The following is a 60948-nucleotide window of genomic DNA, read 5'->3' on the forward strand; positions in this document are numbered from 1 at the left end:
GAGCTTAAAAGCCGGGAATCATTAAAGTGTGGAATTCTCTGCCAAATAATTTTAAGTCAGTGAAAGCACATGGGATTGCTTTCCTTACTTAGTTTGGATCATCTTAATGCAAACTTTTACAAGTTGTTTGTATCATTGAAAGCTCTGTCATTGTGGTTTTTTTAAAGAAAAAATATGTTAATATATGAGTTGTTTTTTCTAAACTAAAACCTCAGTATTCAGGTTAAATTGCCATGTTGGCACTTGGCGATAAATAAGTGGGTTCTGGGTTGCAGTTTGGGTACTCCATCTATAAAAGGTTTGCCATCACTGCCTTAGCCAACGGCAATCCAAAGGCATCATATATATACGTCGCTTAATTCTGGCAACCATAGTTTGAGATATTTCAATTTGCAGCATTTGAGAATCTTATAACTTGATGGGTGTTGTTGCTGCTGCTGCTACTGTCAAATGCCTTTTTTAAAAGGTAACTTAGCTGCCACAGGCTGGTTCCCTGCCTAACATGCAACAACAGGAGCCAGGCACGGCAGGGCAATCTTCTGCGGAAGAAATTGAACCAAAGAGGAGACCTTGGCAATCGAAAGTGTCCCGGCAGCTGACACCCGTGGCGAAAGCCTCAGAGAGGTTTTGAAGGGGGAGCTCCCTTACCTTCGGCCTCTTGAAGCAAGCCCAGAAGAAATCCAGCCACGGCATGATGGGGGCGCTCCGGGACTGGGCGGGGGGTCAGCAGCTAGGAGCCAGGGGTCTCTCTCTGGCCCCAGGGGAGAGCTGTCCCCATCAGATCCAGGAATGCCAGCCAGCCCTTCTGTCTGTCTGCCTGGAGCAGCTGCGGCAGGAGCTGGGAAACAGGCAGGGAGGCGTTCCCTGCAATTCAAACCCAGCTGCACCGTTATTCCGTTGGCTGGAAAAAGGCCTGGGATGCCAATTGAAATTCCCCAAACATTACAGGAGGGTTTTTTTCCTTTTTTTAAAAAAAAAGGCTTTCCTTCCTCTCTCTTTAAATGCACCAGTCCGGCTGCTGTGAAGCAGGAAAGGGAGACGAATAAAGGAGTCAAGAGGCAGCTGCGTGCATGCCAAGCATCTGAAATTCAAGCCTGCATACCAGAGCGAGCGACGCATCCAAACCCAGAGTTGTGGATCTCTGAACACGTGCAGACAGCTCCCAGGCCGCTGGCTCGTGCGAGGACGCAGTTGTTGTTGTGTTTTATGTAGTTGGAGGAAGGGGACGAGGGAGTGAGGGGGCGTTTCATAGAACTGCAGACTTGTAAAGTTGGAGGGGAACCCCGAGGGTCATCTAATCCAGCCCCCCAGCGCCCCCCACCCCGCAATGCAGGAATCGCAGCTGAAGAGCCTCTGGTATCCAGCAAGCTGCTCACTCACCCAGTAAAGCATTTTCTTTTTCTGCTTGCGACTGGGCATGCTCCGCTTCAGACACCATGATGCCTCTCAGCATAGCCTACTTTGCAGGGTTGCTGTGAGGCTTAAAACGGGAGGGGGGAAATCTTAGGAACCAAGAGAAGTTGCGTCTCCTGAACGGAGCAGCGATCAAAATACTTTACCATCCACTCCTCTTCCATTTGTGAAAATGCCCCCATCGTCCTCCTGACTGGCTCCGTTCTCCTGACTGGCTCACACTCCAGGATTAGTCCTGTATTTAAGGGACATCTTCCACACTCTGGAAATGCAAAAATAGAATTTGCTAAGACATTTGGGTCATACAGATCATTCCTGCTAGAGTAGTTCAAAGAAACAGTGGCCTTAGTTCAATTGTAAAAAAAAAGGGGGGGTTCCTTTTCCACACCATCAGAAGCAGGCTCTGGTCACTGGGCTGCCGTTGGGGCAAATGGTATTTCAACGGAAGCATTTCAATTACAGTGGTACCTCGGGTTACATACACTTCAGATTACATACGCTTCAGGTTACAGACTCCGCTAACCCAGAAATAGTACCTCGGGTTAAGAACTTTGCTTCAGGATGAGAACAGAAATCATGCTCCGGCGGCGCAGCGGCAGCTGGAGGCCCCATTAGCAAAAGTGGTGCTTCAGGTTAAGAACAGTTTCAGGTTAAGAATGGACCTCCTGAACGAATTAAGTACCGTATTTTTCGCTCTATAAGACGCACCAGACCATAAGACACACCTAGTTTTTGGAGGCGGAAAACAAGAAAAAAAATATTCTGAATCCCAGAAGCCAGAACAGCAAGAGGGATAGCTGTGCGGCGAAAGCAGCAATCCCTCTTGCTGTTCTGGCTTCTGGGATAGCTGCGCACCCTGCATTCGCTCCATAAGACGCACACACATTTTCCCTTACTTTTTAGGAGGGAAAAAGTGAGTCTTATAGAGCAGAAAATACGGTACTTAACCCGAGGTACTGTACCACTGTATTGTTTCTAACTAGTTACCCTGTATTCTATAACTGATGTTTTAAAATGCTGTAAGCCACCTTGAATCCCAGCTTGGGGAGAAGGTGGGCTAGAAACATATTAAAGGGTGCAATACGTCCTACACAGAAGCACCGGCCTGGCCTGCAGGCTCTATGCCAGCAATCTGGCTAGTGCCAAGGGTCCTTTGGCACTTGGCTGATGGGACTGAGCAATTAAGTCCCTCAGGAGGCAGGTGGGGGCTCTCCCTCCTCTGCCCCACAGCTCTGCTGTTCCCTGGAGTAAGGGTGGAGAGCAACAGGTGAGGGGGCTTCCGCCAGCAAGTTATTCCTACCTCCTTCCTGGCCTGCAGTGAACTGTGGTTGGGTACCCCCCAAACAGCCGCAGTGCCTGGAAGGAGCCCCTGACAGATGCACTGTCAAGGTGGATAAACGGCGGAAAATATGTCTAAGCATTTCAAGGGCTGGATTGGATGACCACTTGGGGACCCTTTCCAACTCTAGCATTCTGTGATTCTATGCATGTGCCAACCTGAGCTCCAGCCCAAAGGGGGTTTTATGCCACAGTGAATTCTGCAAGGCTTGACAGCCACACCGTGTGGCTCTTTGCAGCACCAGCCTAACCCAGCTTCTCCCTCTGCATTGCTCCATGTCTGCTAGTAAAAAAAGAAGGGGGGGGGGCAAATACTATAGAATGAGGCTCCCCAAGGCGCCCTGTAAGCAGCCATTTGGTGTGCAGCAAATTTCCACTTTCTCCTTCCTTGGCATGGACGTTTCCCAGAGGTCAGGCAGAAAGAGAGAGAGAGAGAAAGGCAACTTGTGGCAAAGACATCCAGGCTTATTAGCATAGAGGGAACAGAAAACCTTTTATTTCCCGCCCGCTGAAGGAGGCCCAGGAAGAAGAAAAGCTGGGAGAGGACTGGAAGGAAACAAGCAAAGGCTGTCTGTCTCCCCCCTCCCTCCCCGCCCTGCCCACTTGAAATGCCAGGCACAGGGTGGCAGCAGCAGCATTGGGGAAGGAGAACAGTAGTTCAGAGGCAGAATGGCCTTGACCCCTTCCCTGCTGGACCTTCCAGCAGAACAAAGCCCTTGGTCCATTTTTGCTTCTGGCCAAGGTGGGAACAGTGCCAGGGCCCAAGAGAGGGAGGGGCATGCGGCACCAGAATTTGCTGGCAAACATTTCCATTGCTACGTTTATTCTAAGCCAGGGGGGCCAACGTGGCACCCTCCAGAACTCTCCGGACTCCGATTCCCAGCATCCAGTGGGGGCTGGTAGACTGGCGGGCACCTGGGCAGAGCCTAGGAGGTTACGTGGGCATGGCCTAGGAGGTGGCTCCTTCTGAGTTGCCCATCCTCTTCGCTTGCAAATAAACGGCAGACACTTAAGCAGTCCAGTTGTGCAAATACTTAACACCTAAACTGTCCAGCCTCAGTTTGGAAGGGGTCCATGCTAACACACTTCCTTCTCTGCCATCACATTAAAAACCACCATAATTAAATTAAGAAGAAGTTCTGGAAGGCATTGTGAAATGTAGAACAATGGCCTATAAATGTTCAACTGAAAGACGCTTTGAGAACACCCAAAGAATGGCTTACCAACAATTTGAAGACAACAGTGTGTGTACACTGGCAAAAAAACAATGTGCAGAAGGCAGCAAACACACCTTATGGCCGTGTGTGGACACCCCGCTCACAAGGAGAAGCTCTTTGCACCTCTCCTCTGCCCAGGAGGGGAACGAGGGCAGAGCCCCATCTTGGTGCTCAGTGAAATGCGGTTGTGTTCAAGGAGGTTGGACGCAGGAATGGAATTGAGGAAGCAGGGGCTGAACAGGAAGAGAAATTGTCTTGCATTGCATTGGAGGTTATGGAAGGGAGATTTTCTGGGGCTTTTTGTGGGTGCCATAGGAGATACAGTGGTACCTTGGGTTAAGTACTTAATTCGTTCCGGAGGTCCTTTCTTAACCTGAAACTGTTTTTAACCTGAAGCACCACTTTAGCTAATGGGGCCTCCTGCTGCTGCCACGCCGCCAAAGCACGATTTCTGTGCTCATCCTGAAGCAAAGTTCTTAACCCGAGGTAATATTTCTGGGTTAGCGGAGTCTGTAACCTGAAGCGTATGTAACCCGAGGTACCACTGTACTGGTATTGGAGTCGGATTCAAAAATTTGCTCACCCATGAATTCTCAGGCCACGCTCCTTTTGCCACCCCCAAGACTGATACCTGTACATTACTCTGCACCCTGATTCATGTAGCAGAAGGCATGGAGGGTATAGCTTTATCACTAGCTCTAGAGTTTGCCCGGCTTGCTTTTGGTCTCACATCGTTCTTCCGTCCATAATCTGCTTGGCTTCCCTGATGCAAAACTACCCGATGTTGTCTGAGGAGGGTTACATAACTGCCACCCACAACCTGCAATCCAGGTCAGACGTTAGCTGAGGCACGGGGCGGATGCCCTGCGGACGGCCAGGTCTCCTGGGAGGAAGAGGAGGAGCCCCTAGTGAGGCTGACCGCTTGCCCCCATGGCCCTCACAGCTTCTGCAAGTGGAAACCAAATGCTGCAAAACAGAAGGACACAGACACACGCATACACACTTACCGAGCAAGTTAAAAATAAATGGAAAATTTATTTCTGCACCACATGCCAACTCCTGAGATAGAGAGCGAGGCTCCTTACAGAACCGGAAGCTGGAAATGGCATCGAGCCCTGAGATTCCATCCTCGGGGCTACAGCTGCCTCAAACTCGCTTGGCACTGATCTCTGGGGCAGACAGCAGGAGTGGCAGAGACTCTGTGCGGGTGGCTCAATGTGTACAAGAGACACCACGCATACAGTGGAACAGTTGAGGGATAAGAAGAAACATAGTTGCTGGAGAGAATTAATATATTCAAATGAATAAATGCTAGTGGAGATGCCTTTTTTGGGGTGGCGGGGGTGAATAAATAGTTCTTGATGGCCTCACATTTTGTGCAGAGGCTCCCCTTGTAGCTCAGGGGCCAGCAGGCGTCTTCCTGCCATCAGGACTTTGCTGTAATGCAGAAACAGCCAGGATGGAAGAAGGCCCTGTACATCACTAGTCACTGCACACCACATGGAAGATGCCACTGCCAGATCTCTGCAGGACTTGACTCTTCACATGTTTTTGCAGGATCTGGGCTCAGGCCTTGAAGGCTGAGGGGTGGGGTGGGGTGGGGTGGCCCTCAGGGGAGAGATTTGGGTTTATAGTCTTTCACCCATCAGGGCCTAGGGGGGTGGTTTTTGTGGATCAAAGTCTTCTATTTCCCCCTTTTCTAGGGAGGCAGCATTGCTATGTGAGTGCTTTTTCCAAAGCCCAGCCTTTGCAGAAGAGAAGGAAACGCTCTGCTTCACAGAGGGAGGTCCTTTTACAGAGCAACACAGAGGGGAGAAGGGGCAGAAGGCAAGGGAAACAAGAACTGGGGTGTGTGACAAAGAGCAGAAGCCTAAGAGAAGCCTCTCCCACTCCCTTCACTGCCCAGCTGCAACACAACAGCCCTATGGTATTGCCAATCTCTGATAATTGTTGCCACCACCCTCCCACTTAGTGTGGCAGCCGAGAGGGGAGGGGACCGAGGATGCACCAAAGCTATTACTTTTAAAGAGGCCGTTCCTATAACCAGCTGCACAAAGGCAGAACTGCATGCAGGCGAAAGCTTTTCGCATTCCTGGATTGCCATCTTTCGAAACGACACTCTCCCCACTTCTACCAGGCAAGACCTTTTTTCTTCCTTCCTTTGTCCTATCTGGAGGAATGGGTGTGTGTCTTTCTTTTTCAAGTCAAAGTCTGGCTGTGTGTTTAAGGTACAGTGCTTCCTCCAAGAAGCGTGTGTCTTCCATCAGAACATCAGAAGAGCCCAATGGCCCATCTTATTCAGCGTCACAGAGGCCAGCAGGATTCGAGCACAAGGGCTCTCCCTCCCTCCTGAGATTTCCCACAGCTGATATTCAGAAGCATTGCTGCCTCCAACTCTGCAGGCACAGCATAGCCATCCTGGCTAGCAGTCCCTGTTAGCCTTGTTTTGCCATGAATGTGCCTAGTCCTCTTTTAAAGCCATCTAAGTTGGTGGTGTCTGCTTGCAGTTTCCACTGGAAGCCAGGGAGGGAGAGAAGGAATGTTGATGTGTGGGACAGAAATAGCTGGGTGGAATCAGAAGAGAGCTGAAGACATTAAGCCACATACAGGACATGCCAGCGGTTTTTCAGCTGGCCAGCAGGCGCCCTTGGTGGGTGGGTGGGTCAAGGGGAGGTCCCACTTTTATATGCAAACTCTGTTTGGTCACAAGGAAGAAGCAGAGGAGAAAGCCAAGGCTGAGCAAGAGCAAAATTTGCATCCGTTTCCTGCCATTTGCCTACCTGCAGAAACCAGGAAGGTTAGGCCTGAACCCAAGTCCTTTGACATGTTTACATTCTGCATGTGCTAGAATGCGCTGTTGCAGCCTTCCAACTCCAGCATAGGAACCATGTGGCCCTCCAGAGGCTCTTGGACTCCCAACCATCAGAGATAATGGGAGCTGGCAGTGCTTTTTTTTCAGGGGGAACTCACAGAAACTCAGTTCTGGCACCTTTCAGGTGGGTTCCGACACCTCTCCATTGCCATTCTAAGAGAACAAGAGAGGTGTTCATGGTGATTTCCAGCACCTCTTTTTCTAGGAAAATAGCCCTGGACATTGAACAAGGTCAGAAGGGCCACAGGTTCCCATTGTCTTTCGCTTTTATTTGTTTGAAAACTTAAGGAGTCTGTTGCCTGCTCAGCTAACTAAGGCCTACATCGTAACAATTCATCTCTTTCATTAACTTACAGGAACAAACAATCTGAAAAGTTTGCAAAAATAAATGCCAGGATTATCCATGGTCACATAAAAACTGAACATGTCCTCTTCACATTCTACATATAAATTCTCCCACTTGAGTCTGCTGAGATAAAGCAAAGGGAGCAAAGCTTTGCCATAGCTGCCGATGCCCTTGGCTGTTGTAGAGCAACAGAAAAAACCCTCGATGGTTGGTCTTTCCAGGGAACAAGAGGAAAACTGATCATCAGCCTGTGCCCAATGAAAAACTGCAAGCATTTGAAGAGAATCACTGTCAGCAGGGGGACTGTGGCATTTGTTGTTTAAATATAACCCTAGAGGGACTCTTCAGTCCTCTTCAGATCTATTTTGTTTGTAATAAGAAAATGTATAGACCAGGTATCTTCAACCTTTTCAGACCCAGAACCCACTCTGGAGCTAAACATGTATTTGGGGACCCATTTCTTAATATTTGACCATATATTTGTATGCAACGTTCTGAGGCTTGACAACAGTAGGCTATAGGAACAGTATCTTTGGGAGAGCAACAGGACTGCCAAAGCCTCTGACACGTATCTGAGCACATGCAGAGCTCCATTATACTCTGGAACTCCATGCCTATTGACACGAAGCAGGAGCTTTCACAGTATGCTTTTCGGCACCTGCTGAATTTTTTTTGCTTAGGTAAGCCTGTCCAGGCATGTAGAATGTTGATGCATGTTTTTAGTTTATTGCTGATTTATTTATTTATGGAATTTTTGAAAAGGTAGTTTTTACTGATAATTTTAATGTTTTATTTTCATTATAAACTGCTTTGAGGTTTTTTACAATCAAGTGGTGCATAAATTTTATCAAGTAAATAAACAAATGAATAGAAAACACCATAGATAGAAAGCAGACGTGTACTCCTGATGGCACACAGGGCTCAACTACACTGTCCTGTGATTTGTAGGCAGGGGGGTCTGAGAGGTTTTTCCTTTGTTCCACAGCTTTCCCCAGGAAAACCTGTGGTTTATGGCTGAATGGGAATGAGCATCAACTGGGTTTTCTGCGGCTTGACTTTGTTCTGATTCAGCATTAAGTCATGGGTTTTCCCAAGGAAAGCAATGGGACAAAAGAAAAACCTTTCAGACCCCTGCCTAGAAACCAAACAGAATTGTGGGGCAAAGGGAAGTGTGGATGATCCTAGAGTCTCTCACTGTATAAAGATTGTCCTCCTTTCATAGCCAGCTGTGTATGTTTTCTGTCAGGAAATGGTGGTGCTAAAGCAAATGGATTTCCATTAGAAGTGAAGGGCTGGTGAGCACAGACCCTCAGTGAATCCAAGAACGCCTTTTAAAGAGACCAGGTCCAGATTCCTCTCCTCCCAAAGGCCTTCTGTCATTCCCAAGGTGAAGCCTCTGAGCTTTTGTGTTGTGCGTTCCGCAATAGAGACATCCTCCATGTCCAAACACTCATTTAGCACTGAAACTTTTCTCCCGCTCTGCATTCCAATCAGCGAAGAATTGCCTGATACACACAGGCTTTCTGCAGGAGCCAAGGACAAACCCAGGTCATGAAGAGAGCTAGCATAGGCGTCCTGCCCTACACTGCTGCAAGTGCATGAAATGCATTGGATGGATCAGTCCCAGGCTGAGATCTGAATCTGAAGGGCTTGGCTGGGCATGAAGCAACCACATTACGTTTATTCTGGTGAACAACTGGAATCGGAGGAAAGAATAGGCCCCCCAAAAAACCAACTTTGGACAGTTTTTTGCACTCAGAAGGGATTTCACAGCATCTCCTACCCAAAGTCAACAAACGTTTTAAAGCATATGAATGAGGAAGTGCCAATGCCACTTGGGTACCTGATATCTGCCCCTATTAACAGCCTGCGGGGCTTATGCTAGAAATTCTGTTTTCTCCTGCTTTATTCAAACAGGGCAAGGACGCCCTCTGGTGAGCATGATGCACGACAGCAATGCTCTGAGAACCATTTGGGATGCTCTCGTGGACCTGCCCTACCTTTGCACAACACACACTAGGAATCACACTGAATTTTAGAGTTGTAAGGGACCAGCAGCTCTCCTGCTCCTGTGCATTCCCAAAATCTTCTCTGGGAGGTCTCTCAACCCTGCAGAGCTGATTTGGATGGTGCAGAGGAGAGGAGGAGAAAGATCCCGTCATACATGTGGCCTTCCTATATACTGCATCAGGCAGGAGACGCAGTGGGAACAGCCTCCACCCGCGACGTCTTGCTTTACACCCCTCGCTCACACCCCTCAAGATCCGCCCTGCCCACAATGGCGGCTTCCTCGCCGCCTTCAGCCCTTTCCCGGAGAGCCACGTGACTGCGGTTTCAGGGCCGTTGCATCAGCCCTCGCGCCTCGCCAGCGCCGCGCTTCGTGACATTGACGGGCAGCCGCGTTGAGCAACCGCAGCCCGGCTATTGAGCCTCATTGGCCGGCGGGGTAGGCGGGGTTAAGGGAGGGGGGGGGGACCCCACAGCAGGTTTGGGTGCGCAGTGGAAGAGCGTCGCTCCGGCTCCGCGTGGAAAGGTTGACTGGAGAGCGGCAGCAAAGGTGCGGAGGCGTTTGGGCTGGAAGGGGGGGGGGGCTGAAGAGGGAGAGGGCGCTGGCTGGGGGCTGAGGGGTCTTTCTTATCCTTCTCCACTTTTAGGAAGGCAGCGCTGCCCGCTGCCAGCTGCGTCTCCTGGGGCTGTCTGAGGGCCACAGCCGCGGGGGATTCTGGGAGTCTGGTTCATGGTTCTGGCGTGGGGTGACAGCCCTGAGTTGAGGCACAGCTGCCTGGCCTGTGGGAGGGGGTTTCTGAAGCCAGCAGTGGCTTCATTCATTCTGTGGTGTCAGGGTGGAGGGGGTGGGTGTATACACACACACACTCACAAAAACAGAGAGAAAGAAATTATGCATTTGTCTGGTTTTTGCTAACTCTGACCCTGATTTCTTTTTCTGGACTACAACTCCCATCATCCCCAGCGCCCAGTTGGCAAAGGTGGTCTTTGTCAAAAAGGCTAAAAGTCACCAGGGCATCGCCTCTGACACACCTACCCTTTGGCAAACTGTCCCATCTCCCTTCTCCTGCCAACACAGCAAGGAGAGTCTAGCTGCACTTGTGCACCTGGTCAGATCTCTAGGGAGGCGGTGGGACATCAGGATCCACCTTGCTGCTTGATGTGCCAATGGAGGCAACTAAGTTGCCGAGTTTTGACGTGGTGGTGCTGCGGTTAGATTTTGATGCAGGGCGCCTGGTCATCTGTATTCACCCGGTAAATTAAGGTTTTTTATTCTGGCATCTGTCTTGTGGTCCACTGTGGTTGGGGCCGTTTGTTTGCCTTGTGTAGGCTCTGGTCTCTCTTATTTTCCTTGCAGGATTCCCTGTAAGAATTGGAAGTAGGGTAGTAGTTTTCCTCGCAGAGATAGGGTAGTGCTAATGTGCTTCTGTAGAAGGATTTTATGGGTGAGTTTTGTTCATGCCTGCTTTTAGTATTGGAAGGAATTTTCCAACTCTGTATTTAGCTGATAAGCCTGGCTATGAATTCACCTTTCCCTCCAAGCCCAGACCTTTTTGTCAGTTCTGCAAGCACCTTGTGGGTGGTTCTGGGATAGCCTGGAGAGTTGTTTAGCTTTCCTTGTATTTGCCAGATTGTAGCAGAGATCAAGGGTGAGATCTGTTTTCTCTGTCCCTCTTCCAGATAGCTATTCCCCTCCCCATAGCTGCTTCTGGCTGGCCCTCTTGCTACACAGAAGTCAGATGTGTGGTGGCAGCATTATGAATGTGGCAAAAGGGCGCAAGGAGCAGCCAGGGGTGTCTGGGTAGAAGGGACTGCCTTACCAAGGCCTTGCAGCTGCCATAGGCCAATTGCTGTTTTTTGTTTTCTGGGCTGGAGAACTGCTCTCCCATGGTGGTTTTTACAAAGAAAATAGGGAATGGGCAATACGTTTATGTTTGCACTGTACGTTTAAAGTGATATCTTATCACTTTCAACAGTCATGGCTTCCCACGATTGTGGGTGCTGTAGTTCTTTAAGGGTGTTGAGAGATCTTAGACCACATTCCCCTCACAGAACTACATTTCCCAGAGTTCTCTGGGAAGAGGGGCTGATTGTTAAACTACTCCGGTGATTGTTGTGAGGGGAAGATGGATCAAGCGACTCTTAGCACCCTTAACAACTGCAGTTCCCAGAATTCTTTGGGAGAAGTCATGTGTTGTTAATATGAAACTATTTTAAATGTATACTGCAGATGAGGCCTATGTAAATTCATAAGCAGCACTGCCTGAGGCTGGACTAAGCTGTCCGGGTGTGAATTGAGGGCTTTTACTTGACCTTAGAGATTAACATGGGGGAAACCTCCCCTCTTCCAGTGTATCTAGGAACCAAGCTGTCTGGTGACTGATGGCCAGGCTGCCTTGAATTGTGTCAGGGTTGCACCTTCAAGCCAGAAGCCACTGGAGGATGACATTGGTGGCAACTGCTGAGATCTGAATTCTAACTTGAGCTGCTCCAGCTGGTGTTTTATACAAGATTTTCAGCATTGCCTTGAAGTGCTTTCTTTCTCTCCCCGCCCCCTTTTTTTGTTCTCCCCAGTGTGAGTGGTGATCCCAAGATGGAGGTGACGTTAACAGCCAGTGAGATCCGCCAACGGTTCATCAACTTCTTTGTGGAGAACCAGCACACCTATGTGCACTCCTCAGCCACCATCCCCATGGATGACCCGACTCTGCTCTTTGCCAACGCCGGCATGAATCAGGTCAGACATGACAAACGTTTGCAGAATTATGAATGGTTTGGAGAAAGTTTCCTCCCCTGTCTTAGGTAAAGGTAAAAGACCCCTGGACAGTTAAGTCAAACTAGTCCAGTCAAACTAGACTATGGGGTACAAGCCAAGGGAACCAGTGTTTGTCTGCAGGCAGCCTTTCCGGGTCATGTTGCCGGCATGACTTCTGGTGCAGTGGGACACTGAAGAGTGCCAGAGCGCATGGTGACGCTGTGTACCTCCCTATTGCAGTGGTACCTATTTATCTACTCTCGCTGGTATAGTTTCAAACTGCTAGGTTGGTAGAAGCTGGGACAGAGCAATGGGACTTCAGTCCGTCACACAGATTTGAACCGCTGACCTTCCAATCAACAAGCTTGAGAGGCTCAGTGGTTTAGACCACAGCGCCACCCGTTCCTTTTTACATGCCTAGGACTAGGGGGTCGACCAATGGCACTGATCATCTGTAGGTTTGAAGCAGACAAAAGTGCCATTTGATCTCTTGGGTCCCTGTTGGCACGTTTGCCTGAAGTCCCTCTTCTGCCTAGAGGCTGAGCTGAAGGCAGTCTTCTTCCTTCTCTCCCAGTTCAAGCCCATCTTCCTCAACACAATTGACCCCTCTCACCCCATGGCAAAGCTGACCCGAGCGGCCAACACTCAGAAGTGCATCCGGGCTGGCGGGAAGCACAATGACCTGGACGACGTTGGCAAGGACGTCTACCACCACACTTTCTTTGAGATGCTGGGCTCCTGGTCTTTCGGAGATTATTTCAAGGTGAGGGCATTGCCAGTGGCTTTTGCCTGTACAAACGCAGGTAACCAGCTGGTAAAATGTTTGGCAAATGTGCATATTTTAAAATTAAAGCCATTCACGCTCTGCTGCTGGTGGTGGTGCTGCTGGCAGATCATACATCTAGAGGTTATGCTGGTTGAAATGTTTGTTATTGCAGAATTAGGAATGGTTTGGTAACAGTTGGAGTAGCAGAGGGCAAAGAAAAAAGTGGGGCCTTAATGATTGGGTGGTGGTCAGTGAGAGGAAGAAGGTAAGAGTTGGGAGTAGACAGGGAACTACAGTGCATAGATGCTGCCCTTCCAGTGGCCTCCTTCCCCTTAGAAATCCTGGGCAGCTCCCCCTACCCAGCCTCAGTCTCCTGCACAGCAGCTGCAAGTTCTTCTCTCTGGTATGATCAACATCTGGGCTGTATTACTTCAGGATCTAGGTGTAGGTTTACATACATGGTTGAATACTTCCGCATAAAGGGGGAAAACAATCCTTGTGCATAGAAAACTAGCACATCAGCAGGAACTCTAAGCTAACAACTTGCCCCTTTAATAGAGAATATTTTCAGTGGAGGAATATTGCCATGTGTGTCGCCAACCTACAATGAGAAGTGGTGCCCGAAACCTGCTTGCTGGTTTCCTACAAGCATCTGATTGGCCACTGTAGGAACAGGAGCATCGCTGATTCAGTGTTCTGGCTGGCAGTGGCTGCTGTAGAATTTAAGGCTCATATCTGAAACTTGTCAAAGAAGTTAGTATGTCATTCTCCATGTCAAGACCTTCCCATCCCTGTTTTTTTCTTCCACTCAGGAGCTGGCTTGCAAGTTTGCCCTGGACCTGCTCACCAAAGAATTCGGCATCCCCATTGAGAGGCTATATGTCACATACTTTGGTGGGAATGAAGCCGCTGGCCTGCAACCAGATTTGGATTGCAAGCAAATCTGGCTGAATTTAGGGTGAGTTTGGGACATCCAAAGGATACAGGAAGAGCTGCCTTTGTGTGCCAAGAAGACTGGGAATTGCACTCGGCACCCACTCTCTGAATGGCAAGAGAAGGGGCCATCAGGATGATCCCAGGATTTCTTTGGTGTCTTCCACAAAAAAAACAAAGGGGGCAAAGAAAATGCATTGGTGCTCAAGCAGAAATCCAGAAATCCTATTTATAAAATGCCATTTGATGTCTCCAAGCGTTGCCATGACCTGAATTTCAAGGGCAACCAATATGATACAGGTTTTGGAAAATGAGCCTTATGAGGAATGGTTGAGGGAGCTGAGTATGTTTAGCCTGAAGACAGGGAGGCTGAGAAGTGACATGAGAGCCATCTTCAAATATCTGAAGGGCTGTCACTTAGAAGATGGAGCAAGCTGGCTTTCTGTTGCTCTAGAAAGTGGGGTGGGGAACTGAGGCAATAGAATCAAGTCAAAGGTTAAGAATAACTTTCTGACAGTAAGAGCTGTTCAACAGGTTGGATGGCTATCTGTCAGGGATTCTTTAGCTGAGATACCTGCATTGCAGGGACTTGGACCAGATGACTCTTGGGTCCGCTTCCAACTCGACAGTTCCATGCGTCTATGCTTCTCTCTTCTAGTCAATGGCTATGTTTGGGCTTCATGCTTAACTGTGATTGAGCAAGGTTGCGAATGAGCCTAATCTTTCCCCATGTGGCCTGGAGGTGGAGTTTGGAAGCTTTCACCTTCACTTCAGATTAGCTGCAGCTTGGCATGTTGTCTGGACCTACAACTATGGGCTAATCTTAACTGTGGTTAGTTTAAACAAGGCAACTTCATAAACTATGATTTTAAACTAATAGTTAAGATTAACCATAGTTTTTAAGGTTCAGACACAACAAACTGTGGTTAATCAAAAGTGATTTTTTCTTTCTTTCTGACTGAGAAGTGGGGGCATGAGTCTGGGAGAAGGCTAGGCTTGTTTGCATCTTGCTAAGCCATAGTTTAGTGTGGCCTCCACATGCAGCCAGAGTTGTAGGTAAATTAACATGATGAAGCTGACAGTGATACTTTTTCAGATGATGTTACCTGGGCAAGTCAAAGAGTTCAAATGGCTCGTATGTTGCCAGTTCAAGGAACCTGTAACTTGTGGAATTCCTTGCATCACTGGCCATTTCCTTTTTTGCAGTTTGGCGGAAAGTAGGATTCTTCCGGGCAGCATGAAGGATAACTTCTGGGAAATGGGTGACACGGGGCCATGTGGACCTTGCAGCGAGATGCACTATGACCGAATCGGGGACAGGGATGCTGCCCACCTCGTCAATCAAGATGATCCCAACGTGCTGGAGATCTGGAACCTGGTGTTCATACAGTACAACAGGTGGTGCAAGAATTGTTTTCCTTTCCTATAGCATGGTGGCAGTGCAGTAGCGGATCAGGTGCTTTTCATACAAAAGGTCCCAGGTTCAATCCTTGGCATTACCAGGTGGGGCTGCAAAAAAACCCCCAGAGAGCCACCGCCAGTCACCAGAAACAAGATGAGCTTGATGGACCAGTGGTCTGACTCTGTTCGAGGCAGCTTCTTCTTTCCCTTTGATGCCTTTCACCTGTGGCGTGTTACCTCTCCCCCTGCTTTGCAGGTAATGCTGGACTCCACATCCAGTGAGGAAACTTTCCTGTCTTCACGGATTTAGGTGCTGAGCATAGTGGCCTGGATCATGGCTATTTATTCGTCATCCTTCATTCCTAAGAATTTTGTCCTGATCTTTGCAGCAGTACAGCAGATGCTAGCGACAGATTCCAAAATGATATATACATTTCGTTGTCCCCGAGAGGGGGCAATGACAATAAAGATATTATTATTATTATTATTATTATTATTATTATTATTATTATTATTATTATTATTATTAATTTTATTTATTGTCTGAGAAAACAGCTGCTCCTCAGTCAGTACAGTAGGAAAGCCATATACTGGTTGGTTGGTTGTGTGAGGGAGGGTTCTGTGTTGCTTTTTTCTGCAAAGGCTGTGACAGGATGCTTCGAAACCAGAGAAGCTCCCATTTGCGCTCTGCTTTTTGTTACTTTAATTGGTTGTGGACCTCTTCATCCAAACCAGGAAAACTATGATGAGCGGCTTTAGAACAAGCCTGGATATGAAGACGTGGTTTGAGCTTGGGCTGATCTCCAGGTTTGTTCCAGAGCTGTTAAGAGTAAATTCCTGGTTTGGATGAAATGGGAAACTGTCATCAGGGGAGATGCTTTGATCCATTTCCATGCTTGAGTGAATGGGGTGAGCATGCAGGCAAAAGGCTCATTCACGTCTCTGCTTATTAAGCTTAGACACGTGAGCATCTGAACCAGCCCTCTGTTTGCATTATTCTGTGTGAATCATGGAGCGTTTTCCTTCCTCTCTCCTGTACCAGAGAGGCTGATGGGACCCTGAAACCTCTTCCCAAGAAGAGCATTGACACAGGCATGGGTCTGGAGAGGTTGGTGTCGGTGCTTCAGAACAAGATGTCCAACTACGACACAGATCTCTTTGTGCCCTACTTTGAAGCTATCCAGAAGGTACTTGCTCAGATGTGCTGCAAGAAAATCTGTCAATATGTGGATTCTCTCTAGATGGAGTGTATCTCGCTGCCCTGAGGCTCTCCTGGCTCAGGGACATAACAACATTCACCTTCCTCCCACTGAATTTCACAACTCACAGCGTTTTCTTATCTGCCTCCTGGTAGCTTTCCTCCTGGTAGCTCTCATGTGGCTGACTGACCTTTGCTGCTGCTGTTTCTGCATCAGTTCTTGGCAGCTAGAGCAGTGAGGACAGGTAGAAGGAACTCCAGCACTAAACTTGCTTCCCTCTAGATGCTGGACTCCCAAGTCCCATCAGCCATTTCAGGGTCCTTTCAGTGCTTTTTAATACATGCAGATCTTCTAAAAATTTATACTAACAACTCAATTTCTCCAGTTTCTGGTGGCATTACATTGTATGCTTTACCTCTGTAACTGAAGTGGGGAGCTGGATTTGGCTGGTGGGCTGGAGCCTTACCTCCCCTGCCCCAAATGGGCCAACCTGACAGGTGGGCAGGGTCAGTCACCTGGCATCACAGTGGCAGCAGGTGACGTGAGGCATTCAGCTGATCAGTGGGGCCTGCAAACCTGGCTCTTTGCAGGGATCCATGTCTTTACCTGCCTTCATTTGATGCCAGGTCTCCGGGGGGGGGGGGGTGGCTTGGCCGAAGCAGCCTCATGGGCCAACTCTAGCCTTGTAGATTAGAGATCTCCCACTGCTGCTCAGAGAGGATGATTTTGTAGCTCTCTGTTAGATGATTGTGGCTGCATTTGTCTTAATCTCTACCCTGATACTGGTGGTTTGGGGTTTTTTAAAAATAATTTTTATGCTACTATTTGGCATGGGGTTCTGTTGGATGTGTAATTTTAATTTCATTGCCCATTGCCCAGAGAAGCTTGATTATGAGGCGACTAACAGTAATAAGCAAAGGGTCAGAGAATCTTAAAAGAAAAACCTGTAATGCCTGTAATCTCTAAGACCTGCTCTGATTCCTTAACCATTTCATTTCTCTTTCATCTCTTGGACGTCACCTACATGCCTTCTTCCTTGTAGGGCACTGGCTGCAGGCCCTACACCGGGCAGGTCGGGGAGGATGATGCTGATGGCATAGACATGGCCTATCGTGTCCTGGCTGACCACGCCCGAACCATCACGGTGGCTCTTTCAGATGGTGGAAGGCCTGATAACACCGGCAGGGGGTGAGAGAGTGGGCTTTGTGGTGAGGGGCTGCGTAAGAAAGGATGTAGCATCTGTGGCTAAGCTGATTAGGGTTGAAAATCACAGTCAGGACCAGCCCTGCCAATAGGCAGATTGGGGAAACTGCCTTGAGTGGCCAGTGCGGGAGGCAGCTGCCTTCCCTTTCCCCATCTTTAGCCCCCCAGCCATTCCCTTCTGTTGCCACATTGTCTGACCTGGGAACCCTAATCTGGCCTGTTGTCTTGTGGGAATGGGGTTGCCCTGACACGGGTCGGCTGTCTGAAGATGATAAAAAGACATGTTAGGAGCCCTTGGTCTTGTCAGGAAGGACGGGAACCCAGTTTATGTGTGGATTCACATTGTGTTTCTCAAACTTGGGTCCCCTGGCTGTTGCTGGACTACAACTCCCATCATCCCTAGCTAACAGGGCCAGTGGCCATGGATGATGGGAGTTGTGATCCTACAACAGCTGGGACCCAGGTTTGAGAAACAAGGGTTAGAGGCCCAGAGAGAGTGGGAAGAGTCCTTTGTGCTGCGAAAAGTTGGGGGTGCCTGAGGTGTTTTCCAGAGTGTAGGGAGCCACTAAGACCAGCCTCTGCCTTCTGCTCCCCTTGCATAGGTATGTTCTGAGGCGCATCCTCCGACGTGCTGTGCGCTACGCCCATGAGAAACTCAACGCCCCCAAGGGATTCTTTGCCAGCCTGGTGGACGTGGTGGTGCAGTCCCTGGTAAATCTGTAGTCCTGTCCTCTTTCCTTTGCTCTTGAAGCTTCCAGGTTTTGGGATGGAGGGAGAGAGGCAGGGAGCTGCTTTCACTTAGCTAACAGCTCCTGTTCCTCTCAGGGCGATGCCTTCCCTGAGCTGAAGAAAGACCCTGAGATGGTGAAAGACATCATCAATGAAGAGGAGGTGCAGTTCCTGAAGACACTCAACAGAGGGCGCCGCATCCTCGACAGGAAGATTCAGAGCTTGGGAGACTGCAAGACTATTCCTGGTATGGCCCATGCCAGCAACCCCTGTGTGGAAATGGCTTTGATGCTAGGAAGTGAGCCAAGCCGCCTGCTGCTTGGGAAATTCAACTCATTGACTGGGTTGGGGGCTGGAGGAGAATACCCGTTTCTCATTGCAAGCATTGTGATGAATTGAGCCTTAAGTAGAAGGTGGTAGTTTGAAGGAGGGAGAGAAACAGGTCCCGCTTACAGTGCAGAGCTGGGCCAGGCCACAAGAGGACGACCCTCCTTTCCCTTGGGGGCCAAGTGTGGGCAAGGCTTTGCCTGTTTCCCCCCCAGCCCTGTGTGTTTGCATGGAGCAGGTTAATGGGAGAGAATCATTCCCCTCTTTCTCTCTTGCGCAGAACTTTGGAGGAGAGGAGACAATGGTTGCTTCTCCCGCTCTTTGTTCCTTTCCTTATTCAAATCTCTTCCGAGTGAAGCAAATTCCTTGCTTGACTTGCCCTGGTCTGCATGAAGGCTCCAGGAGTCGGCAGTGAATGGAAATGGGCACTTGGCCAGGAAAGCAGGGCAGCTGTGGCTTGCTAGTAATGAGACTTGCAAAAACCCCACAAGAGGGAGCATGAGCTGATCAGAAGCTGTGCTGCGGGTTTAACTCTTCTGCAATCCTCTTCCTCCTCCAGGAGACACTGCGTGGCTGCTCTATGATACCTACGGTTTCCCTGTGGATCTGACCGGCCTCATTGCGGAAGAGAAGGGCTTGAAGGTGGACATGGAGGGTTTTGAGGAGGAGAGGAAGTCTGCCCAGGTAGGGCTTGGCCATCGCCAACTCTGAACACAGTATATGTATTGACGCAGATAAACATCATATGTAGACAAAGGCACCAGCAGAGCCAGGCAGGCATCCGTCCACTCAGTTGCATCGGGTTTTGGTTGTCCAGTTGGCCCTTTGATTTCCAAGGCACTTCTATTCCTGCTATTACCACCTTCTACTGCAGCTTCCATTGGTCAGCTTTGCACAGGAAAGGGCAAGTGATAGCAGCATTTGTAGCGTGTGATTCATATCCTCGAAAGCCAGGAATTGGAAGGGTGGCAGGACATAGCTTGGATAAACAGGCTGTTGAGAGATCTTGGTCTGGGGCCTTGAGGAAGGCAGCTGTCTGCCAAAGTAGGCAGCTTTGGCCTCAGCCTTCCCCAACTGTGTGCCCTTCAGTTCTTCATTATTCCTGACCACTGCCCATGCTGTCTGGAGCTGATGGGTTTTGGTGTTGAATAACATCTGGTGGCCCACAGGTTTCCCATATCTGAGGTGGTTGCTTTTATGCCCAGGGCTTCTTGGCCTGCTTTTCACCCTCGATTTGCTTACATTCCCAGCTCAAATCTCAGGGCAAGGGAGGTGGCGATGAAGATCTCATCATGCTGGACATCTACGCCATTGAAGAACTCCGGTCCAAGGGCTTGGAGGCCACAGATGACTCTCTGAAATACAACTACACATCGGACCCCAGTGGCAGTTATGGTGCGTTCTAAGTAGCTCCCTTTCTTCCAGCACATTGTTTTCTTGATGCATTGGAACATGTCAGAAGGAATTCCCTTGTCAATACTTTTTATACCTAAAACCCATTAATAATTGAGGAATGTGAACCAAAAAGCTTGATGTGGAAATGATAGGGTTTGTTTGTTATTAATTTTTTTGTAGGTAAGTTGACATTAGGAGATTTTGGTTCAGAATTTTCTTCTCTGTTTAATTTTGTGACTGTTTATAAGGGGAAGGGTCATGGTACAGGCAAGAGGCTCTTGCTTTGCTAACTCCCACTTTTCTTTTCTGATGTGCAGAGTTCAGTAGTGCAGTGGCCACCGTCAAAGCCCTCCGCCGGGATAAGGCCTTTGTGGAGGAGGTGTCCACGGGCCAAGAGTGCGGGGTTGTCTTAGACCACACCTGCTTCTACGCTGAGCAGGGCGGGCAGACATACGACGAAGGCTACCTTGTCAAGGAGGACGAAGGCAGTGAGGATGTACGTTGGGCTTGCGGGCCTGCTTGGGAGTCTTGGGGCTTGGAGTCTGGTGGTGGGAAGGGCTTTGGGGGCTTTTGAAATTGGTGGCATGTTGCCTTATTTTGCCCCAGAATAGTGGTGGAGGTTCGCAGTGCTCTAGCACTCCAACCTTCCCTATATCTGTCCCTTGTTAAACCTGCCTGGTCTGGAAAGTCTGTGTCAGTTGTTCGAGATGGAGAGGTGGTGACCATGGAGAGATCCATCTGTGTGTCGGCACCTCATGTGTTGAATGCACTCCAAGCGTGTGAGGTCGCCAACGCAGTCGTCCTCTAGATGCCGAGGCAAGAGCATCTTCACCAGAATTTCTGGTGCTTACAAGTGCAGCTTCTGCACTTTTCCCTTTTGAAAACCATGTCCTGCTCTTTGGTTGACTGTTGCTTTCATTTTTGTGTCTGCTTTCTTTTTCTTTTACACTTTTGTAAGTGTAGTAAGTTTTCACAAGATTTTTTTAAAATGTCAGATGTTTTTTACTTTTGTGAGTCGGTTTGTAGACTTATGATGGAGAAGCAGCGTGATCATAAGCATTTAAAATCCAGTGCATCTCTGCTGGTGGTGCTTGGTGGGAAGAAAGTGTCACCCTGCCCTGGCCTTGGGCTCCTATTCCTGCCTTTGCCAATTGTCAGCTCTTGTCTACCTTTGGTTTTTTCAGAAGACAGAGTTCACGGTGAAGAACGTCCAAGTGCGCGGAGGTTACGTGTTGCACGTGGGCACTGTCTATGGGAGCCTGAAGGTGGGAGACACTGTACGGCTGTACGTTGATGAGGTGAGTGGCTTGTGCGTTTGATATCAAAGGTGCTTCAGACTAGAATCCCAGTCTTTCTATGCATTCAGTCATTCATTACATTCTTATTTCTTCTTACACACTGAGTTGTATTGCATTCCTTAGAATTCAAATTGTGGTGCAATGAAATAAAATATAAGAAACAAAAGAAGCAATAAAAACCAGCCTGGATATTGAATGCAGATATTGAGTGGGCCGCCTCCCATCTTCTTCCACTAATCCACAGCCCTGAACAAAGCTGGTGGGTGGGCCCCAATCTGGTCCCCGCTGCTTTTGGCCACTTGTGGAGGAGGGACGGCCTCCTCTTTCCTCCTCCCTTCTCTGTTCACCTCCGTCTCCTCCTCTCACCCCGCAGCCCAGGCGGCGGCCCATCATGAGCAACCACACAGCCACCCACATCCTCAACTTTGCCTTACGCGCTGTGCTGGGGGAGGCCGACCAGCGAGGCTCCTTGGTGGCTCCAGACAGGCTGCGCTTTGATTTCACAGCCAAGGGAGCCATGTCCACCCAGGAAATCAAGAAGGCGGAAGAAATTGCGAATCAGATGATTCAGGAAGCCAAGGTAGGAGGGAAACTTGGTATGGCTGGTGCGTGCATGCTTGTCTCTATCATAGGTGGGAAACCTTGGGCCCAGGGACAAAATGCAGCCCTCTCGGCCTCCCTAGCTGGCCTTTGGGACCCTCCCCAGTCCTGCTTTGCCCCCTGTTGGGGTGTCTTCACCTGGCTGAAATGGTTCTCCGTGACCAAGACTCCTGCTTCCCTGGGTGGAGAGGAGCATGTGTAGGAACCAGCCTCCTGCGCGGAGGTAAAATTTGTGTTCACTGCACTGCCCATTCTTTCCTCTGGCCCCACCCATTGCTGCCTTGTGGCCTCTGGAAGATTGCAAGAAGGCAATGCAGCCCCTTGGGTGAAAAAGGTTCCCCATCACTGTTTTGAGGATGCTGAGAACTTCCAGGTCCTGTTCTTGGAGCCTCCAAATCTTTGACAAGAGGCCACAGTGACAGGCATTTCCAAAGAATGTTCCTTCTTTGAGCCAGAAACCCACTGGAAACCCACTTGTGGCATGGGCTTTTCCATTCCCTTTTATGCAACAGATCGAATGCCTGAATAATAAAATACAGCATTTATCTTCTGATTTCCCCATTATATTATCTCATCGATCCTTACAGCAATCTTATGAGGTGTAACAGTATTATCCCCACATGCTTCATTTACTCTTCCCCTGCTTTTTACCTGTACTTATGTTTGTTTTAGACCAGCCTGCGGTCTGATCCAGCAAGACTCTTCCTGTGCTCTTGCTTGCCCTTAACTTCTGTTAACTTCAGTGGTCTGCTCCCCAGGTCGTGTATGCCAAAGACTGTCCCCTGGCAGCTGCCAAAGCCATCCAGGGCCTCCGTGCAGTGTTTGACGAGACATACCCTGACCCCGTGCGTGTGGTCTCGATCGGCATCCCCATCGAGGATATGCTGGCTGACCCCTCCAGCGGTGCGGGTGCCATGACGTCGGTTGAGTTCTGCGGGGGAACGTAAGTCCGGCAGGAGGGCTTAGGATGGAGGAGGGTTCCAGATCCATAGCTAGAGAGCTGCCCTGCCAAATGGTGGACCCATGGGAGTGCCTGTTGCTTGTTCTCCTTGGTGCTCCACACAGCAAAGGGTGGGTCGAAGGGGGTCTTCGCCTGTACCCAAAGCTCAGGCTGCCTCACTACTTCCCAGAACAAAACCCCCATTATCTGTCTCCCTCTCTCTGAAATCAAGCTCCCTCAGTTGCCAAGTCAGGAGATGCTTGTAAATGTCCGTGGTGTTTCTCAGTCGCTGATATTTTCACAGGCACCTGCAGAATTCTGCTCACGCCGGTCACTTTGTCATTGTGTCCGAGGAAGCAATTGCCAAGGGCATCCGGCGCATAGTGGCTGTCACTGGAGCAGAAGCACAGAAGGTGAGCAGGGGGTGGGCAGGTGCAGTGGGCAAGGATCAAGCTGTGGGTGAGGTAGGGAAATAAAAGATGGGGTGGGGACCTGCAGGCCTGGACACTAATTATGGCTGTCCAGCCTTCTCTGTCTGGCCCCGAGAAGACTCCACAGGGAACACACCGCAGTGACCCTGCTACGCTTGTGGGAGAGTAAAAGCCATCGTTTCTTTCCAATGCCACCTCTAAATCCTGACCCCCCTTTCTCTTCCCAAGGCACTGAGGAAAGTGGACATCCTTAAAAAGCTACTCTCTGACCTGGAAGACAAGGTGAAGGTCCAGACCGCCCCCAACAAAGAAGTCCAGCGTGAGATTGCAGACCTTGGTGAGGTAAGAGAGCAGGGGGAGGGGAGAGGTGGGATCAGCCCCTTTCCCCCAAATTCTCAAGTCGGTGGGGTCACTTGAGCACTGCTAACAGGATGCTGGACTAGATAGGCCACTGGCCCATTCCAGGAGGCTCTCCTTTTGTTCTTAAATGTGGAAGGCATCTGGACCCGCACCGAACATGCTGGGAACACAACAAACTATTTGTCCTTTGTGAAACGTGGGCTGTGGCTTCAGTGCCGCCTTCTGGTTGCAGGTGCTGGCCACCTCCGTCATTCCCCAGTGGCAGAAAGATGAACTCCGAGAGGCCCTCAAAGCCCTGAAGAAGGTGATGGACGACCTCGACCGTGCCTGCAAAGCAGACATCCAGAAACGAGTGAGTTCTCCCATCCCACTGTCATAGGCAAAGGGAGTGGAAATGGGTAGAAATGGCAGTGTTCCCTTTTTGAAAGCACATGCAAGCAGTGATCAGGAAAGGCGGGCCCCTTCGCTCAGACTGTTTTAAAAGGGAAATGTGGCTGCTCTTATCTGTTGTGTGACTTTAGCCTCCAGCCACTGCTTAAGCCCACCTGCAGCTTCTCCTCCCTCTCTCTGAAGGGAAGAGCCTGGACCACCAGAGCAGACTGTGAGGTCTATCCACCCACCCATCTCTCACCTGCTGCGTAGTCCAAACACAGCAGATCTTTTTGCCAGATTTCAGTTGCTGCCAGCCACTCTTTGAGTGTTCACCTTGGCCAAAGAGCAGTGTGTGCATTTCCACACAGCTGCATCCTTATGCCTGACATGCTGCTTGTGTTTTTCTGTTCTCTGCAACACAAAAGAAGCATCTCTTTGCATTTGAGAGGAGCTTTCCCTCCCCCCCCCCCATCACCAGCGTTCCTGAGCCTGACAGGCGGCCTGATCTCTCTTTGTTCCTTCAGGTTCTGGAGAAGACGAAGCAGCTCATCGAGGCTCACCCCAACCAGCCACTGGTCATTCTGGAAATGGAGAGCGGTGCTTCTGCAAAGGTATCCCCCAAATCCCTTCTCGTTGCCTTTGCACAGGGGGCGGAGGTGCATCGGGCAAGGAGGCAACCTGTGCAACTTGCTGTGGCTGCAAGCAAGTTGCTCCTGTCAAACCACTGGGAATTACTGATCTACTGCAAATTGCCCAAAGATCTGAGAATTGGACGTGACTGTGCATAGCACGTGCTCTCTGTAACCACACCTCTGTCTTTCTGCAGGCACTTAATGAATCTCTGAAGCTGTTGAAGACTCATTCACCTCAGACAGCAGCCATGCTGTTCACCGTGGATAATGAAGCCGGCAAGATCACCTGCTTATGCCAAGTCCCTCAGGTAGACCCGGGATGGGAGTGGGGATTCAGCACGCTTGGGGCACCAACCGATCAGGCAGAAGGTGGTATTTATCTAAGCGTTACTCAGAGTAGCCCCACTGAAATTAATTGGCTAAACTTGGTCATGTTCATTAATTTCAGCAGATGTAATTTCGGTAACTGGAGGAATAGGCTCTGCTTCAACTGTGAGGAGCCTCCAATCCCAGCCTCTTCCCCCTGAGGCCTTTAGAGGAGAAATAGAAAGGTTCCTCACCTCTGGTCTCAACATTCTTTGTCCTTGGAGGGTGTTAAAGAGAGAAGCTTTCATACTCCTGTAGAATCTGGCCTCTTGTCTGGAAGCTTTGTAGTAAGGAGTGTGCACCAACCGGAAAATTCAGTTTGGACTCCCAAGTTGGCACTTCAGAAGACAGCTCACCTTGATCCAAAGCACTTTGGAAGTTAGCAGATTTGGTACCAGTGTGAGGCAGATTGCATTTGGGAAGTCAAGGAAGGCCGTAACTTGGCAGAATTGGATATTTGCAGGCATACATGCCCCTTCTGAGAGAAGTTTATTGGGGGCTGGTGGGGGCAGTTGAAAGCAAGTCCCTTCTTCAAAGCCTTGGCGGCGGGGAGTCCCCAACTGTTCTACTGTTCCCTTATAAGACTGGTTTCTAGACCCCTCATTATCCTGGTTCATCCTTCTCTGGGCACGCTGTTTAGTTGTTCAGTTCTGGGGGGCACATGACAACAATACCCTCCTCCCTGCACAGCCTGAGAATCACAGGATCTTGTATATTCTTGGCAGCTCTCAGAACTAAGAGGTGCAGAACTCTAATGCAGGCTGTCTCTGTTCTTTCCCAGGAAGTCGTTGGCAAAGGGCTCAAGGCCAGCGAATGGGTGCAACAGGTGTCTGGGCTGATGGACGGCAGGGGGGGCGGGAAAGACCTCTCTGCCCAGGCCACCGGCAAGAACACCGACTGCCTTGAAGAAGCCCTGAAGTTGGCAACAGACTTTGCCAAGCTCAAGCTGGGTGAGCTGAAGAACTGATCCCCAGCCTGTGGGGCAAACTCAGAAAGGGAACTGTCTGCTTGGCCAATAGGTTAGGAGTTCTACTTTAGCGTTATGTCTGTGGAGACAAAGACTGCACATTATTGTCCTTCTAAATTCAGCCTCTCAGGCACTAACCAAACAAGGTGGCCCTGTAAGGCGATGACTTGATCACAGGACACCAGAGCCCATGACTGCACAAGTTCTGATCTCTTGTCACGGTGATAACTGAGCTGCTTCAAGGGGCCTGCTGCCAACTGAGTGTCCTCCTTTTTTTTGCACACAGCCATTGGGACACATACATGCTTCCTAACATTCTAAAGTTTAATTCTGCAGTGTTGCTCCTGTTGCACCATTTGAAGGGGGCTCTGCACAGCCCGCCTCCGTCCATGCTCAAGCACTTGAAGCATTTGCTGTAACGTGAGCATGTGCAGGGGGTGAGCAATCAAGGCTGCTATAATGTCTTTCGTTGTAACTGGGAAACCCTTTCTTCGGTTCGTAGTGTTAACCTCTGTTGTAGCAAAGCCTTACCTGGGCAGACTTGCCCTGGCATGAGGACTTCTGATCAGAATAGGTTCAGTGCTGAATAAATGAACAGACGTGTGTTTAAGTGCATTTGTTGCTGTGGAACCAAACAACGGTTACGGTAAACCAGGCATAGGCAAACTCGGTCCTCCAGATGTTTTGGGACTACAACTCCCATCATCCCAAGCTAACAGGACCAGTGGTCAGGGATGATGGGAATTGTAGTCTCAAAACATCTGGAGGGCCGAGTTTGCCTATGCCTGCGCTAAACCATGGCTTAGTGTGAAGTGCGTAAGCAGGAACATGCCTTAGCCAGCCTCACGCTCAGGTGCTCACCTCATCGCTTCCTCCCACATTGTTGCTGCTTGTTTCAGAAGCTGGCTTGGGGAAATCAACCCCCGTTATTGCCGAGTGCAGTTGCTGGTTTGGATGACACGGGAGGCTGTGGTTAACCAAAAGGGGTAGTGGAGACCTGCAAATTCTCGGTTCTGCCAGAGGGATACTTGAGCCAGTAGCTCACTTGAGCCCAAGCAAAACAGGGTCCTGGGCCCATCCTGCCACTCATTTCCTGGCTTATATCTTGCTTTCAGAGAACCTCGGCTCACCATTATGTGCAAAATGCAGGTTGTGGGTTACAGCAAATGATGGTTTGTTGCTAAAGAAGCCAACTTGCAAGCTTAACTATTGCTCGTCATAATTTACAATTCCCCCTTCAAATATAATGCTAAGCCCAAGATCTTTTCTGAAAGCAAACTTTAATGGAGCAGAGATCACCTGGCCATGGGAGGAGGATGGGGTTCTGAGCGCCGACTTCATTTGGCCTCATGGAAGCCAGATGAATGAATGCCATCCTGGCATTAATCATTTCCAGCCTTGTTGACATGAGAAGAACAAATCCTCAGTGGCACAGCATATTACAGAGGGATAATAAATTTTGGAAATAGTTGATACATCCACACACACAGGAGCAGCAGGCTCACAGTGTAAAAGTACTGTTTGCTAACTGGAATAAAGGCTAAATGTTCCATGGTAGCAGCTGGGATGTAGGGACAGCTTGGACGTTCCATAGTGAGACAGAGCTCCAAAATAGGATTGCCATTCACCTGTGCATTTACTAACAGAATATGACAGAGGGCATGACTTCATAAAATAGCGCATAGCGCTAATCTAGTTCGATGTGAGCCAGAAGAGGGGAGCAGTGTGGCTGCCGGAGCAGTGGGTGACTCAGCCCAAACAGTTTGGGGATTTTGACCAGGACAGTGAGGTCAGCTGTGCCCACTTGCTCATGGGCTTCTGCAGTGGCAATACCTTTCTCTGTCCTGGTTAAAGTTGCACAGAGTAGTGCTCTGGCACTTGCAATGTCATGTACATCTTGGAGGCTGAGCTGCAGGTTTGTGGCTTCTGCTAGTCCGGAACATAAGTGAGGGCTCAGCCCAGATTGGAGGCTCCTCATCCACCTCCTTCCTCTTCCCTGAAGAAAGGCAGAAAAAGCATAGCCTTGCTTTAAGCCTATATGCATTAAGTTTTGATATTTCCCTAATAGTGAGCGAGGCTGCTGAGTGCCAACAAATGGAGGCCAAAGCAGACTCCTGTGAAAGAACCTAGGAAGGTTAAAAAGACAAGCTGTTAAAAGACTTAAAGCAGATTTATTACTTGCTGTATCAATTAGAGTCCCACTTCTAAGATGCGCCTTTGTAAGCAGTGCTACACAGTGGGGAGAGCTGTACGCAGCTGGTCGCTGTAAAAACTGTTGCCAGTTGGAGAGGGAGGGCACCGTGTGGGTGACACCCCAAAACTAAGGCTCATGCAGCTTCCAACCCATCAGAAACTGCAGGAGCCCTGAATCTGCTCATTTCTTTGTCAAACTCAAAAAATGGATATAAAACGGCTCTTTAATCATGGATAGCACTGGGGCACAACTCCCTCCACCCTGGCCACCGGCTCTTCTGGCTGGAGTCAAGATGAGCTGGAATCCACCGGGGAGCCCGGAGGCTTCCTTCTGAGTGCAGGATCCGCAGCCGGTGGGATGGGGGAATCGAGGCGCTCTCCCTGCCTCGACGGGTGTCTGCGAGGCGGGGGCTGCAGGTCCCCTCTCCGCCACGGCGCTCTTTCGGCGCTAAACCGCCCGTGCGCCTCGGAAGCGAAGCCGCTGCTCCCTCCGCCTGTCCCTCCCTCGAGCAGCTTCCTCTTCCCCTTCCGGAGCGCGGCGCGCCAGCAGCTGAAGCAGCCATGCCGCAGGACCACCGCCGGGTGCCGGGGCCGGAGGAGTCCCAGACGCCGCTGCTCTTCGCGCCCGTCGAGGCGCCGGAGGTTCCACCCCGGGACCCGTCGGCGCTGCAGCCGCTCTTCGCCCGCGCGGGGCTGCTGAGCCAGGCCAAGGGCTCGGCCTACGTGGAACTCCACGGCGGCACCAAAGTGCTGTGCTCCGTGGCCGGGCCGCGCGAAGCCGGCGGCGGGGCGGGCGCGGCGGCTCCGGGCGAGCCTCGCGGGCGGCTGGTGTGCGAGTTCCGACGGGCGCCCTTCTCGGGGCGCGGGGCGCGCATCCGCCCCAGCGAGCGGGAGCCCGAGCTGGCGCTGGCGCTGCAGGAGGCACTGGAGCCGGCCGTGCGCCTGGCGCGCTACCCGCGGGCACAGCTGGAGGTGAGCGCGCTGCTGCTGCAGGACGGCGGCTCGGCGCTGGCGGCCGCGCTGTGCGCCGCGGGGCTGGCCCTGGCCGACGCCGGAGTGGAGCTCTACGACCTGGTGGCGGCGTGCGCGCTGTGCCGGGCGCCGGGGGGAGAGTGGCGCCTGCAGCCCAGCGAGCCCGAGGAGCGCGCCGCCGACGCGCGCCTCACCGTGGCGCTCCTGCCCTCGCTCAACCAGGTGGCCGGGCTGCTGGGCAGCGGCGAGGGAGGGCCCCCCGACAGCTGGGCACAAGCCGTGCGCCTCGGCCTCGACGGATGCCAGCGCCTCTACCCGCTGCTCCGACAGAGCCTCCTGCGCGCTGCCAAGCGCAGACCCGCACCGGGCACCCAAGCGCCGACCGACACAGACACGGCCCAGCCTCCCGCCGCCACCGCCTGAACTCCGGGAACTTCTCGGGCCTCGCCTCGCCGGACTCCTCTTCCGATGTCTCTTTGGGCTTTGGCTGCATCGTGGTTTTGGATCCGGGATCTGAGCGTGGTTTACCCGACCTAGGTGAAGTTGCCTGGCCTCCTCCTTGGCGAGGAACCGCAACCACGGAGGGCCCAGTCGCGGTCCAGGGAAGGCGAGCCCGACCCCTTTTCACATCCACACGAGACAATCTCTGCAGCTCCGCGCTCTTTGCGAGGGAAACTTCGACGGAGAGGGAGAGAGACTTCCGAAAGTCAGGCCCAGAAAGCTAGTTTATAAAACGTGCCGGGAATTATTGCTCTGTGTTGTTTTCAACCAGTTCCTGGGATTTGGGAGGAAAAAAATCTGCTTTAAATATTGTAAATATATGATGTGTGTGTGCATGTGCGCACAGTCTGAGTCTCAAGAAAAACAAAAAAGGGTTATTGGCTGCTGGTTGAATCCGAAGTTCTACCGTGGTCTGAGTTTTCAAATTGCTATGATTATCAGTTTGGGGTAGGAATCTGCATTTATTCATTAGTCCAGTGTTGTTGGCAGCTATGTTTGCTTTCAAAATTCCAAAGTTTAAAAATATTACACTTTGAAAATGTCAAGGAACAAAATCGTTTAATCCACACATCCTGCTTCTTAACCTGCTTTCTTGGAAAGTCACCTTCATTTCAAAGGAGTTTCCTTCCAAATCAGTGTGCTTTGCATTGAGGCAATTATCAATAAGCTGACATCATTCTCTGCATTCTTCCCCACTTCCCTGAAACTCCTTGCTTTAAAACAAAAAAACAAAAAATCAGCATTTTCTCTTAGGAAATACGGCAAGTTTCTTTTTTTGTATTGCTAAATGTTTGTTGCTGAAATTACTCTGTTTTTCAACTTTGGGTCCTCATATATTATTGGGACCACAAGTCCCATCATCTCATCTGTTAATCTGGATAAGGATGATGGGAAGTTTAGCTCAACATTTGGGGACTAAAGGCAGAACACTGTATCGGACTATTTCATTATGTGAAATCTCCTTTTGCAGACGCGTGGTGTAATAAATTGTGTGTGACCTCCCTTGTTAAAAGGTCAACCTCAAATGGGCATCAACCTCAAATGGTTTCTTCCTGCAGAGGTGATTGAAGTGAGCCAGTAACTGGTAATGGGGTCAAGGTGGATGTAGAGTGATTAGCTAATTTGGCAGCGAGTTGCCGGTTGACTATTCAGTGGCCACTTCCAGCACAATCTGCTTCTGTCATGGACTCATTAATACTTGGTCTGATTTACTAGGACCTACTAGTATCTTGTGATATGCAAGGCTTGAGAACTTGTTCTTCATGGAGAGTTTATTTGATACTTGTAATAAAGTCTCTTTTTATAATTAAAATACACTATTTTGCATAACTTAAGGCTTTTTGGTTTTCATGTCTTCTCCCTCTTACTATCACTGTGGAGTTGATGCAGTCGTCTTCAACAGTTTCAAATTCGGGAACCACTTTCAAGCCAAACCAACATTTGGGAGCCCGTGTCTTGTTTTCTTGCCATGTATTTGCATGGTGGGAATGCTGCTGTTGTGATCAGGTTTAGATCAGACCGTAGCTCAGCATTGAGTCCCAGGCCACCAGTTGAATTCTACTAGTGTAGTGTGTATTTATGGACTCCAGCATTTACTAGAGTGTCAACAAATGGAGTAAACTGGGAAAAGGAAGAGTGAAAATGAGCTACTCTGTAAAATCTGGAATAGCACAAAAGGTGCCCACAAAACTAGATTAGCGTTCAGGTTAGCATAGCCAGAAATAATCTCTGGCACTGACATAAGCATTGATATATTTAGGTTTAAAGTGAGGTCACATGCATATCTTTTGCTGGTCCGGTGCAACAATGCCCTGAAAAAATGGTTACTGGGTTGTTGTTGTTTAGTCGTGTCCGACTCTTCATGACCCCATGGACCAGAGCACGCCAGACATTCCTGTCTTCCACTGCCTCCCACAGTTTGGTCAAACTCATGCTGGTAGCTTCGAGAACACTATCCAACCATCTCGTCCTTTGTCGTCCCCTTCTCCTTGTGCCCTCCATCTTTCCCAACATCAGGGTCTTTTCCAGGGAGTCTTCTCTTCTCATGAGGTGGCCAAAGTATTGGAGCCTCAGCTTCAGGATCTGTCCTTCCAGTGAGCACTCAGGGCTGATTTCCTTAAGAATGGATAGGTTTGATCTTCTTGCAGTCCATGGGACTCTCAAGAGTCTCCTCCAGCACCATCATTCATTATGCTGAATTATGGTTACTGGGTTAAGTACATTATATAACCATGCATCTTGTGGACGTGCCATCTCTTAAGAAGATTGTCTGAACTCAAGAGGAGCTCCTGTACGAACCTCATGGGCAATGCACATGCCCAGTGCTACTATAGAAGACTGAGAAGGCCGGCCAATTGCCAGTTTTCAGACCAGTGGATTTTACAAGTTCAAAAACGGGTCAGCAAACATTTTCAGGAGGGGGCCGGTCCACTGTCCCTCAGACCTTGTGGGGGACCAGACTATATTTTTTTGGGGGGGGGAGGAATTCCTATGCCCCACAAATAACCCAAAGATGCATTTTAAATGAAAGGGCACATTCAACTCATGTAAAAACACGCTGATTCCCGGACCGTCTGCGGGCCGGATTGAGAAGGCAAATGGGCCACATCCAGCCCCCAGGCCTTAGTTTGCCTACCCATGTTCAAAAATATTTGCAAAATGTACTTGCAGTAATCACTCCTGTCTTTGTTGTTCAGTGGTGCAATAAAGCAGCAGCTAGCCATCTACACAAGGGACATTTATGGTTTTGCAGAATATTTCTTCCCCCTCCCTGCATCATCATAGTAATAGAAATCAGGGTCAGCTGATGGCACTGACAGAAAGTGAAGCACTGCTGGGAGCCACAAACACACCTTTAGAAGGGATTAAGTCCTATATGGAGGAAAAGCCTACCAGTGACAACTAGCCACAATGGCTGCATGCCACCTCCAAGGTCCAAGGCCTCTAAACAGATGCCTCTAAACATCGGTTCCTGCTGGGAAACTCCTCAGGAGAAGGCTTTGGTTATCACCTGGGCTTTCCAAAAGCACCCAACCAGCTTCTGTGGCAAACAGGATGCTGGATTAGACCTGCAATGGGAATCTTTCAGCCCTCCAGATGTTTGGCTGAAGTTCTCCATCATCCCTGACTATTGGGCATGCGGGTCCAGGCTGATGGAAGCTGGGAGAACAACATCTGGAGCGCTACAGATTTCCCATCCCTGGATTGGATGGACTTTGTGTCTGATCCCACAGGACTTCTCTTCTGAGTCTAGAGCAGCCTTTCCTAACCTGGTGGCCTCTGGATGTTTCGGACTACAACTCCTCAGCCCTAAGCCAAATTGAGCAATGGTCAGGGATGATGGGAGTTGCAGTCCAGCAACATCTGGGGGGCTGGGGACTCCTTTGCCCACATACTTGGGAGGAAGCCCCACTGAAGCTCATGGGATGTACTTCTGAGCAGACACGTCAGGCTCAGAAATGATAAAAGGCAGCCATCAATCTGGTCTGGCACATGGTAAATCCGTAGCTAAGACAGGCAGCAAGCAACACATCATTATCAGTAGGAGATGGCAACTGCTTTATTTTTTTGTTTAATGCTGAGCTGGGCAAGTGCGAAGTTGGGACTGCCTGCTTTGCCCACCCGTCTCCCACATTGTTAATTTTCACAACAAAGAACACCAAGCTGCTTCTCCCTCGAACGCGCCACAGGAGTCTCTCTCTGCCAGGCCAGAAAAAGGTGCGAGGGAGACCGTGGTGGGCCTCTCGGCCTCTGCACCAGCCCTGACGGCAGGGAACTGACGCCGGACGCAGCACCGGCCAGAGGCATCGGAAGGAATACAAAACACAGGAAGGAAACGCCGGGCAAAGGGGTTGGGGGCACTCCAGGTCCTCTTACTGGCTGCCTTCCAGGTCCAACGTGTGATTCCTTGCCTGCAATGAAAGAAGAGGCTTTGTCAGCCTCGTCCCTGAGGCATAACTCCGCATTTTCTCTGTTGATTCCTCAGCCCCAATCTGCGCTGCATATATTTAAAGCAGAGTTGAAGCACTTTAGATGGGCACAGCTCCCCCCGCCAAATAATCCTGGGAACTGCAGTTTGATAAGGGTGCTGAGAGTCAATAGGAGGCACCACCTGTTCATCTCGGGGAGCTACAATTCCCAGAGTTCCCTGAGAAAAGCAGGAATGGTTGCTAAACTCCTCTGAAGAATTTGGGCCCCTGATGTTTGCTCTACAAGTCTCCCCCTCCCCATGTCCCTCTGGCCATCTTGCCTCTATAATAGGCACAGTCCCTCCAAGTCACATGAAAACACAACATTGATCAAACCAAAACCATTCAAATACTCAACTTTGATGATGGCCGTGACCTGACCTTTGTGCAACTTGTGGAGTTAGTGGGCTTCCAATAGCCTGAGAGAGCTCCTAGCAGCTCTCCCACCCCAGAGCTTGCAAGGTGTGTGTGTGTCTTGGGGCACATAATGAGATGCAAAGCTACAGCCCTTGCTTAATGGTGCAGATGCAGGCAAGGCGGAAAAGCTTAGGAAACGGTGCAGCCTTGCTTTGCACAAAAAGGCAGAGGGGGAAGGCTCAGTGGGCTCTTGCAAGAGACAATCCTGAGAGACCCCGGTAGCTTTTTCTGCATAAGGTATCACCTTGACCATTGACGCTCTGGACAGGTGCAGTTTGCAATGCTGTAGCAATAAAATGCAGTACTGTATCTGCATGGTATCACACACACAAAAACGCATTGCGTTCCCAAATTTCCACTGAAGAGGGAGAGAGAGAGCTGCAGCCTCACGGTTGCTCCCCTTCTTGCTATTCCGCCCTCGGCGCTGCCACTCACCGCCTCTTCGGTGTCTGTGCTCTCCTCTGCACTGTCCACCTCTGGCAGAGCAGCCCGGCCATCCTGCACGGGGCCCTCCTTCCTCCGGGTGGTCTCCCCTGCTGAGTAGGAGGCCTCTGTGCTGGCGGCTGCTTTCTTCTTGACCTCCTTGGAGCCTGAGGAATCAGACAAAGCAGGCAAGCTGGCCACATCACACCACCTTACCCATTCATCACACTTTTCCATATCCCCTTTTTCCTGGCGGCGGGTGCCATTGGTGGTGCTCCCAGGCAGTCTCCCACCTAGGCACTGAGCCTAGGTTTGCTATGCTCCGAGCACAATTCAAAGTGTTGATGCTGACCTTTAAAGCCCTGAATGGCCTCGGTCCAGTATACCTGAAGGAGAGTCTCCACCCCCCACTGTTCTGCCCAGACGCTGAGGTCCAGTGCCGAGGGCCTTCTGGCGGTTCCCTCGCTGTGAGAAGCCAAGTTACAGGGAACCAGGCAGAGGGACTTCTCGGTAGTGGCACCCGCCCTGTGGAACGCCCTCCCACCAGATGTTAAAGAGAAAAACAACTACCAGACTTTTAGAAGACATCTGAAGGCAGCCCTGTTTAGGGAAGCTTTTAATGTATAGTAGATTATTGTATTTTAATATTCTGTTGGAAGCCGCCCAGAGTGGCTGGGGAAACACAAACCTGCTGTAGACAAGGAAGCTACAATTTACAATTTCTGGTCAGTTTTGTGACCAGAGAATCTGATCTTTGCTTTGTGTGCATGTGTGCTTGTGCCTAAGACCTGCAACAAAATGCTGCTGTTCATCCTCACAGCTCCTCAACACTCACGCGCCTCACCTGTGGGCTGCTCCCGTCGCTGGTCCATCCGGTCGAGGCTCTCCAGCAAGCTGTCCACCTGAGCTTTAATCTGGCTTAGCTCTCCCTTGATGGAGTGCAGCTCCTCTGCTCGCACTGGAAGGGAAAGACAGCATGAGCGGCCCAAACCACGTTACTGACACCCCGCAGAAACCGACGCGGGTGGGGAGGGGTTCACACCAGCTGTTCACTGGTTCTGTCACTGGGAGGCTGTGGGGGGAGACTACAAGTTGTGTTCAAGTGCGTGGATCAAAACTGCGGTCAGCTGGCTGCTCTCCTTAGCTCATGGAAGCTGTGGCGGGCAAGGAGCTCCTATTTACAAATCAAAAGGGCCTTGGCACATGCATGGATACAAAGGTGCCTATGAAGTGTTGTTCTTTTTTGAACTCAGAGCCCAAACGAAGTACCGTATTGGCCCAAATATAAGCCGCACCTACAAATAAGCCACTTCTTTAAAATTCAAGGGTGGGGGGAGAAAAAAAGACAATACCCGAATATAAGCTGCTCCCTTAAAATTGTGTCTTGTGCTGGTGGTCCTAGGAGCTACACGCTGTAGTGGCGCCCGCCATCTTGCCTCACTTGTCTCGCAAAAGTCAATTTTTGTAAGGTCGCGAATTTAAGCCACACTTTAACTTTTCATGGTCGGAATTTGGGAAAAAAGTGTGGCTTATATTCAGGCCAATATAGTAACGTGTTTCTGCGAGAAACATATCAGGACGAGATAAATGGAAACAAAACCACAGAACCTGTTACCCCAAAGACTGGCTGCTGAGTGCAAAACAACACATGAAATTCCTTTCGTTCCCCATCTCCCTGACTACTGCTTCCCACTTCACTGCCTGCTTTACACCCTTCCACGAGACTCCCTGCTCTTCAGCTTTGCTCCCTTTTAGACCCACTTCCTAGCCCACAGGCCACCCAGGTGCTTGTCAGTGTGGGATTTTAGTCACATCCAAACAGACTACTTTTCCGTCCCTCAGACAGTCTGGACTGCAAACATTCTTTGACAGGCTCGTTCACTATCGGCGCTAAATGCTGAGAGTGCTCCTGGTACCCGGGACACCAGGCCCTCTTTGCCCCAAAGTGCTTACACTTTGTTCGGCCCGCTGTGGAGCCGCTGCTGCCCCTCAGCCCTGCGTGGGGACCCAAGCTGGCCTTGCCCCCGGCCCCCAAGTGGCTTCTCCTGGCCTTGACCGGGATGTGACTGATGAGCGGGGGAATCTTCTGGTACTCGTAGACCCTGCAGGAAACGAGAGCAAGAGGGTCAGTTGCAGAATCCCCTTGAAACCACAGCTCAATTGTGGGCGGGGGGGGGGAGGGTTGTTGCTGAGGTCCAAGGATATGGTGGGGGAAACCCACTCCCACCCATTATGTTGATGGGCCGGCAATGAGGGAGGGAGAGCAAAGCCCCAAAACGCACCTGTAGGGCAAATCCTCTTTATAGAGCTCATAGTCCAGGTCGCAGGTGCTGCTGCAGACAGGAGAAGAAAAGGTAATTCGGCGCCATTTCATGCTTCTCAACATCCTCCGCTGCACCACGAGACAGGCGCATGGAAAACTGCCTTTGTATTTTTCATTGTTAAGTAAATCCCCAAATATTTTGCTTTTTTCACTCTCTGCAATCCGATTGCTTCTTCTAAATCCTTTTTGCTCAGATTATCCATATTTTTAACCATCATTTTTGTTTTTTCTTTATTTAATCTAAATCCTGCCACTTTCCAAATTCTTCCATTTTCTCTAAAAGTTTCTTTGTACTATTAATTGGATTTTCCACCATCACAATCATATCATCTGTAAATGCCCTGATTTTATAAACATTTTTCCCTAGTGTTATGCCTTTTATTTCCTCCACTCCTGGCCCAGAGATGGGAAGCCTGGGGGGGGGGGGAAGCAATTATCCCTGGGCTCCAGCTCTTATCAGTCCCAGCCAACAAGGCCAATAGCTAAAAATGATGGGAGTTGGGTGTTCCTGTACTGTTTGAAGGGCCACAGGCACCTCACCCCCACTCTAACCACTGCATCACGCTGCCGCTCCATTTCTACACTGCCTTTCTGCCGTCAGCAAGGCGCCTTGCGACAATTTTTGCTAGAAACAAGACTTGTGTTGCCGCATGCATCTCAAATGTTGACCTGCCACAGGAGGCAGCCCTATCAACTCCTCTGGTGCTTCGGCTTGAATAAAGGAAGGTTGCAAAACGGGAAGTAAATCTGGGTTTTGTAACTAGTCAGCATGACAGGAGTCTATATGTGGTAGCATATTTAGCATGCCAAATCATGCATGGTGCAAGCTCCCCTGCGCAGATTTTAGGCATTCAAGTGTATATTCATTTTCCAGTTTATACTGGCCCTGGTGCACCTGAGACTAAAGAGGAGAAAGGTTAGTAATGCTTTAGTTGCAGGGGTGCCAGCAAACCCCCACCCCTTGACTTCAGTTGTGATTGGGGGGTTGGACTAGATGAGCCTTGGGGGTCCCTTCCAACTCTAAAATCCTACGATTCTGTCTCTTTTGTTTGCTCCCTCAGCTACTGTTCCAGAGGAACACTACAGAAGCCATGATTTGGCTAAAACTGGAGGGATCGGGGTGGGAGAGGGGGTTGAGTTTGCAGATTTATTTAAGCCACTTTGCCTTTTCTCCAATAATTTGAGCACTGGAGGAGGTAGCCAGAAGGGAAGGGGGGGCAGAAGAACGAAAGCAAAACAACCAGATCCTAAACAGTTATTGCAATATGTCACATGTTACGTAATTATATTCTATATTAAAACGTATATTTATGCCATTTGAAAGTGAGTGCCTGCCACTTATCCTTTTCCCCCCAGAGCATTTGTGGTCGCTGGAAGGTAGGGGCTGGTTTACTCCTTTTATTCCAGTAGAATCCGGCCTGCAGGATTTTCCTTCTGTTCCCACAAGTAAAAGAGCCAGGGGAGTTTTCTTTTCTTTTAAAAAGTTGAAGGTAGGGCAACCTTAAGCACCCAGCACCTCCCTTTTGGCTATGAGCTCTGCTGGCCTATGGGGAAGAAACAGGCCCAGGAGCCTCTTCCAGACACTGGAAGGGGCAAGAACATCCTCCAGGACCCCTAACCAGGGAAGACAGGGCGGTCCCTGCCCCCCCCACCCCCGAGAGGAGGCTCCAGCTCCTAAACCCCCTGACTGCTGATGGGAGTTGTAGTTTCACAACACCCGGCCTGCCCTTTGGCCAAAGTGTGGGGAGTGAGATTGGGTCAAGGCTTCTTTCAGGGAGAAACGCGCTCTATCCGGAGTGGAAGAATCAGCCCAGACCCCCACCCTCCACCCCCTGCTGATCTTCCATCAGAGATTCTTGATTTTACATTTCACGGATGGTGGTTTCTGTGTGCCAGCTGCCTACCCTTCAGGTCCAAATGGAAAGGGGTGGAGGGGGGAAGGCTGTCAGCAGGAACGCCTCCCCTGAAGGAAGGCGCTGACGCGCCTGTAATAAATCTCATGCCACATGAGCAAGCGAAAGAATGGGGAAGGAACGCTGTGGCGAAGCCCCTATGGGCTGATCTGGCCCACCCCAAAGCGTGGGGCTCTGGGCCCTTTCATCTCCTGCATGACATTTTTTTAACGGGGTGTGTGTGTGGCTTTTCTCTGGACTACATTGCAAGCCGCACCTGCCAACATTCCCTCTTCCCGACGCGACTATTAAAAGGCACACGAGTCCCGAACGGTGTACGGCTGTGGCTTCGTTTCCCAGGAAACCAGCTAGGCCGTTCCTGTCCCCCCCCCGGACGGAGCGGGAATCTTCCATTTACCTGCCCTCATCTTGGCCCAGTGTTCCTGCCCAGCTTCTCCCACGCAAGATACTTTGCCCAAGAGGAAAGCCTGCACAAATCCGCTCGTTTGATCCAGGAAAGGGTCCAGAATCAAGGGGTGGGGTGGGGTGGGGGGTGAGACCCCCTTATTTCCAACTCCCTCTGGCATTCAGGGGTGTGTGTGTGTGTGTCGAATTCTATCTACAGAGCCAGAAAGTGATTGCCATCCCACAAGGGAGTGCGTGGGAGCCAAGTTGCCAGACATCGGCGGGAATGTTTTGCAGAATAATTGAAAAAAAATTCAGCTCCGCTTCCTCTCGGAAGCCTCCCCCTCGCTGTGCATCTGCACTGTCAATCTCTGTAGTGGCTGCCTCGATGCCAGGAGATTGTTTTGTGCAGCTTTTCTCTGCCTGTCCACTCGGGAAATCTCCCTACCACAGCAGCAGCCATGTCCCAGGCGTGATGGCTTGTCCATCTCATAAAGGAAGGGCTCTGGCATTGGCCAAACTGGCTCTGGAAGGTGGCGGGGGGGGGGGCGTGGAGCCTCCCCTACACCCTTTGGCCCAACCACACAAGGTGAACAGGACGGCCATCATTCCCCCTCACTGCAAGAAGTTACAGGGAACCAGGCAGAGGGCCTTCTCGGCAGTGGTGCCCTCCCTATGGAATACCCTCCTTTCAGATGTCAAGGAGATAAGGAGCTACACAACTCTTAAAAGACATCTGAAGGCAGCCCTGTATCGGGAAGCTTTTAATGTTTGATGTTTTGTTATGTTTTTATATGGGCTGGAAACTGCCCAGATGGGTGGGTATAAATTATTATTATTATTATTATTATTATTATTATTATTATTATTAAAGAATTCTGCAGCTACATGCCCCGTGTGGCAAAAGGACTCTTTCTATCCTATGATTCTACACATACAGAGGTCTTTTTTTAAAAAAAAAAATGCCTAGGGGAATGTCAACAGCCAGTTGCGGCCACCATTATTTTATTCTGAGACTGCTCACTGCAGAATGGGGCAGGTAATGGGGAGAAGTTCTCCTGGGGTGCCTTGGTAGTCATCTTATTGTATAGCCAGCCCTGCAAGTCTCAAACACTGCTGTCCTCTGGTTGCTGCTACTTGACCCATGTTTTGCAGATTAAAAGAATTTTTTAAATTGTTTTATAAGGAACCCCAAAAAATTCCAGAGCAGAACCAGCAGGACTGACACCGGTAGAAGGGGCGGCTAGTCGTCCCTTCCCCATAACTAGCAGAATCATAAGAACTTGCACAAAATAAACCAGCACATTTGCACGGCTAATTTCGTACAGGCCACAGAATGCACAGAATGCGTGTGTCGTTATCTTTAGGGAGAATACACAGACCCTGGCATATGGATGGCCTGAGCTTTGGTAGGCAAGAACCTAAGTGATGGAGGATGCCTCATGAAGGCCTGCGAAGGCGAAGGCCATAATAAAACCTATTGCTTTCCTGTGGTTGCTCCTCTCCTCTTTCACAGGCTCTTTGTATGCAACGGGGCAGATCCTGGATCTCAGCCAGTGCCAAACCCAGGCAGGGGCCAAATGGTGGAGGAGGAGAAGGCCTGCGAACCAGGGAGGGTGCTCAGCTCACGGGCCTATTTCTCTGGGCTGCAGGACAAAGGGAGCTATAGGGTTTCAGAGGGATTGAAGAATGGCTCACGCCGGCCGGCAATAGCAACACCCCTCCTTTTAAAGGCACGGTGAGACGACACATTGGCAGCCACAAGGGGAGCCGAAGCCAGGAATTTGGGAAAAGCTGTTGCGTAGCAGCTATTGTTTGCCCCTCCAAGTTATTTTGGGAGGCTTTGTTCAGTCCTTTTGTTTTCCAAGTTTCCATCTGTGGGTTCAGCAACGCTGGTTCTTACTCCTGTGACCACAGGCCTGCAAGGCCACAATCCTGGGGGTGGGTGGGTGGAATTGCCTCAGTTCCCTCCAGCGTTTGCTCTCCTCCAGACCCCACTGATTTCCCCTAGGCACATCTTGAGGACACCTCTTCCCAGAGCAGTCTCACCCAGCACACAGCAAATCGGTACCAGACGGCCACCATTTTAAAATTTCCAACCATGTCCTAAAGCAGCCTTATGGCGGATGTTCTGTGGCATTGTGGGAAATTTAAGATGGCCGCTTGCAGCCACTTGTGCAAGGGCTCCAGCACAGGGGTCAGCATCAGTTAGGGGAGCTTGGGCTTACTAGGAAACTGTCCTTTACGCCCTCAGTTAAACGACAATTCCCAGGATTTATAGCAGTTACATTTAACCTCCTCCGTCAAAACAACTCCTGAATTTCTGAGTCCAAGAGATGGAGAGAAAAGCTGTCCTAGTGGGCTGCTCTCCCCTAGAAGGAATAGGTCAATAGCTTGGGGGTGTTCCTGGATTTGGCCTTCTCACTGGAGGCTAGGATGACTTCATTGACTAGGATTGTATTTATAAAAGTAAATAAATAGGAGTGCCTTTTACCAGCTCCATCCGGTTTGCTGGTTTTGGACAAAGACACCTTGACCACAGTAGTCCATGTTCTGGTAACTTCCTGACTGCCATACTACAAGGTGCTCTACATGGGGCTGCCCTTGAAGACAACTCAGAAGCTTCAAATGATCCAAAATGCAGTGGCAAAATTACTGGCTGGGGTTCCGCTTATAACAGACACGACTCCTGTTATAATTGCCAGTTCATTTCCATGGCCAATTCAAGGAGCTCACACTGGTGTTTAAAACCATGAACGGCTAAGGCCACAAATATATGAAAGCTTGCCTCCCTTCCCTACAGACCCTCTCAGGTGTTAAGATCAGGCAGAGGGGTCTCTCTCTCTTTCTCTTTCAGGGCTGGGCTTCCTCAGCTTTGGCAATGCGTAAGTGGCCACCCAACCGTTTCCCGAGTCTGCTTCCAGACAGGTGTTTGGGATGTATTTTTGCAGCATCTGCACAACTGTGTTGGCATCAAAACGCCATCTCTTATCCCCCGCCCATTTACCCTTTCTGCAGGGGAAATCCAATCATCACAACAAATCCTGTTGCTAGCAACTCATCTGAGATATCTCAACAGCCCGCTCGCAATTTTTTTGCGCTAAGATGCACCGAGAGCCTCTCAGGGCTATGAAGCAGGTTAACAATTGTTCTAAATTAATAATAAAACCAACCCCATCCCTGTCTGGGAGCACCACTAACCACCTGTTCTGTCTTGCCTTTGCCCTGGAGCAGATTCTGTCCTGGAGCTGCTCATGTCACAGCTCCTTCACACAGGGAGATCAGGCAGAGATTATGACTGGATAACCAGTACCGGATCCCACCAGAATCTAAGAGGGCGGGAAAAGAGTCTTGCAGTCACTGCCTCCCTCCACCCCCACCCCCACGACTTCCTCTTCTCAACAGCTACAACCAAACAATTTCCATTACCAGCCATATAAATAAATAAATGCAAAAAAAAAACCCAACAAGCCACCCTTCTGCCTAATCCCAGGGTTATAATCTGTTTTCTTGGCAGCAGAATACCCTCCACGTGAGGATCTAGATAAAGCAAAGCAGCGATAGAAGAGCACAGTGCTCATCCCTCTCACTACAGCCCTGGAAAATAAGAAACTGAATGCAGAGCATGCCTGTGAAACAGGGTGGCACTGAAAAGAAAGCAGAATAGCAGCCAAGCCAGGTTAGTGGCTTTGGGGGTGGGGTTTCCACAACCGCAATGTTACCATAGAAAAAACCCTCCCCCTGGATTCTGCCTGAGAGAAAACTGGGAGTTGAAGCAAAGCTACAAATACGTTTCCCGCATGGACTGCAAGAAGATCAAACATATCCATTCTTAAGGAAATCAGCCCTGAGTGCTCACTGGAAGGACAGATCGTGAAGCTGAGGCTCCAATACTTTGTCCACCTCATGAGAAGACTCCCTGGAAAAGACCCTGCTGTTGGGAAAGATGGAGGGCACAAGGAGAAGAGGACGACAGAGGACGAGATGGTTGGACAGTGTTCTCGAAGCTACAAACATGAGTCTGACCAAACTGCGGGAGGCAGTGGAAGACAGGAGTGCCTGGCATGCTCTGGTCCATGGGGTCACGAAGAGTCGGACACAACTAAACAACTAAACAACAACAACAACAACCATTTGATTGTCCCATTCTGGAGCAGCGGAAGCTTCCGAACAGTTTGCAAGAGCAGCCCCACTTATCACTTACTGCAGTAGTCAAGCCTGCACCTATCCCTTGGGCTTCCATGCTCCCCCTTCCTAGCACTGCCTCCAGCTTTGCATGTCATGAGCTAAAGAAGGAGAAAAAGCAATCCATCTGAGGGCAGCTGGAGTCCAGTTGCAAGAGGCACAGAAATATAGCAAGCAGCACATTTCTCGGCCAGAGGATAAGCAGTGGCTGGAAACTTGCAGTTACCAGAGCATGAGGAGCTGTGGCAAAAACCATCTGCCAGCAACTTGGGTGCAAAAAGCAGCAGCAACGCCTCCTGACTGGAGCCAAGCAGCCACTCTAGACCAAGTAGAAGCTTTTCTGAAATACCCACAACGTCCCAACATCATGTCTGGACATTGTGGGGAATTTTAAATGGCAGCTTGTCAGCACCCAGTGGAGGAGGCTTGAGAAGCGCATCAGTGCTCAAATCCCCACTCAGTCATGACGCTCACCTAAGGGGCCAGTCACCGCCTCTTCACTTAATCTACCTCACAGAGTTGTTGTGGGGGATTAAAGGAGGTTGGGGAGAACTATGTACACCATCTTAAACATCTTGGGACGGGGGAAGGTGGAACACGAAGGCAACAAGTGCAAATAAATAAAAATAAATAGTTCAGCACCAGCAACCAGGAATTCCATGCCAGGGGGTGCCCTGGAACTCAACCCAGGCAGTAAGTGGGTTGGAGAAGGAGATTCTCAGGGCCATTTCCGAGGGGCGGGCACCATGACCAGGTCATAAGCAACTGGTACACCCTGAGTATTGACCTTGCTGGCAGGGGCTGATGGGAGCTGGAGTCCAACGACTCCTGGAGGGCCGCACAGATTGCCCTTCCCTGCCTTTACACAGTAAACGGGACATTGCACAGCCGGATCCAATCCGTGGTGACAAAAGACTCACGGGTACAGGCCTCCGCTGTGTTGCCTCTTCTGGCTTGGCCTGGCGTGGCTCAGTTTAGGCTCCCGGGCCATGTCGAGATCTAGAGAAAGAGGAAGACCATGAGAGAGAAACCCCAGGGCAAGAAGGAGGCTTGAAGCCCAGGAGGGGGCAGGCTGAATGGAGGCCGCTGTCACTCCAGAAGGGACCCCCTAACAAAGTCCAAGGCTGACCCCCCTCCGACAGGGCAGATCCTTAGAATATCTCACAGGGATATAAACCAGCTTAGATTTTTCAGGTTTGTGTACAGACAAAAGTAGTCTCTATACTGTAAATACAAGGAACTGAAATGCATTATTATAATTATTATTAGGTATTATTAATTTATTTATTACTCACCCTAAGGGTAGGTTACAGCGCTAAAAACTATACAGTATTAAAAACAACTAAAGCAACTTAATGGTGTCAGCAGAGGCAATGTCCCAGCATGGGGGGGTGACCAAAGAGATGCCCCCCCAGCCTCCCCATTCATTTACACAATCTGTCTACAAGGCAAATCAGAGCGGCATCTCATTATTGTCCTTTACTTGGCAGGACAGCAGGGAATAAAAAGACTTGCCTGCTCAACTGCATCTTAATGCTATAACCAAGTTGAAAAATTAATTAGAACACCATGTTAAGTGTTTACATTTTTTGCCACTGGACTCTTGCCACACCTCTGAGGCTGGGCATGTGCTCCCTGGGCCTGACACCTCCAATTCCAGGGCACCATCAAAGGCCCAGCATCAGGGGGACTTGAGCCGGAGCCCTTGGGCAACTGGCATGCTGGACCCAGGCATCCTGAGCCCCGTTTCCTGCAAGGCAGAGAGAGAAATGTGGGGAGGGGTCCCGACTTCCTCATCCCAGGGCAAGGATGCTTCCTCTTGGTCTGGCAAGGGAAAGTTTCCCAGAATCTGAAGAGGCCAAAGTCTCAGGATGGACATAGAGGCCAGCAAGGGCCGGGGAGGGGGGGGGGTCCAGTAACTCTTCTCGGTCCCACCCTCAAACGGCCTCCAAGTGCATCAACGCCCGGTCCCATGGCAGCTCCCCGCCTGGGGGGTTCATCATAGAAGCCCCAGCCGAGACCCCGCCAAGTTGCCCTAGCCACCTCTTGCGCTGCAGGCCTCAAAAAAATAGAAATGCCAATTTCTCTCTTTCTTTTTTTAAAGAGAGAGCTCTCGTCAATCCTCATCCAACTTTCTTCCCACCCAGAGTTGGGCCCAGCAAAGATGTCTCTGAAGGATTCGGAAGCGACCCTCCCCCCTTTGCTTCGTTCTGCAATCAAGAGGCGCAAAGCAAATGGAAGGGCGCGCGCGTGCGCCCCTCCTGCGCAGCGAAATCAAAGGAGGCGGCATGGGGCTTTTGATGGGGACCCAGCGGATACACCCTCCTCTCTCTCCCCCCCCCCGCTTCCCCCTTCCTCTTTCATTGCTTCCGGGCGGTGGAGCCCCCGCTCCTAGTCCCCTTTTTGGGAGGAGGGCGACTCCCCCCCCCACTCCCAAGTACGCAACCCGGGGGTGAGGCGGGGGTTATGGAAGGGGGGGAAACAAACACACACACGAGCGGTACTCACAGCGCCAGCCCCCTTCACGGCTGCCGAAGAGGGTCATGCCACCCCCAAAGGGGGGAGGGGAGGAAAAGGGGGGGAGCCCCACGCCCGGCCTGCCCAGCAGCGAGGAAGGGACGCCTTTCTCTCTCTCCTACGAGCCCCCAGCAAGGTGGTTGCAGCAGCAGCAGCAGCAGCAGCAGCCTAAGCGCTCTTGGCTAAAGAAAGGAGGGTCTCTATCTGCCTCCCTCCCTCCCCAGCCTGAATGTCGGCCGGGAGGAACGTACCATCTGCCCTGGTGAAGGGGGGGAGACGAAGCAGGAGGGAACGAACCATCTCCGCCACCCGGCGGGGGGGGCGTTGTGGGATGGGAGGGGCTGAGCTCCCACATAGACACACGCCTCTGCTTCTTGAGCTACCAGGGGGCTATTGCCTTGCGGGGGGGGCGCCTTGCATGCTACAGTCCCCTCCCCTCCCCCCGCGCAAGGAAATGGTGGGGGAGGTGGGCGCCCCCGGCTCTTCCGCGGCGCATGCGCGAAACTGCAATAACCCCCCCCCCTACCGAAGAAGAGTAGCTGCCCAAGGTGGTGGTCGTGGGACTGCGTGGAGTAACATCTTCGGGCGCCAAGGGAATAAGCAGGAGCCCACCCCCACCCCCCGTTTTCTAAGCCGTGGGACTGCCCCCCCCCCACTCTGCAGAGCAACCTCAGGCCATTCAGCCCAGGGACTGAGGCTGCTTCTATTGAAAGCACTTTCTTTGGCCCCCATCTAAGAATCCTGGGAACTGTAGTTTATTAAGGGTGCTGAGAATTGTGGCTGGGGGACGACGATAGCGTCCTGGGTTCTCCCCCCCTCCCCCCAGACGGGAAACTGTGCATTAAATGTATGGTGCCTACGCAGCCTAACATGGGGGAGGAACCTTTTGCACTCTGAGGGCCGCATTTTACAGGCAACCTTCCAGGGGCCACATCCCACTGTCTCATGCACACACACACACATACACACTACTTCTGTATCAAGAGTTCAAAGACATGCTTGTTACAAGAATTTTTAGGGCTTATATGTATATATAACAAATGTTCATAAATGTGCAAGCAAACACATATATAAATTTATAAACCACATGTCCAAAACCCACAGGAAAAGTCCAAAAGCCATTTTGACTCTTTCAGTCACCTCAAATATTTCTCTACAAGGTTGAAGGAAATGCAGAAACCTCCCCATTGTCTCTGTCCTCACAAATCCTGCCTTAAGTGCACATTTAAGGTGTGAATAGGCTCAGGAATTAAGTACTATCATTACAAAAGAATGGCCAGGCTCCCCAGGTAATCCAGTCAAGTAACCATTAACAGGTAACCTGGCAGACAAGGGTAAAAACAACGCACTCAAATTTCTGTTGTAGACCGCCTTTTCTGTGATGTAGGTACTACGTATCTGGGGGGTGGTCTTGGGCTACACCCCTTCTGTGATGTATGTATGATATTTCTGGGGGTGGTCTTGGACTCCAGGGCGGGAAATTTAAAATGTCTATATAAGGGCTTGCACACATGGCTCAGGGTCCTCCTCCTCTCTCCTGCGTGTGGGGGAGCACCCTGTTGCAACAGTTAATAAAGACCAGGCTGCTTTGCTTCTCAATATTCTCTGGTTGGCTTCTGTTATTTTCTCCTACCGATAGAGAACCTACGAAAGGACTCTATATGGGCTCTTGGTACCGCGTAGGGGAAAAGGAGCAGTGTTTTTTTTACTTATATCATGCCCTAGTCAGGGAAAATAACACTAGAGGAAGGTGGAAAGCAAGGCCAGGGATGGGGTGTGGCTTAAGGAGAGTCACAGGGGCCAGGCCCAGAGACCTGGAGGGCTGCATTTGAGCCCTGGGTCTGAGGTTCCCCATCTCTGGTCTAAAATGTATCTAATTTGTGGAATATAAATGTAATAAAACAATATTTATAAATGCATAAATAACAGGTGTAGTTCCATGAGAAAGGGTTGGGGATCACAAATAATATTTTTCCCCTTTCGCAACATCTTGCTAAACTACAGTTCCCATGATACTGCGGGGGGGGGGGTGAGTTGTGACAATTAACCCTGGTATAGAAGCAGCAGAATCTGGAGGTGCTGGTATTCAGGGTTTATTTTAGGGGGAGGGGCATTACCGAGCTATCTGTGACGTGATTGGTCAGTTAAGTATTTTTAATTATTTACTTGAAATTGGGGGCGGGGCAACTGCCTGCCCTGCTACCCTATGACTATGCCCATAGAGCAAGTTTGTGGGTGGCCAAATTTTGCTCAAAATGTGCCACTCCTGGGCCCCTAAACTTCTTGCAGTTCTGGGGAAACAGTTCCAAGATGGTGCTGCTGGGAAGATTTCCTAACTAGGTGCTAACACCATCGAGATTTGTGTTGTTTAATAGTAACTTCATGTGGCCTGTGCAAGTTAAATGGGAACGCAGAAAGCTGCAAGCACAATGTAAACTGTGTGGACGAGCCAAGTGCACTAGGAGAAAGGCAGGGAGCAAATGTTGCTAACTAAGCATGAATAACATTCGTTTTGAGGTTTTCTAATTCCCCCTCCTTCTCCTCCCCAAGCCTCTTCACATCCAGCTGTCTCTCCAGCACCCTCACAGGAGGCAATTTGCAACATGTCACACACACACACACACACACACACAGAGCTCCCAACCCCTTTGCAAATGGAGTGTGTGCTGCAGCCATGCTTTGCTTAGGAGGCAGAGGTGTCAAGCGAGAGGGGGGAGGAAAAGCAAAAGAGAGATAAGAGGGAAATTGAAAATCACTGGCAATTTGCAACTGGGGGGACAGGCAGTAGCTGGGGCTGTGCATCCATCTTCATAAGGAGTTCTCAGGATTACTGTAGGAAAGCATCAGTCACCCACACTAGGCCAGGCTCTGAGCTTTATTAGCAGGAAGAGAAAGCCTGGTAGGGGTTAGTAGGGATGGGGCACAGTATCCCCCCCCCCCCCTCTTAACAACAAAGGATGCGAATTCAGGCCCAGGTTATGAATCCGCCTGTGTACACACACCATACCTTTAGGGCACATTTAAAGCCCACAACGTCCCCAAAGAATCTTGGCTGTGGTAGCTTCCCCCTCACATAGCTACAGTTCCCAGCCCCCCTGGCAAACTAAAGTTCCCAAGATTCTTTGAGGGAGGTCATTCGCTTTAAACTGGAGTTGTCTTCCAATAGAGGACTGCTTTAAGTACTGCTAGTATATGGATACTGAGCTAAAAGATGCTGATCAAAATGTACACCATGTATATTATTAGATCAGACCTTTGTGGTTTCCAAGGGACTCCTTTTTGGAAAGCGCTAAACTAGATTTAAAAGCCTGATCTTCAGAATTAAAAAGTGGGGTGTGGGGGCGAGAAGCATTTCCTTTGATTTCTTTTTATACTTTATGGAGCCTGAGCTCAGACAGCACAGGCAAGCAAGCAATTAAACAGGGATTTGAGCCTGTAGCATGCACACTTAATATACCTGCTGACAACTCAGCATATACAGCCACTTGGCTAGCTGGGGGGTGGGGAATGGGGGCCCATGACACAGCAAGGTGCCTTATTGCAAGTCAGGCTCTTGGTCCATCTTTCCCATTCTCACCTGGAGTTGCCAGGGATTGAACTCAGTAACTTCATAATGCAAAGGGCATGGCTTACCATGGAATCAGGCTTACTACCAATTTATAAGCCAGGCCTGTTGCTGTCCCTTTAACCCACAGTTTGATCTGCAGAAGTTAGCAGGTGATCCCATTTACCTCCAGGCCCTCAGAAGTTCCACTTGCTGATTTCTAACGATTAAACGACTTTTTAAAAAAAAAAACTGAAATTACATAATAACATTACATTAGTATGTATAGTCGGGGGGGGGGGGGAGATTACAAAACAATGACAGTTCAATTCTATACAATACTATTCACCATACATTCATTGCAAATATACTTAAGACTTCCCACCCACCCCAATGCCTTTAATTTTTCTGTTTTCCTATTAAACATATAATTGTAACTTTAATTATACAGTCTTATAGTTTCTTACTGCTTTTGAAACCTTTTACTTTATAATTCATACTGTATGTACAGAAATGATCCAAACACTGTCATAGACACTGTACCGCAGTTGTATTTCATCAAATAGTTCTTTAACATGTCCCATTTTTGGACAAAGTCCTGATTTACATTACCTCTCAGCCTATTCGTCATTTGAGCCATTTCGGCAAATTCTACCAGTTTGTTCTGCCACTCAGTTTTTGAAGGAACCCTCTTCCCCCTTCCAGTTTTGTGCAGTTAGAATTCTTGCTGCTACGGTTGCACACAGAAAGTTTTCTTCCACATTTTTTGGGTATTCTCTCCCTACAATCCCAAACAGGAAGGCCTCAGATTTTTTTGGAAATGTCCTTACATATTTTTTTAGTTTGTCGTATATAATATTCCATAACTCTTTACTTTTGGGGCAGGTCTACCACATATGGATCAGACAGGCTTTTTCTCCCTGGTCAGTTGACCAAACCACCGACTTCCCCACTGGCTGCTGAAATGGCCACCTTCCTGTGGATGTTCCCACATAGGGGTAGGCAAGTGACTCTCCAAAAAAGAGTCATTTTCTAAGAACATAAGAAGATGCCCTGTAGATGCCAAAGGGGACCCATCTAATTCCAACATCCTTGTCTCACAGTGGTCCATTCAGAGGCCACCAAAGAGAAACCCACAAGCACAAGAGCACTCTCTCCTCCTGTCGCTTCCATCAACTGTTACTCAGAAGCAATGCTGTCTCTGGCTGTGGAAGCAGAATTGCTTCTGCGCTGGCGATCACTCGTAGCCGAGTAAGATTGTCTTCCATAAACACGGTTTTAACAGTGAGTCCATAAGTGACTGTGGAGGCCAGTTCTGGATCCACACATCCTTCCACAGTGGGGACATAGGTTTCCTGGCAGAAGTTGATCATGGTGAGTGTTTGCCAAGCGTGCCTTCCTCTTTGCATGTTTCCCCCTTTCTTCCTGAGTTTGAGCGTCTTCAAAGCCCATGACACCTTTGGTAAAGGCTGTTCTCCAACTGGAGCACTCGCAGGCCAGACTTTCCCAGTTGTCTGTGCTTAAAGGTAAAGGTAAAGGGACCCCTGACCGTTAGGTCCAGTCATGGATGACCCTAGGGTTGTGGCGCTTATCTCGCTTTACTGGCTGAGGGAGCCGGCGTACAGCTTCCAGGTCATGTGGCAAGCATGACTAAGCCGCTTCTGACAAACCAGAGCAGCGCACGGAAACGCCATTTACCTTCCCACCACAGTGGTACCTATTTATCTACTTGCACTTTTGACGTGCTTTCGAACTGCTAGGTTGGCAGGAGCTGGGACCGAGCAACAGGAGCTCACCCCATCACAGGGATTCGAACTGCTGACCTTCTGATAGGCAAGCCCAAGAGGCTCAGTGGTTTAGACCACAGTGCTACCCGTGTCCCGTGTCTGTGTTTACACTACACTTTTTTAGATTTGCCTTGAGAGAGTCTTTAAACCTCTTTTGTTGACCACCAGCATTACACTTTCCATTTTTAAGTTTGGAGTAGAGTAGCTGCTTTAGTAGTTGCTTTTGGAAAGAGAGCATAGCTGTCATGGCTAGTGTGTGATGAGAGAGAGAGAAAAGCACCCCTGTTCTCTTTTTGTGGGTGTAATATTGATTGTGGAACTCTCCCTGTTGTCCTGAGAAACATCCTGTGGAAAACCTTTCTCCAGATGGCAGGCCAGATCCTGAGGTCGCTCAGCTCCCATGGGCCATTTCAACCAGGTGACAAGTCTTCTCTTTGCAGGAAGGGTCTGAAAGCAGAGCACCTGGGCAAGGAAAGAGGGCTTGGCAGGGTCTGCCAATCAGCTGATGGAGCCTCATCTTTACCCGTTGCCAGGTGTAGGGCAGGAGGGGAATAGCTTGAGGAAAACAGCCTCAGGGGCCAAATGAGTCCCCCATCATGCAAACGTTGTAGACATATGCAGCCCCATCCACCTTGATTCCCAGTGCCAGGAATCCAGCGCAGCCAGGCACTGAGCCGCCCTGCCCAGCTGCTGCTTTAAACCTCTCACCACTACTTATTGCCATGGGGACGAGGAAGAATTAGTTTCTGAACAGCAGCATTATCACCCTGTCAGTATGGAGAGAGAAAGCTGGGAGAGTTTGGTTGGCAGATGGGGAGGACGAATGGGGTGAGGCACTAAAAGGAGGAAAGGCTGATGGACTGAAGGAGCTCAGCGATCTTAGGCTGGATCTGTGAGGAACCCCGGACAGTCAGGGTAGAGACAATACTGAGCTAGATAGACGGATGGATAGACTTAGCATAAAACATCTCCCTGTGTTCCTGAGTAAGGACACATTCCAGCCAGGCAAAAACTCCCAAGGAAGGTGTGAAGTTGAGCTGGTGAGGGGTGGGGCCAGGGGAGTGTCCCAAGGGCCAGACAGAAAAGCATTGAGGGCCACATTTGATCCTTGGTCGTTAGGTTCCTTGCTTTAGTGGTGCAAGATATATTCCAAATTAAATTGCAAACAACCACAACAATATTGTTTGAGAGTAACTTGTTATGAAAATAAGTTCCTTCTAGCATGGGAGAGGTGATCTGAGGCTAGCTTTGCCGTTTCCAGATGACCATAATAATTAATTGTTTAAGGACCTACTGATCTGCCGCTAGATAAATAACAACACAGTATTGGAAAACAGCTTCTAGCTGAACGCCACAGGGACCTGGTGGGAGAGGCTATGGAATGCAGCCCTTAAAGAGAAATTAATTAAGCATCTCAGAGCACTTGGGAACTAAAAAAATGATTTTGAAACTGTATGGCCCATGTTTATTCAGAACACCAGAAAGGACAATGTGGCCTTCTCACCACCAGCTACCCCCAGCTCACTCTGGGACAACCTGTTAAGACAGAGACTTAACCAATGTAATAAACTCTAACTCTAAACTATTTACAAACTTGCTTCATGTTTGACTGCAGTATTTACATTGTATGTCCATGGAATGTTTCTTGCAGGGGGCGTTATATGGGGATTGTTAATTTTGTGTATTTTCAGAAACTGAAAAATAAAGTTAATAATAAGTTTTTAAAAGTTATGTGTTATCTGAAAAGCTGGCAGGTGGAGGATCCCCCGAGTTCAATTTAAATAATGAATATTTTTTTTTAAAAAAAGAGTGTTAGATTTTGCATCTGACACTTCACTGGTTCTACCACGAGGTGTCACGATGATGCCGTGTATTAATTCTGCTGAGCTGCCTCTATAGCAGCAGGGCTATAAAAGGAATTCTCAGGCTTCTTTTCCCCCCTTCTGGAAGCAAGTGGGACTGAGCACCTTGCTAAATGGAAAAGTTGGAGAGTGAATTGGACTGTGTTCCAGGGAGCTGGGAAACCACAGCCAGGCCTCCCAATAGCTCTGACATGTGACTCTTAATCTCAAGAGTTGTGGGTTCAAGCCCCATGTTGGGTGAGTGATTCCTGCATTGAAGGGGTTTGGACTAGATGAATCTCATGGTTTCTTCCAATTCTACATTTCTATGTCTCTATGAATACAGCTGCTGTGAGGTGGGTCGTGCTGAGATCTGCTGAGCAAACCCTGAGCATCTTGATTACATAGTCCCACCTTCATCCTAATGGACCAGCCTCCAATAGGGAGGGAAACCTACTGGAAACAGTATCTTTCCTGTGTTGGTACCCAGATTATGGAGCATCCTTCCCAGGTGGTTGCAGACCATACAAGGTTCTCTCTGGCTTTGCACTGATGTTTTCAAACTCTGCAAATTAATGATGTTCTTACCACTGCTTTTATTTTCACAAGTCACGTGGATTTATGCTTTATGAATCAGGTGACCAGAAATAAATTTACCAAAAATGAGGTTAGCGTTGCCAACTGGCCATGAGATAATAACAAAAGACACTTTACTCCTCCCTGGTCATTCTGCTGCCACACCCAGCTAAACTGTAATTTGATTTAGTGTGTTCATGACTTAGAGGACACACCCTACTCTTCTGATTGTAAATTGTCTTAATTACATTGCATTTGTGTATGGTTTATCACCACCAGCCCAGGGACCTTATTTATTTATTTGTTACATTCACATCCTGCCCTGCCTCTCAAAGGAGCAGCAAACAACAAGCAATGAAACAATAAAAAGCACTTTTAAAACTACCCCCCATACAGGTGGGAAAGAGGCTTATTGGAAAAGGAAGGACTTGATTGGTGCCAAAAAGAGAACAGAGACGGCACCTGTATAATATTCAAGCTTATAAAGGCTGTTAAGTTGTGGGTGAACATATCAGACGACACAGCAATTCTTCAAACAGCTCTGTTTCTTCACAGGCCAGAACAGAACTGAACTGACTGAAGGGTTCAGTCAGCCTGCTTATATAGAGCTCCACTACAACGCAACAGTAACCACTTTCTGTAACTATCCAATAACTGAACGTCACTTTCAATCCCTTATTTGCATATGTGGACCTGAGTGAAAACTATCTACAATATCCCCCTGCTGGTCCAGCGTGAGAACTTCAGTACATAACAAATTCCATCTCCAACTCCTTGAAAGATTCCATCAATGGTGTTTCTGAAAAATTTTACACATCACTTGGGAAGACAGGCAAACTAATGCCAGTGTACTGGAAGAAGCAATGATCACCAGTGTTGAAGCAATTATTTTTCAACATCAACTTTGTTGGACTGGTCATGTTGTGCGGATGCCTGATTGTCGTCTTCCAAAGCGACTACTCTATTCCAAACTTAAAAATGGAAAGCATAATGCTGGTGGTCAGCAAAAGAGGTTTAAAGACTGTCTCAAGGTAAATCTAAAAAATGAAGTATAAACAAACACCGACAGCTGCGAAACGCTAGCCTGCAAGCGCTCCAATTGGAGAACAGTCTCTTCCAGCTCAAACTCAGGACGAAAGGGAGAAACACACTAAGAGGAAAATACGCTTGGCAAACCCTCACCGTGATCAACTCCCACCCAGAAATCTATGTCCCCACTGTGGAAGGATGTGTGGATCCAGAATTGGCTTCCACAGTCACTGTTAAGACCGTGTTCATGGAAGACAATCTTACTTGCTACAAGTGATCTCCAAAGAAGAAGAAGATTCAAGTAGAAAACATTCCAGAGGGCAAAGGTCTCACAACACTAAAAGCCCAATACCTGCACTGTGTAGAAGGAACCTCCCGATGAGAGGTGCCCGCAGGAGGTCCTCATCTGTGGAGTGTGGTATATAACTGGATGTATAACAGGTGAGGCGATATTTCAGGTTCCCCAGCCCCAAGCTGTATAGGGCTTTATGCACTAAAACCAGCACCTTAAACTTAGCCCGGTAGCTAACTGGCAGACAGTGTCAATTATACTGAAGGGCAGTTAAGAAATCCAAACAATTATAATAATTCCCCTGGGGAAATGGCAAGCTGTGAAACAGGACGGGGGATCTCCCAGTCCTCAGATGTTGCTGGACTACAAATCCCATCAGCACCCTGAGCATTGGGTGCACTGGCTGAGTCTGATGGGAGTTGGAGTCCAATAACTTCTGGAAGGCAACACAGAAGCCCAGGTTGGGCAGTTCATACATGGCACAGCAGCAAAGCAAACTGCCGAGGCGAAAATCATCCACTAGCCAGGGTCCCCTCTAGGAGCCACAGGTCCACACAGTCATGCAGCAGAGTTGCGGTTTGTCCGAGTGGGATGGGGGAACCAGGCTAGGATGCGTCACGTGGCTTGTGCCCTGACCTTGGCGGTTTCCAGAGATCTTTTGGTTTGAAGCGAGATTCGCCAGCAGGCCTTCTTCAGATTTATGGGCAGTATGTTACGTTATCCTTCACCTTTCTTTGAAAACAAACAGCAAGACAGAAACATGAGAAAACAAGATGTAGAAGAAGGCTGCAAAGGAGGAGGGTGGGGAAAAACAAGGGATTAAGAATGTGTTTGTCTTGTGTAACAGTCTGAGTAGAGAATCACAGAACTGTAGGGCTGGAAGGGATCCTCAAGGGTCATCAAGTCCCACCCATTGCAATATTATTATTATTATTATTATTATTATTATTATTATTATTATTATTATTATTCTGCCTATACCCACAGGTGGAGGACACTCTTGAGAGTCCCATGGACTGCAAGAAGATCAAACCTATCCACTCTGAAGGAAATCAGCTCTGAATGCCCACTGGAAGGACAGATCCTGAAGCTGAGGCTCCAATACTTTGGCCACCTCATGAGAAGAGAAGACTCCCTGGAAAAGACCCTGATGTTGGGAAAGATGGAGGGCACAAGGGGAAGGGGATGACAAGGGATGAGATGGTTGGACAGTGTTCTCGAAGCTACCAGCATGAGTTTGACCAAACTGCGGGAGGCAGTGGAAGACAGGAGTCACAAAGAGTTGGACACGACTAAACGACAAAACACCCACAGGTCTCAGAGTGATTTGCAACATAAAATCACCACAGCTAAATGTAGGAATAGGAGAAGAGCTTCAGATCAGGGGTACAGAAGGGGATCAGGAAAGGCTGAAGCCATTGGCTATATTTAGAAGACACATTTATTATTCTTATGTGTCACCCCAATCTCTAAGCAGCGAGAGACTCCTGCACTTACCAAGCATTCGCCTTCCTTGGAATGAGGGGCAGCGGAGACTGTGATGTCTTAAGGCTATTTGGTTTTATTTACACACATATATATGACCTGATGGATGGGCTCACAGTACAAGCTGATCTTGCTTCCCCCGTTAGAGTTCCAGGGGGTCCCCAAATCTGTAGCACTGGATTCAGCCCAGAGAGCAAATTCAGGCTCTCTGTCTCCTTCCAGCTCCCAGCCCAGACTCAGCCTCAACTAGCCCTGGCATGCAGAGGCTCAATCTAGGAATGGGAGAGAAGCTGCCCTGGCATCTGAGGGAGCTGCTGCCAGTCTGTGTAGGTAGTACTGACATGGCCTGGATTGGAAGAAAGTCAGCTTCCTGCAACCCAGCAGAGTCCTTCCGATGTCCTTAGTCACAAACAACAAGGGGACTTGACTTAATAATTAAACAAGCAGGCCCCAAAAAGGCTGTTTATGTACATATATGCATTTCTGTACATTTCAATGTGTGAAAGAAAGCTAGGCTCAAAAGAGCAACCAGCAGCAGCCTTTTTGGGAAAGGAGCCCCTGGGCCAACCCCCTGCCCCCACCATTCTGCTCAGTTGCCATGGGGCTGTCCCCTCTCGGCAAAGAACTCTGGCTTTTTTGCTTACTAACATTTCGTCATTCATGGGGAACACAGGCTGCCTGGACTTGGCTGCCCAGAGGAAGTCGTTGCTCTGGAGAGCTGACTTTGGAGAGCAGCTGCTCTCTCTCTCTCTCTCTCTCTCTCTCTCTCTCTCTCTCTCTCTCTGCCTTCTGAATGCTGGCCTTACCCCCTCCTTCTTTTTTAAAAAAATAAAATTATTTAAAATATTAACTGAGCGTGTGGCCTTGCTAAAGGCAGGATGGAAGGCTGTTCAGCCCAATCCAAGCAGGCACCAAGCCCTAGAATCATAGAACTGTTGAGCTGGAAGGGACCCCAAGGGTCATCAAGTCCAAGCCCATGCAATGCAGGAATCACAACTAAAGCATCCATGGCAGATGCTTATAACCCTCCAAGGAAGGTGCGTCCACCACCTTCCGAGTGAGCTCGTTCCACAGTCAAACAGCTCTCACCATCAGAAAGTTAGTCGGAGTCTTATTTCTTACAACTTGAAGCCCTTTGTTAAGATACAGTTGTACATTTATCCACTCCATGTTTACAGTATCTCCAGGCTTTGTTTTGCACCTGGCACCTTAGTATCTTTGTGGCTTGAATGGTTACAAGCCTATCTCTATTCTAGTTATTATTCTAGTAAATTTGGTTTTATACTTATAAGCCAGTTTGTGGTGGTGTTGTTTTGTTGCATTATGATTACTGTCACCACATTTGATACTTTGTGTATATACTTCCTACCTTATTTAAACCACACTTGGCCCAGGGAGCTAATCAAACAGAGAACTGTTCTCTAAACTTGCCTGCCCTGATGCAGTGATGTTGAATTTCGGAACTCTTCCCACACCTGCACTCTCTGCATGTAGTTGTCAAATCAAAATGCTTCCCCTTTTTTGCCTGGGAATTCAGTAGTATTTAAGTGTCTGACGCTTAAATGGTTTGGATGGCTTTAAAAGAGGATTTGATCAATTCACAAAGTGGTGACTAGCCATGATGGATTCAGCCCAGAGAGCAAATTCTCTCTCTGCCTCCAGAGACAACACTGCTTCTGATGGAAACCACAGGAAGGAGAGAGGGTTCTTGTGCTTGAGTCCTGCTTGCTGGTTTCTCTTAGTCATCTAGTTGGCCACTGTGAGAACAGGATGCTGGAGTAGATGAGCCATTAGCCTGATCCAGAGGCTCTTCTTATTTAAGTTTGCTGCCTTTGGGATGATGTGCAGCTTAGAGAGGGGTTGGAGCAGTGTGCTGTAAGGGGTGCAGGCATGTTAAGGGTACCCAGCATCTGAGTATGGCTTGCTATTATGATGATGATGATGATGGTGATGATTATTATTATTTCTATCCAGCCCATCTGGTCCTGCAAGAAAAGATTCCTGTTCTACCATCCACCAGGATGCTCCATTCAGCTGTCCTGTTCTTCTAACACACACACACACACCCCTGTCACAGACCAATCAGCCAGGATTATGTGGCTCCAGAGCATTCTCAGCCCTTATTGGTGGAAAGCATTGCTAAAGATAAAATAATCAAGCATACAAAAGAATAAGCCCTGCTGAAACAGAGTCAGCATGGCTTCTGCAAAGGAAAGCCCTGCCTCACGTAACTATTAGAATTTTTGAAGAGTGTCAACAAGCATATAGATAGAGATGATTCTACTGACATGGTGTCCTTGAAGTTTTGAAACGTTTTTGACAAAGTACCTTACCAAGGACTCCTGAGTAAGCTTCACAGTCAAGGAATGAGAGAAGAGGTCCTCTTGTGGATCAGGAATTGGTTAAGTGGCATGAAGCAAAGGTTAGGAATAAACGGACAGTTCTCTGAATGGAGAGAAGTAGAAAGCAGAGTTGCCAAAGAATCCAGAAGGCTCTTCTTACATTCTTAAAGGTTTTTTTTTAATAGATTTATTTATTTATTTGTACTTCTGCAAACTTGCTAATATCTCCCACTTGGTTTTACGGGGTGGGTGGGTATTTTGACTGCCTGAGCCATCACATGCAGACTTGCCCATGAAAAGTAGAGGGGAAAGTGGTGTTCCACAATGAGATGTTGCTATTGCAAATGTTTCTGTTTGGGGGGGGGGGGTATCATTCAGACACCGAAGCAAAACCATCATCTAGTTTTGAATCCCCCTGAAGTCTTTTTCCAAGGTACTCAAGACAAATTACAATCACACTCTCAGTACATAATCTCAGTAAAAAAATAAAGATAAAACAATTTTAAAAATAACCCAATAATCTAAAACAGATTAAACGAAAACACAAATCCAGTCAGCAACAGCATCAGCAATTAAATCCTAAACTATTTCTCAACTGTGGAAAAGCCAGCCGAAATAAATTAAACCTCCTCTTTAACACGACCCTGTTGCTAGTCCACATGAAAGCTTGTTTCGGGTTGCCTACCAACATTGCTTAGTAATCAAGCTAAACCCCTTAAGAGCTTATTTTTCTACAAATAATAGAGGAATTTACTGCTGGCAGAGATGGGGGGGGGCAGGGGCAGGTTGCTTATTCAGGAAAGCAGCAGGCTAGGAGGGGAGGCTGACATTTCTCCCTTTTCTCTTGGCAAGTCGGTGGCAGCAGATACATTTATTTACTTTTTAATCATTTCTTATACACCCTCCATTTAAAGCAAGCTGCTTCTCTCAAGGAATCCCGAGAACTGTAGTTCACCCCTCATAGCACCTTTAACCAACTACAATCCCCAGGGTTCTTTTTTGGAGATGCTTCAAATGTAGGGGGCCTACTCAGCCAGAATTGGCTGTGGGGACAATATTTTTTCTCTCCACAAAGCCCTTCTCCCCATTGACAATCCTGACAAGACCATGTGCCAGCCCCCTGACCTTTCTCTTTCTCCTCCTCCTCCTCCCTGAGGCTCCCTGTTCAGCTGCCTTTTGAAGCTCCCCCATTCCAGCTGGGAGGCAAGGGGTGGGCCGTTGCAATGGGGCAAGGAGAGGTGGGGAGGGAAATAAATTGGAAACAGTTTACAATCTTGCCTATCAAAACTGAACTTTGCAAAGCTGGAAACTAACCAAAAAAAGCGGTCTGCCCCATTCCAAGCCGCCTTTCCCCTTCACTGGGTCCACTTTTTTGGAAGGCTTCCCGCAATGCCCACCCTCTGATTTTTTTCCTGAAAACTCTCGTGTGGAGAAAGCTGCCATCTGCGCGTGCGCAAGGGACACATCTCAAGCGGACACACCTCCGCAAAGGGCCGGCGCCCGGCGGATTTCAAGTTGGAGGGAAGCTGGTTGGAGGGGAAGCGCGTCAGACGGGGGGGGGGGGGATTTCTCAAGCGGCCACTGGATCTGCATGGGTCTCGACTAACCTCGCGGGCACTCGGCTTCAAGCACCGGCAGCAGGCCGACATAGCTGTCAACGTTTCCCCCTTTTTAAGGGAAATTCCCTTTTAAAAAGTTGACAGCTATGCAGATGGAGGAAGCGGCCGGGTGTCCACAGCCCAAGCAAGGCAGCTTCATTGCACCCAGTGGGCCTCGCCTCCTGGGATGGGGCTGTGATTTTCACCCATAGCAGAAGAATGCGCTCATCCCCCAGGATGTTAACGCTAAAGGTTGCCGGGAGAAATTTGCTCTTTTGTGACAAAAGTCCCTTACAGCTAAGGAGAGAGCGAGCGAGCGAGAGAGTGAGTCTCAGGACACTTTAAAAGACTAACAAACGTGTCATGGCAGAAGTTTCTCAATCAATCAATCAATCAATCAATCAATTAAGATCCTACGACCAGTATTCAAAAAAGAAACTGCCCAGATATATTTTGGCCGCTGTCGAAAGCATTCGTGTTCAGACATGCCTCCCCAGACGCTTAGAAAGTACCGTAGATGTGAATTTCAACCTGTTTTAGCATTTTAACTTTTTGTATGTTTTAAACTATTGTTGTAAATCTTTATTTGATTTCATTGTTTATTCCTTTTGCAAACCGTTTTTGAAGGGTTTATACACTCGAGCAGCGTATAAATTTTATGAAATAAAATTTCATAAAATTCATAAGTATCAAATAACACCAAACGAAACAAAACAGAGAGACCCGTAACAATAAAATGACTCGCGACAGTCTCCTGCTGCAGAACTCCAGGCACAGAAAGGAAAATGACA

At 49.2% G+C, this 60948-nt stretch overlaps 4 protein-coding genes and 1 long non-coding RNA gene across 8 annotated transcripts in view; 2 read left to right on the forward strand and 3 right to left on the reverse strand.

Annotated features, from left to right (window-relative positions):
- STARD8 (StAR related lipid transfer domain containing 8) overlaps positions 1-1210 on the reverse strand; it is a 74807-nt gene extending 73597 nt beyond the window's left edge. Inside the window, exon 1 of the mRNA XM_083753052.1 lies at positions 649-1210. Coding sequence (XP_083609178.1) covers positions 649-693 — 45 coding nt within the window. The 5' untranslated portion in view covers positions 694-1210. The remainder of the gene's footprint in view (positions 1-648) is intronic.
- Positions 1211-9577: 8367 nt separating this feature from the next.
- Positions 9578-26477, forward strand: AARS1 (alanyl-tRNA synthetase 1). The gene is made up of 21 exons (XM_083753061.1): positions 9578-9743; positions 11768-11930; positions 12523-12711; positions 13527-13672; positions 14854-15045; positions 16091-16235; positions 17290-17435; positions 18053-18161; positions 18276-18426; positions 19066-19190; positions 19757-19901; positions 20219-20397; positions 21086-21199; positions 21573-21779; positions 22558-22742; positions 23044-23152; positions 23399-23512; positions 23763-23882; positions 24427-24513; positions 24729-24842; positions 25682-26477. The coding sequence occupies exons 2-21, from the start codon at positions 11787-11789 to the stop codon at positions 25865-25867; spliced, it is 2907 nt and encodes a 968-aa protein (XP_083609187.1). The 5' UTR covers positions 9578-9743; positions 11768-11786; the 3' UTR covers positions 25868-26477.
- Positions 26478-26583: 106 nt separating this feature from the next.
- Positions 26584-30862, forward strand: EXOSC6 (exosome component 6). The gene has a single exon (XM_083753067.1). It carries the CDS (start codon positions 28622-28624, stop codon positions 29453-29455), a length of 834 nt encoding a protein of 277 aa, XP_083609193.1. The 5' UTR covers positions 26584-28621; the 3' UTR covers positions 29456-30862.
- A 2205-nt stretch (positions 30863-33067) lies between these two features.
- LOC310851038 (RNA-binding Raly-like protein) lies at positions 33068-46074 on the reverse strand. Of its 4 annotated transcripts, none has more exons than XM_083753076.1 (7): positions 45915-46074; positions 44067-44145; positions 36624-36671; positions 36295-36443; positions 35186-35299; positions 34354-34508; positions 33068-33444 (listed from the first exon to the last, which is right to left on the reverse strand). In XM_083753076.1, exons 1-7 carry the CDS (start codon positions 45961-45963, stop codon positions 33406-33408), a joined length of 633 nt encoding a protein of 210 aa, XP_083609202.1. In that variant the 5' UTR covers positions 45964-46074; the 3' UTR covers positions 33068-33405. The 4 variants fall into 4 exon arrangements, with proteins under 4 accessions (XP_083609202.1, XP_083609201.1, XP_083609203.1 ...); XM_083753075.1 differs by having other exon boundaries at positions 36624-36674; positions 45915-46069; XM_083753077.1 differs by having other exon boundaries at positions 36624-36674; positions 45655-45923.
- LOC310851040 lies at positions 38016-44060 on the reverse strand. Its single transcript, XR_014567549.1, has 2 exons — positions 43081-44060; positions 38016-42766 (listed from the first exon to the last, which is right to left on the reverse strand). It is a non-coding gene; the product is annotated as an uncharacterized lncRNA (long non-coding RNA).
- Positions 46075-60948: the final 14874 nt, after the last annotated feature.

The sequence above is a fragment of the Podarcis gaigeae genome, assembly GCF_964106915.1.
Source record: "Podarcis gaigeae genome assembly, chromosome: 8".
In the NCBI taxonomy this organism is placed as follows: Eukaryota; Metazoa; Chordata; class Lepidosauria; order Squamata; family Lacertidae; genus Podarcis; species Podarcis gaigeae.

Coding starts and splice junctions, on each gene's coding strand:
- LOC310851038 (XM_083753075.1), bottom strand. CDS start 45,963: ATGGTTCGTTCCCTCCTGCTTCGTCTCCCCCCCTTCACCAGGGCAGAT. Junction 36,675..44,066: donor CACAGCGGAGGCCTGTACCC/GTGAGTCTTTTG, acceptor TCCTGTCTGCAG/CAGCACCTGCGACCTGGACT. Junction 36,444..36,623: donor AAAGAGGATTTGCCCTACAG/GTGCGTTTTGGG, acceptor CGTTTCCTGCAG/GGTCTACGAGTACCAGAAGA.
- AARS1 (XM_083753061.1), top strand. CDS start 11,787: ATGGAGGTGACGTTAACAGCCAGTGAGATCCGCCAACGGTTCATCAAC. Junction 24,514..24,728: donor AGAGCGGTGCTTCTGCAAAG/GTATCCCCCAAA, acceptor GTCTTTCTGCAG/GCACTTAATGAATCTCTGAA. Junction 24,843..25,681: donor GCTTATGCCAAGTCCCTCAG/GTAGACCCGGGA, acceptor GTTCTTTCCCAG/GAAGTCGTTGGCAAAGGGCT.
- EXOSC6 (XM_083753067.1), top strand. CDS start 28,622: ATGCCGCAGGACCACCGCCGGGTGCCGGGGCCGGAGGAGTCCCAGACG.